Genomic DNA, 72,089 nt, shown 5'->3' on the forward strand with positions numbered 1-72,089 from the left:
CCAGGACCAGTACACGTGCTTTGGTGGACCAGGTGGTGCTTTTTCAGGTAGCCCCCCCTCCAAGTCCTACAAGCATCATTTGTGAAGCACCCTCTCCTCCACTTTATGGGTCTGGGACAGAGAATCTAGCTGCAAACCAACAGAGAAAACAAGCAAGAATATGCTTGATTTTAAGCATGTGACAAGCATCAGGGAAGCTGACAATAGGACTGCTCCCCCGTTCTTCCTCTTATGGAGCTAGGCTGGTCTTCATATCCTTACATCTGCTTGGGTCCTCAACATAGAGCTTCAGAAAGGCTTGAGAAACAGCCCATTCGGCTGGGCAGGAGCACTGTGCCTAAGGCTATCCAAAGGGTACTGAAAGGGCCATTGCTCCCTCACTCCCAGTGGCACATTCCCATTCACCTCAGTTAGGGAGAGGAGCTGCAAACACCACAGGCCCCAGAATGCGCATGATAAACATCTCTGTATTCCTCCACCATTCCTCTTCACTCTCTCCTACTCCCCTTTTAAGTTACATAGCTTTGCTGGAGCCCCACATCTGGGCTGGGCTCTCAGTCCTCAGCCAAACTTGAACAAACATCACCAAAACCAGTGCCACTGCCCTGGCTTTACATCAGTGAAAAAGCAAAAGTCCCCTTTCTTGGGGCTTGCATGTCCCTGCTGCATGGGCCCCCTGCTGTAGGACAGCCCTGAAGCTCTCTGGCTTCATGGCATGGTTGAGGGTTCTGGCCTGTAGGGTTCAGGTGGTGGCAACAATCCTACAGATTTTGCCTTCCCGTTATTGCATGCAGCCAGCTCATGGTGCTTTGCAATCTAGTATTCAGTCATTTTAATAGCTAAAACCAGGTTGTTCAACACACCAAGCAGCTTCAAGGCAAAAAAACTGGCATGTTCCAATGCACCCTTCAGAGCTAACACACTGTGGCTTTCCTCCTTGTGTTTCACAGGCCATGCTAGCAGCCAGCAGCGTGGACCTGCACCCCATTGCTTCTTACCTATATCCAGTTAGACTGTTTGCAGTCTTTCCTCAGGCCAGATCTACACGAATGGCAAACAACTAAATCCTGAGGGCTGTTTCTGGAGATTTTAATTTTTATTCCTGCATTCCTTTTTGGACAAAGATCCATTACATTGAAAGATATTCTGCGAACTTCAGCTATAGTCAACATGAGTTCACCTAACTAAGGATCTTTGCTTTTAAGCCAAGCCAAAGATAATTAAAAATACTTTGTATTGGGTATAAACTCTTCATCATATTGAGAACTTTCCAGCTCTGCTAGTAATAGGATCTACAAAAAAACCAAAGATAGGCAGATAGACAATTTTGAAAAAGATGGTATAATTCACTAGATACCCCCAAATTATTTGAAGATACCATCTTAGGCCTGATCAAAGTGTCAGCTAAACAGAGAGATACACCACGGCTTACATGTTTGATTTGGGTTTAACTCCGTGGTACTATAAATCAAAGTGCAGCTATCAAAATTCATGTGCGCATTTTATGTGCTTGCAGTTATTGTGACATATATGCTTATAGGGTATGGGGCAAATCCACAATGCCCCCACTTGGCAACAAGCATCTTCATGTATTTGCAGGGCCCCTTGTGCAATTGTTGTTCATAACACTTTTGCTTCACAGGCTCAGAAATTGAGTTCTGTGCAGTTTGGCTTATTTTAAGGAGAGATTACAATTTCAACTTTATCATGGGACAAAGCCATGTAGAGATTTTCCTTCCATGCCGTGTTTGCAGGCTACCAGCGCAGTACTTACAGTGTAGACTAACAGCATAATATTTTGCTGCCTTCGTTTCTTTGTCTTCCTGGGGTAATTCTGACCCTCACACCTATTATTCCTCAACAGTTAATAGTTGGTCTGAATTAACTACAGCCCAGTAACAAAGTGATCATGAATAAGTTTTGTGCATCTTCAAAGTTTCATGCATTTCAGCATGATTGATTAGCTATCTGAGATTTCTTACCAGAAGCATCTTGTTTGGATTTTCTATCCATCCCTTCTCTTCCTCTCTTGAGTATCTTCATTAGATGAGATAACCAAAAAGTAACTGATCATGAGAACAAAAATCATCTGTAGGAGATGAACAGTTCTTGAATAATCAGCTAAAGAAAATATCAGCTAAAGAAGATGTTTCACAGTAGCCAATTGAGACAACCCACAAATCACTGAGTTTTAGCCTGGAAAACCTGTAAGAAGTATATACAGCTTTGACACTTACGACCCCTGTAGCTTAAGCCAGTGCTGGCTTCTTATGGCTGTGGTGTAAACAAACTCTTTTGCAGCACATTGTTGTACAGATATTTTGCAACAGGTAATGTTTACTTGGACACCTGCACTCTTTGAGAGAATTATTTTCTTTAAAAGAATGTTTAAATAATGTTAGTATCTGTCATAAGATGTGAAAGCATGTAAAGAGATCAGGAGCACTTCAGACAGAAACAGAAGAACCATACATTGTAAAAAGGCAGTTCTGCACATGCTTAAATCCCTACCTTTTAAAGACCCCATAAGCTTAAAGCTAAGACCTTGTTTGAATTACCTGTGAATCTCAGTAAAACAGGGGAAAAAAATTATTTTGGATTTTAGCCTCCCACTTCTCATTACCTCATCTCCAGAGTCTAATGAAAAACTGCAAATATTGTCTGGCTGGGTAATATGCCCTTATGGATTAGAAATTAGCCAAGGCTATGGCCAGATGATTATAAGTGATCAAGTCGCTGCTTTTCTAGTTTTAGCCCACCCTAGCTGCAAAGCTAAGCTTGTTATTTTAACCATGTGAAAGTAGATGAAGCTCCAGGACTATATCCCCTACGAGAAGTGGAAAAGCAGTTTTTGGAAAGGGCCTCCATCTCCCAAGGAGGAGGTCGGCCGTGTGGCTAGGGACACAGAGGACGATGCAACAGGGCAAACCAGAAAGCTTTGACCATCGGGAGAGATGTTATCCATTGACTTCACTGGCAATACTGGGAAAGGGAAGAGAAAGGGAAGAGAAGGAAGGCAGCACTATACCATGGAAAGAACAATGGGGCTTTGCAGAGGATTTTGTTGTTAGATGTGAATTTGCTCTGGATTAGAAACACCCCTTCAGTCTCCCACACATCAAGAACATTGCAGGAAGTGTAATATTTCAGATAGAGACCAAACGGCTATTGTCAGATGGATTTTCCCTAAGGGACAAAACCCTCTGGCCTGACATTTCTCATCTCAAAGCTGTGGCATGGAGAAAACCAGGCACTCCACTGCCTGCAATGCTGTGAAGGCCTTCAGACAGACCTTTCCAGTTACCCCACATGGGGTTCAATGCAGGAAAAGCACCAGAGAAGAACAAGTGACCATGCTGCATCTCACCCCTGATGGCCATTGTGCAACTAAACTTCACCAGCAGTCAATGGAGAGTGACACTCAACTTGCTTGACTCTGATTCTTTGAGTGTTTTGCTGAACTAGTTTAAATTACCTCCCTTGTGGTGTGGACTGAAAGATGAATGCTTTGCTGGCTTTAAAATTAACTAAGTTCTCAGACATATCTCTCTGACTTTTATTTAACTCTAATCACTTAAGTAGAAAACCTAGGAGTGTAGTCAATTCCTAATGCTTTTAGATAGCATCTGGTACTGATCATTATCAGGTACGAAATGCTAAACCATTTAGACCACTGTCTGATCTGGTTTGATAATTTTTTCTTTGCTTAAAGGAATAAACATTTTCTAAGTGTTTCCATATTATGGTAGTTGAAGTGGTCAAGGAAAATTTTTTGGGTGGCAGTCTTCCTTTTTAGTATTCATACTATTGTCCAGCAGTGAATGATGGCTGATTGCCCCATTGCCACGTTTGTTACAGCTTCCACTTTTACCACTCATTACTTCTGATTCACTGCTTAAATTCATGTGCCAAGCCAGTGCAGAACCTATCAGCTCACACATGGCAAAGACACCAGCTGATAGCATCTGGCAGTAGGCATGAGAAAGCACAGTTTTCTGAAGTGTCTTATAGCTTTCAAGTTTGCTAAATGAACATGCAAGCTTTTATTTTGCAATAAACTCTGTGTGGGTGTATCCATGTGCTGCCTGCCTTACTTCAGCAAGAATCTTTGCTTAGATCTATTTTGGAGGAATTCTTTTCAGAAATGTTTGGCTTATAATTTGCTCACGGTTCAAATCTTCCTGAAAAACTTCCCCTATTCCATCCCTTTTACAGCAGCCATCTGCCCAGCTCCTGCAATCCCTTTGTCATGGTCATTCTTACTCACTAAAATGCACTAAACTCCTCATAAGGATTAAGCAAGCAAGAGGGAAGCATTTATAACATGCTTCATTTTGAACATATCCAACAAAATCTGTGGATTAAATCTAAATTATTCCATTTATTCTCTATGTGACTTCATATATAAACTGTTCTTCCAGACACGCAATGGCAAATATTTGACAAAATTCTGTGCCTGAAAAAAATTTGATGTGATTTTGCAAATGCATTCAATGGCAGCCTATTTTCAACCTTCTTTAGCAGCAAATGAAAACAGAGTAAAAGTTTCCAGGTTTTAGCCAGTATTCCCTTATGGAATCTGCCTTCAGGCCATTAAATGCTCAGTTTTGACAGTTAAGTACAGCTTGAAAATATTCTTCATCTTGAAGCCATTCTGTGTTACCTTTTCTGCACGTTGCTCTTGCCTACAAAGCCTAATGAGCCATAATTTTCTTCAACTGCAGCTTGCTGCCTAAGGTCTGGTATTTCTGTCTTTCCCTCTTTCCCTCATTTTGGCTTCTTCTTTGATGGTTTCACTTTAGTCAGATTAGCAAAAAAGATAAAGCTGCATTTCTGCTAATAACCCTCCTCGAGTCCCCGCCAATTGGCTGAAGGGCTGAGGATGTTGAAAATATATATCCAGTTATGATCTGGCTGCGGTCCCCATTTGGCTAATGTATCAAATGTCAGTTCCAACTGAAAAAAGCACACCCTGTCACTAATGTTGTTTTATACATAGCACAAAGTGTACTCTTGAGAAACCACCTCATCTTCTGATACACTGCAAAACTGTTAAAAAGCAAGGAAGGGTAATCTACCCAAAATACAAACCTAGACATATAGGAAAAAAATTGTGCAAGGTTCTCCACCAAACTAGGTAATATGCAAACAAGCATAGTAAAAACCATGATTACTTTCATGTCAGTGATTTTTCAAGATATGCAGCTTCATGTGCCCAAATATCACAGATTATCATTAAAATCAACATCGAGAACTGTTTTTCTAATTGCAGAAAAAAAAGACTAATGGCATACATGTATTTTATGCACCAGGGGTCAGGCAAGAGTTCAAGAGCATAAAACTATGGAGGGGGAAACTATGGTTAAGGTAAGGAAGCTGTTCAGGGATTATGTGTCTTTTTTTATTCCTCTGCTCCCAAAGCCTTCCTATTCCAACTGGGCTCTGCTGCACTGAATGCTGCAGAATCAAAGTTTCGTTCTCTCCCTTAAGATGCCGTGACTTGTTGCTTTTCTGTTGCCTTTCCGCCTTTCTACTGAAAGATTTCTATAGTGCACTGGAGTTTTGCCTAAGAGAGGGTCAATATTATTGTTTAGTTTTCCAGGATGAAAGACTGCTGGATAGAAAAGATCCACCCCTCTTGTTTGTGGGCAGTGCTTAGAAAAAGTTTATTTATTTTTTTATGTCTTGGAAAGGAGGCAAGTACTGTGGTTAAAAAAAAGTTTCCTTTCCTTTGGTAGCTGGCAAAAAATGATAAAACAACTATAAACTGAGGCAGGAGAAACAAGAATATGTGAATGTGTTCCAGTATTTTAGTCTCAAATCAGTCAGCTATAAATAAATGCATTAAATCTTCAGAGAACTGGGCTCTGTAGTCATTTGTATATCTAATAAGCATAGTTTGCTTTTACAAGCACCAGTTCTCATGCACTTTTCTGTTTGATATCCGCTAATACTTGAGAGTATAAAGTATTTGTGCTTCTGTTTTATTCCACAATACATTTACAGGGAATATAGCACATTAACAACAGAAGACTGCTACCACCTGAAAAAAAAAAAAACAACAACACTTTCTGGCCCTGGTAATTTCTATGTATAAGTTCATTCAAAAGAAAAAGAGAACATAGATTAACATCAAGCGATGGCAGTGTCTTCCTCACTCATGAAAGGACACGCCATTCATTTATGTCCAGATATTTTGTCACCTCCAAATGGTATTTAGTATGCTTGCCTAAAAGTTGGTGTAAGCTTATGTCCTACATGGATTTCCATGCATAGAAAATCAGCTGGGGATAATATAGAGTCCTTTAAAAGTCTTAGCTTTTGAAAATCAGTCTTTAGGCAAGCTGGACACCCAGACAGCCCATGAGGTGTAAGAGGCAGCTGTGGTGGTTGGTGCTGCTAAGAGGAGGCTGTTCAAGGGGGGAGAAGGAGCAGGCTGCAGGATCAGGTTCAGAGGGACACAGGAGGAGAGGAGGTTCTGGGTTAGTTTTTCTCTCATGCTGCCTCCCAAGCATGCATTTGCATTGCTGCTGGATCCCAAGGACTTGTTTTCTTCCTTTTTAGTACCCAGCAGACAGCCTTCAAGGCACATGGAGGGAAATGCCAGAACCTGCCACTGAGCCGTCCTTCTGGGCAACCTCACATAGGGGGGGAAGTGACTGGAAGGCCACTCTCACATTTGCTTCTATCGACATTTCGTTGACTTTATTTGCTGCGTGTTTTTAGAGTCATTGGCAATTACTTCCATAGCAGGGGTTAGGCCTGGCAAGGGCAGAGTTTTGTCACTCCAAAACGGTTTGAGGAAAGCTTAGCTAGCTAGTTATGGTTTCAATTTGTCTTTCTAAAACTAGGCCTTTAGGGCCTGGCAAATGGCCTGGAAAAGTCTATATAGGCCTCGTGCTGTCAGCTCAGTTTTACAGATCTCATTTCTGTCTGGCAGGTTTTGGGCTGCCCAGAGAGAAATTTGGCCAGTGGCTTGTTAGCACAGAGGACTTTTTCCAAGTTGGAGCAAAGCCAGGTCTCCGTGAACTTTACTAATGGTGGATGGAGTACACTGGCTGGAGTTTGGAGATGTTTTTCCAGAGGTGAAACCAAAATCTCAAGCACGCAAAAGGGAAAATGTGCCAGAGAGTGTGAGACCTAAACATGAACATTTGGTCAGGCCACTGGCTTGTTGGTGGCACTTTCAGCCAGTACAAGGGAGGCCTATGCATCTTTTATTGCTTCTGTTGGCCAGGTAGGGTCTCTGCAAGCCCCAAGTGATGGGAGTAGCCCTGGGTAGCTTCTTGTTGTTTGGTGTCTAACCTTGATGTGATGGAATGGGGACCAGCATCAAGGAGCCAGGGCTGGCAGTGCCTGGCTAAGGGTCTGCCTCGGAGAATTCCAAACCCAGGTCTCCAGTGAGGAGCAGCCTGCCCCAGAGGTGAGGAACAGCTGCAATGGAAACTATGCTCAGCTCTCTGTGCCTGAAAGAACAGGTGATGCAGCTTTTCCTCCTTTCTGCATTTTTGTAGGCAGGTAGTTTCACTTCCTCGTGATGATAGCACACTACGTCCTTAGTTTTCCAACGCATTGCTATAAATTTGCAATGAACGTATTTGCAGTGTTTTGACCCTTGCTGGATACCAGGTGCCCACCAAAGTTGCTCTGTCCCTTCCCCTCCTCAGCTGGACAGGGGAGAGAAAATACCATGAAAGACTTGCGGGTTGAGATAAGGAGAGGGAGAGATCACTCACCAGTTACCGTCACAGGCAAAACAGCCTGACTTGGGGAAATTAGTTAAATTTATTGCCAGTCAAAATCAGAATGAGATAAGAAGAAATACAGCCAAATCTTTAAACATCCTCCCTGCACCGGTCTCTTCTTCCCAGGCTCAACTTCACTCCCTATTTTATTACCTCCTCCCCTGCAGCAGCTCAGGTCAGAAGGGGAATGGCAGTTGTGATCAATTAATCATGTTTTCCTGCCAGTTCTTTCTCCTTCAGAGAAGGGCTCCTCACACTCTTCTCCTGCTTCAGCTTGGGGTCCCTTCTCCGGGAGACAATCCTCCATGAAATTCTTCAATGTGGGTTCCTTCCATGGGTGCAGTCCTTCAGGAACGTACGGCTTCAGAGTGGGTTCCCCCATTGGGTCACCAGTCCTTCAGCAAACCTGCTTCGGAGTGGGCTCCTCTCTCCATGGGGCTTTCCCAGGGGGTCACAGCCTCCTTGGACATTCTGCTGCTCCAGTGTGGGGTCCTTTATGGGCTGCAGGTGGAGATCTGCTCTTCCATGGACCTCCATGGGCTGCAGGGGCACAGCTGCCTCACCATGGTCTTTGCCATGAGCTGCAGGGGAATCTCTGCTCCCATGCCTGAAGCATCTCCTCCCCAACTTCTCAATTGGCCAGGGTGGCTTCAGAGTTGTTGCTCTCACATATTCTCACTCTTTTCTCCTGGCTACTGCTCTGCAACAGGTTTTTCACTCCTTCTTAAGTATATTACCTCAGAGCCACTACCACAGTGTCACTGATGGGCTCAGCCTTGGACAGCAGTGGGTCCATCCTGGATTTGGCTGGCATCAGCTCTGTTGGATACAGGGAAAGCTTCTAGCAGTTTCTCACAGAAGCCACCCCTTTGGGCCTCCTGCTTCCAAAACCTTGCCATGCAAACCCAATACAGTTTTATATCTTTCTTTGACAGTTAGATGAAAAATACATTGTGCACATTATTCACTGCAGGAAAAACTGCTTCTATTCTCTTCTCAGCAGCAACACATGTTGTTATCTCCACAGCTAGAGCTGTACACATCCGTACATGAACTGTGTAACAAATCTGAGATCTTAGCACTAAGTCAAGCAGAAACTGTGTGTGCATACTGTCACTAGAGGTGGTGTGTGTTATACACAAGCCTGTGCACAAAATAATGGAAATACCTGTGGCAATAAAAAAGAATTCAACACAGTAGTACAAAACCACCAAATTTTCTTAGTCAGAGATCACATAGATTTGGAGTTTGAACTAACTCACAATCCATAATTAAATTCTTGACAAATGTGCTCTAGGGTAACACAGAACAAGAATTCAAACTTCCATTACTAAGAAGGAAAAAAAAAAAAAAGAAAGAAAAATTGAAGGAGAAAGAATTATACATTTTTCAACTTTCTGGCTGCCAGTTTAATGTTGGGTACATGTCAGAGCCCTGCAGGTCTAATTTAACAAGCAAACAAACGAAGTAAAATGCAGGTCTGTGGAAAGATGTGAACTTTCCCATTGAGCTCCATAACTCCTCATTATTACTGGTGTGCTGTTGTGAGAGTAATTAATGACCTGTTGAATTAAGTTACCTAATGCTTAAAAGATAATCCATTTAAAGAATTTCTGAAATCTTTACTGCTCTCAAAAGACCTTGGAAGCTTGTGAGTGAAAAAAATACCTTTTGTTGCATTAAATTCCTTTCAAGAGTTGTAAAGAAAAAATATGCTGCAAATCACTATTACCCCTACTCTCACTTGTACTTTCTGAGAAATAAGACAGACTTCTTTGAAAGCACTGAACAAAGAAGGAGAAATAGCCACTGCATTTGGATCATGTCTGGCCCTTATTTCTATGGAAAACATCATTGAGAATGTAATGGGAATGAGCCAAGAGGACTCAACAGGAGCAAAAGGGGGTATTATAGAAAGGCCTCTGAGACACTTGCACTGTATTTTAATACTGGGATACAGAGAGTTCTGAAATTCTTCAATAGAATTTGCTAGCAAATTATATATGTGATATAAGAATGATTATGGTTAGTTGAGTAGTACTTCTAGAAAATTATTGGTTCCAGTTACATTCTCAAGGGCACTTCATAACTGAGAAGGAGCTCCAGCATTCCTTCTGAAGGTCAAATCTGCTCACTGAACCTCAGATAGAGCCGACTTTATATATGTTTGTAAGATGTATAAAAGACATCTGTCCATCTGCTTAGTCAAGCTGAAGACACAAAGGAAGGTATCATGATGTTATGCTGATCAAGACAACAGCATGCCTGAAAATTAGCAGCGTCTGTGATTCTGTCTGCTGTTCTAGGGTATATTTAAGCTGTGTTCTATTTTCACATGCAATTTTATACATTTGAAGACTATAATTAAATTTAAAAATAATGAAAAACTTATTTGAATTCAAATTAGATAGAAACCATGCCTTAGCCTCGAGCCTTTTCTTCCTAAATTTTCTTGCTCGTGGGTTTTTGTTGTCTTTGTTGCTTTTTTAAAGAAGGAACAAAAAGACAGTGGAAAAATTCTACATCTGTGTTTTGATGGTAGCTTTTGGACTTCAAAAGGATTTGGAAGGGACAACGATTATGTCAGAGCTGTGATGTCAGAGGCACAGGGAGGAAGTTTTTATCATCTTTCAGCTTCAAAGAATGTCTTCATGGAGGAGAAGGACCCTCTACTGGGCAGGTGCCTGGGAGGAGGAAGGAAGAGTCTGACTCCTGACTGCCCCAGACTCACCAGTAGAGCTTGGATACATCACTCTGAGCAGCAGCCGAGTGCTTAGCTGAAGCCACCTTTCAGATAGGTATCTCAGCTAAGCTAGTTATTTAGTTCTCCTCTATCATTCAGATAGACAGGCATCTCCAGAGTACGATTTAGCCTATTTTAGGATAGTTGTCCAAGAAAGGAGGAACAAATCATGCTCTGGAGGTACCTGTCCTTCTTCATTGACTGTAGAGAGAGACTAGATGACCAGTTCTGATTAGATGACTGATTCTGGGGTAGGTGAAGTGAGATGAGCAGGATCCTACCATTAGCCTTTCTACACCTCCATAAGCATATCTGTAAAACAAGCCTGGATTCTTCCCTTACGGGAAGTGCTGGAAATGCCAGATGTAGCAGTCCTGAGGACCACATGAGCCTCCAAGAAGGCTCTAGTGGGAGACATTTCTAATACTTAAAATAAGGAGCACCTTTCTAATGAGTGAAAACACCCCAGGTGGGAGGAACTTTCAAAGCATCACAACTGCCTCTGGAGGAGGAATCTGTTGGAAATACATTTCTCACACAGGAAGAGAGAAGTCCCACTCTTTGCACGCAGCATCCATACTTCTGTCTGGCAGGCAATGGCTGCATTAGAAATTGAAAATACCTGAATTAGCTTAACAAATGGCCTTCTGAGAAGAAAAGAGACTGTATTCTGGAAATGGGAGACAAGAAATTAACTGCTCAAAACTGTTCAGCCTGTAGTGGCCTGCAGGGAAAATTTTAAAAAGGGATCCCACAGCCAGGAAGAAAGGTAAAAGAAACTCCAGGGACAAATGCCCATCATTAGTAAATAAGGAGGAAATGAGGTGCTGCTCCATTTGAGTGATTTAGAATCACAATGAATTGCTGTCCTTTGAAGAACTATCAAGCCTTCTGCACAGCATGCCGGGCTTGCAAGCTTCCACACCTAAGAGTGCTCAGGGCTTGCATACTTCGAAGACTGTATTCACAGCAGCAGATAATGGGGATAAAAGATGCTGAGATGTGGTCATGTACCTGGGAGAAGACATATCTCTGTGTTAAAAGGGGCTGTGCCACAAAGAATGCTTCTATTGCAATCACCCATGACCCTGTCAAGTGACCCCATCCTGCTGCACACTGCCACTGTTTTAGAGGTGTGATCACATGGACTTTCACACTTCCCATGCATATCATAGAAGGTCTGAACTCGCTGGACATTCCTGGTACTGCTGTGGACCTTGGGCTCCCTTGAAACGAGCACAACAAAAGCGTAGTAGAAGCCAACCCTTCTTGCCTATAACTGGGAGGTGGAAATTGCCCAGGTGGCAGAGCTGGGCAGGGAATAGTTTGGAAGGAGGTTTCCAAGTCTTTTGATTCCCCATCTATGTACTGATGCTGGAGAACAGAATATTGCCTCTCCTTAATGCAGACTCATGTTTCATTCCAAACTACGGATCCCAGTTCCATTGTAAAGTGTTCTGAAATTAGAGAGATCTATGTAAGTTTCAGCATGAGCTAGTGCTTCTCTTGCTCAGCCTAAGACATGGATATTGAAGGATGTTTTAACGGCTCACCAATTCTGTGCATCCTTTTTGCCAGGTTAGCAGGAATCAGATTTTAAAACCTACAGTGGAAGTGCTTATTCCACTTTTGTTTCCAGTGTGTGGTGCAAGACAAGACCCACGCTAGGTACAGCAGCTGTACAGCAACAACTACAGTATGTCTGTCTGCATTGCTTCTAAAAGACAGTGGATCTGTACAGTTGGACTCCATTTGTAAAGTTTTACAAGGCATTGAGCACTTTTGTTGCAACAGACTCCATGCCAGCATGCAACTTGTTCATTTTATGTTCTGAGCATAATATTGTCCACATGAGCTTCACAGTTGGCTGCCACCAGCAGCTGTTTTTCTTTATTCACCAGCTGGCATACTGAATGTACTCAGCTGTAATTCACTTTTCCATTCCCAACCATGAATACTGATACTGCTCTAGAAGCTGAGTTTCCATTCAAAGTGCTAATTTTTACTAGACTTTATAGGAAGAGAAAGAAATATCATTTATTTCAGGACTGGTCCTATATAGAGCTGCCTTTTGCAAAAGAATGATGTAAACACTTTATATCTACTTCTATATTATGTATGTATGGCTGGGCTTTGAAATAACCTACAAACTTGTCACTCCTGGGTGTGATTCAATCCTAAACCTATAGAATGTGTTTATACAGAAAAGTCCTGCCAGAATAATCAATAATTAATCATTAATAATTAATAATTTTTACTGAGGAATTAATAATTGATCTGACAAATGATGCCAACATAGATCATCTTTTTGCACCCCCTTTCCTATGTTACTCAGTTTTAAATTTTGCCTTTTTCTGTTACACCACTGGTCCTCCTTTTTTATTGACACTTTGATCTTCCTGATATCAGGGCTGACATATGATGCTTCTCAGTGCCACCATTGCTCATACTTTTGCCTTTCTGCTACAGCTATTTTATATGCTCCCAACATGTGTTAAATTCATGCTCTTGGCATATCAGTGCCAGCTGGAGTCTGAAAGAACAATGTTTAAAATAAAAAAAGACATTTCAAGTCATGAAGTGACCTAGAAATTTGGAGTTTAAGGCAAAACCTTAATGTCAAAGGTGAGCATTGCATGTTGCAAAGATGAACATTGCCTTTAGAGTCTCTACAATGCAAAAGGCTTCTATTTGCTTGATTGCAGGTTTCTGGCTTTGATTTGCAAGCCTATAGAATTGACATATGAGCACACTTTGCCTAAAGCTGCCATGTATTCGTGCCACTGTTGGAGCTTAGATCCTGTGACTTGGCAGACAGAAGTGGCATGTGGTTTTCCAGAGAAGGGGGAAAGGATCGTACCGCTCACCCAAGTCCAGGCTGCAGGCAAAGAGCAGCCCAAATTCCAATATAAGCCCAAATACAGCAATAGGAAGGAGAACAATGAAAGTGGCAAAGGTAAAGCCATGTGCCTTCTTAGCATGTTCAGCCTGTGCTAGACTGCATGTTTATCTCTTTTTAGAGTGTTACTGTTCTGCATGGGTTTTGTTTACTGAACAGTCATTAAACACAGTTCTCACGATGCAACTTCTGGTTCCAAGATGAACCAATGAGCTCCAAATAAAAGTCATACTCAAACACTTCAAATAATCTCTATGCAAAATTTTGTTTCAAATATGAAAAGGCTAAATAAGAAACCAGTTGAACTGTAGTGTAGTCATTGCTCAGGACTATGATGCTATTTATTGGGAAGGCATTAGGATTCCATTAAAATCACTGATTTGTCCTTGTGAATCTGAAAAGAATGCATCAGGCAAATTATAGCATTAAGCAATTTCATGCCAATGGGTATTTCTGAAAAAGTGTCTATTATGTATATACCTCTGCCCAAACATAATTTTGGCCTGTCTGAAGGCATGAAAGAATTTAGATATCAGGAAATAAATGCATTTCCTCATGTAGTACCAGGAGGCATTACAAGAATTACAGCAAGCACTGTATGTTTCAGGACATTGTCTGTCTGTGTTAGAAAGACGCTGAGACAAAGAAGGACAACACTATTTTCATTTTTTTTTAAATCATGACTCTCCAGATGGATCAGGTTATTTCACATACAGCTTCTTTCTCAGAGGAACTAGTTTCTAATGAATTGAGATGAACTGATGCTGCTTACAGCTGAAGCATGATTAGCAAATCCAGATCATAGGGAAGTGCCACATTATGAGTGTGTCATTGTGTATCTTGTCTTCTATTTTGCATCTTGGCGAACCGTGATCAAACCTGAAAGATAAAGTGAGTTGTAGTCTGCAGCTGCTAATGAATAGCCAGAGCAAGGAAAGCACGTCTATGAGATTTCCAGCCATGGAGGATTTGCAGGAACAAATGGAGGCTTCTTTTCACCAGTGATTTGCCCAGGAGAGGATTTGGGCTCAAACCAGGATGTAGGTGGTGTTTTCCTGTAGTGCAGGTCATGAAACAAGTAGCAGTGAACTTCTACAGTCTGATAAACTGCAGATAAATAGACAAACTACAGCTACGATCTGCAAAGAAACTGATGTGTACCAGTGTTTCACTTCTGACTGTCCTTCCCCATCATCACCTACCACTCCTTCTCCATGGTCTTTGAAAATTTCTGACATCGTAACTGAAAACAAAAAGAGCAGATATTGTCTAAATGTCATTAGCTGTTACCATGCCAACCAGTATACTACACTTAACAGAAGTTAAGATGCAGATTTGATTATAACAAATGTACTGAATCTTCATCCCTCCTCAAACTAACCTGGACCTCCCCCCTTACATAGACATACAGCTTCCATCTTACTAAACTAAGCTAAAGGTTTAAAGCAGGGCAACCAGACAGGGCCTTGTGAGAGTAAGAAAGGCTTTCCCAGGGGTGGGCTTCCCTCCCAGGAAAACTACAGAGCAGCACAAACTGGCAGAGAGACCAGGAAGTGTGTGTGTCAGGAAATGAAGCGACATGGCTTCATGGAAGTACTGAGCATATTGATTACTGAGGGATTGTTACACATTGCCAATGGCTGTTTTTTCTCCTTAAAGGTGCTTCGAGGAAGACATAGAGATAAGCAAACACACAAGCTGACTGAACACATTATGATGATGATGATGATTATTATTATTATTATGGTTTTGTATTTCTGCATATAAATGCAATTCAGATTTCCTTTGCTTCAGCAGCACTTGAAATGATCTAGTAAGATCAGAAACGATTTCTGTGCCAAAACTAGTACAGTTCTGTTCACGCATTGAGATGCTTCTAATAAGTGAATCCCATTTCATACCAGGGTGAAGGAGGTTTTTAAATGGCAGAACTGCACATACAGAAGGACTGAAATGGGTCCCAAAAGGTCATTTAGTTCTTCTCTGTAACCCAGTAGACAGAAACAATTATACTTGCATCATTTCTGACAGATGCTTCTCTAACCTGTTGTTGGAAGTTCTTACAGATTGGGCATCCTATGCAATGCAGTGCCTTGCTTCTACCTACTAAAACGCAAAGAAAAGAAGGTACCATGCTTAACCTAAACATCCTTTGCTGCAGTTTAAGCCTCTTACTTGATGCACAATTTCCAGTGGATCTAGAGAATGGTTTATTAGTAACTGCTAACCACTGAAGCTTCCAAACAAACTGGCAAAGTAATCTTTTAGAGTAGTTGGAAACTGTAATCTTGTGTTATATGCAGCATAAAGCTTCTCTTTGTGAATATTTAACATCATATTTCTACCTAGTGATGACCTCCTTTCTTATTTTGGTCTCTAACTTCACAGGTAATTTACAGAATGGTACTCATGGAGAATATAGAAAACATGGAGTGTGAAATTTACGAAGCACCTATACCAAATGCCCTTGACATAGGTCTGTCCCTTGCTGCACCTACCCATGCAGAGGTTGGCCTGGAAAATTCCTAAAGAAACACTTGGCTATGAAAAGGGTGAGGCTGGGCTGCTGCTTTAGCAGTAGAGGATTCCTGAAAGACCAGTTCTTTGACTCAACAAATCTGACGATAATTATGTTGCTGCTCAGGCTAATAGCGTGTGTGTATGTGAAGAATTCTGTTCATTATCAAAAGACACAATCATGATACTGATTATTGCTTTGTTATTGTGCAATATACGGTAAGGCCTTTTATGGGAAATCTTGGGTGAATAGGGTGCTTAACATCTCTCGAAGAAACAATAGAAATGTACAGCACAAAGAGATTTCTTTGGAGTTGTTAATAGAGAAGTCTGTTCCTTAAGTGCAGCCAGATGAGTGGGGCCAAGCTCTCTCCACACCCTAAAAGTAAAGGGTTGAGGATCACTATAAGTATCCATTTTATCTTTCATTTTGGAATGTGAGCCACACTCCACAAAAGACACCCTTAGAAAGTAACCTGCTTATTAAATACAACTGGGAAATAGAGATGGCATGTAAACAGCAATAACGCAGAGCTGGGAAATTAGCTAAAAAAATCAGCTCTAACTGGAAACATAAATCAAATGCAATGTAACAAAGGTTCTCTGCAAGTTTTTGTTTATGACTGCAGGCTCCAGAGAGCCAAAGCCAGTGTGTGGTTGGCTTGGGGATAGTCCACAGAAGTTCATCAGCTTGTTTCAGTGCCTTGCTGGGAGACTGGCCCCAAGACTCACATACTTGAGTCTTTCCATTTAGCGTAACAACAAAAAAGTAGTTCAGCATGTCTGAGGAAAGCACAGAGCACAGGGAAAAAAAAAAAGATAAATATATTCTGCTGGTGTTTCCTTCATTTCTTCTGGGTTTAAGGAAATAAAATGCTGACAGCAATGCCTACAGCAGAGCTAAAATGCAGCACGCCTGCTCACCCACCAAAAAGTCCAGTCTCAACATTTGAGTCACCATTCCCATTCTTGCACCACCAATCTCTATTCCTATTTCTCTGGTGTCTTGAAAGTCAGCATTTTTTGGTGGTCTGAATTTCGGGCTATTCAGACTATTTGTAATCTGTGATTTTGATCTGGGTTCATAAAACTTAACCAAAACAGTAAGGACCTGAAAACACAACTACCCAGCCCCAGGCCTTCTGCTGATCTCAACTGCATCTCAGCTATCCCCTTTCGGGTACAGTGGTACTTTGTATATGTTGTGGGACTCGCCAAGACTGCTCAAACTCCATGTTTGGAGAAAGAGTAAGAAACTTATTTTTTTATTGACCCCCCCCCCCCCCAAATAACCATTGATTATGCAGCTTCTGAGAAGTACAAGACTCTTATGTTTGTATGAACAACACAGAATTTGGAACAAGTGTCCCATAGCAACATTTTTGTCTGGTAATAACAACATAGCCATTGTTATATACTTCTGCTATTTTCATATAGGAAAGAAGATGACCAGTGCAGGGGACAGTGGAAGAAAGAGTTAAAATCCCATCCACAAGGGCAAAGGAACTTGTAAAAGGAAAGCAGTGGGAGATGTGGGACCTTTAAAGAAGCAACATTGGTGGAGGAAAAAAGCACACAGAAAATAAACATTTAATACATTTTGAAAGTGAAACTATCTGAGTTTGCTTCTGTGGCAACCATGCCTCTTTTAACCACAGACAAATAACACAGAGCAAGTGACAAGTGGCCTTTTGTAAGTGGCTTCCAATTGTGAGCATGGTGTAAGAGAGCACAGATTTCTGATGAAAATTGAAAAAAAACCCAACTGATTAACTAATATTTTTCTCCTGGCTGAACTAGACCATCTGATCAGGGACTGCTTAATGACATGAATCTGTATCTGCATGCAGGGGCATGCACAGATGTACCCACAACAGTGATTTGCCAATCCTAATTCAGTTACAGTTGCTGCTGTTTTCTGCCTCTCTTAGCTGCAGTCAGTACTGAGGTTGGGAATAAAAGGCAAAGCTTTTTATGCCTCTGGATTGTCTTGTATGAAATAACAGACGGAAAAAGAACCTCAGGCCTGTGGAAGAGGGACTAAACAAAGCAATATGAAATCCCCATAGCAAAGTCTATGTGCCTGACAGCATCTTGTGAAGTTCACAGCTTTTGATTCATTAGCTTATTTAAAATTAATTAGTCTCATATCTGCAGAGAAGAGAGCTTTCTCCATGTTGCTCTGCTGTCAAGGGAGGAGGAGCCGTAACAGCCCTCACAACTTGTGGGTTTATCATCTCATTTGAAGAATACTTGAGTGTCTCCTTTGGCCCTGCGGCACCTAAACACATCATTTAAAAAACAGATATGCTATTTTTCCAGATGCTATATTGTCTCAAAGGCATTTTGCAAACCTTAGATGAAAATGCTTTTGTACATCTTAACACAGCAGCAACAAATAAAAAAAAATAAAAATTGTAAAAACTTAAAATTATTTCCTTGATTAAGACTAAATAGATTGACACAGGGAATCAAAGAGCTTTAAGACCAAGTGGTCGTTTGAGCACCATGAGTGGGTGTGCTGTGGAAGATCTCTGGTATTTTGGTTGATGCAGATGATCCCCTATCCTTTCCCTGCGCAGCAGAAAGTGGTAACTTAAGGGATACAGGAAAATGCTTCCCTGTATGGAATGCACAACCTCCAGCCCAGGGCAGCAGGTGCATCTCCACTACGACAACCCCACCTTCCCAGGTGCCCTTGCATAATAGGTATATAGCTCTGCAAGTGGAACTGAACAGTGATGAGGACAATGGTTCATCTAGGTTCAATGTGTCACACAAAGCTTCAGTCAGCCTATGCCTTGCCTCAAAACCACTTCCATAAATTAAAAAAGATGGACCATTGCCATAGGAGACTCTCTTTTGAGGGAACAGAAAGTCCAATATGCAGAGTGGATTCACTTTTTAGGGAAGTCTGCTGTCTCTCCATGGCCCAGGTTAAAGACGTGAAAAGAAACCTTCCTATCCTGGTATGGCATTCAAGTTATTATCCATTATCGATTTTTCAGGTAGGCAGCAATGAAATTGCAATAAGAAGTCTGAGGGCAACCAAGAGGGACTTTAGGGCCTTGGGTCCGGGGATCAGAAGCACAAGTAGTGTTCTCCTCTACCCTTCCAGCTTCAGGGAATGATGAGGGAAGAAACAGGAAGACACAGCAGATCAATACCTGGCTCCAAGACTGATGTTACTGGCAGAAGTTTGGGGGGTTTGACTGTGAGCTGGGCTACACAGCACCAGGCAGATCACCAGCAGATGGGCAAAAGGAACTTTGCACTAGGGTTTAGCAGGGCTCATTGAAAGAGCTTTAAACTAGATTTGAAGGGAGAAAGGGATAAAACCAGGCTTACTGGACATAAGCCTGGAGGAGGGAGGCCTGTGTTTGAGTGATGGTGTGCTAGCAGAGTTGTTCAATCTGCTCCACGGTGTGCTGAGTACAGTGGAGCACATTTGAAATGTTTTTATACTAATGCATGCAGCATGAAGAGGTAGGATTAAAACTGCTAACAAAACTGGCCCTGAACAAGTGAGAACAGACTTCAGGCTGCTGAAAGAGCTTGTTAGGCAGGACCACAAGGAATCTGATTCTTATTGGGGTGTATGAATTCTGGCTGCTTTTTAAGAGCCATCTTTTCAGAGCACAGAAGCAGGCAATTCCAAAGTGTCAAGCAAGCAGGGTGGGAAGCTAGCTTGATTGAGCAGGGATCTTCTTCTAGAACTTAAGCAGAAAAAGAAAGTGTATGGATATTGGAATAAAAGGCAACACAGAAGGACTACAGAGATGTTCTTCACCCCTGTAGGGAGAAAACTTGTGCAGCCAAAGCTTGATTACAGTTCAAGCTGGCCAGCATGTGAAGGACAACAAAAAGGGCTTTTTGAATTATGCTAACAGGAAAAGGACAATTGAAGATAAAACTGGTCCATTGCTTGATGAGGTCAGTCACCTCACAAATAATGATGTAGAGAAAATGAAGATGTTTAACACCTTCTTTGTCTCTGTCTTCAACACCAATGATGGGCTCTGGGACTCCCAGAGCCTTGTGTTGGAAGACTGTGAGTGTGGGATTGACAGATCAACTCCCAGATGACTCTAAAGTTGTTCGAGACCTGCTGCTGTAGCCGAACATGCATGAATTTATGGGGACCAATGGGATTCACCCCAGACTACAGAAAAAGATGAGTTATATTATCTTGGGACCTCTCTCCATTATTTTAAGTGGTCTTAGGACTCTAGAGAGGTCTCAGTCAACTGGAAGCTGGTAAATGTCAGAATATTCAGGGAGTGTAAGAGAGAAAACCCTGGTAAATACAGGCCTGTCAGCCTCACTTCAGTGTCTAGTAAAATGATGAAAGATACTATTCTGGGAGTTACTGAAAAACTCTTGAGAGGCAATGTAGCCATTGGTCACAGCCATCACAGGTTCACAAGGGGAAAGCCCTGTTTCTCCAGCTTAATTTCCTTTTATGACAAAGTCACCACTCTAATTGACCAAGGGAAGACACAGATGAAGTGTTTTGGCTTTTAGCAAAGCTTTTGATACTGCCTCTCACAGCGTCTTTCTGGACAAGCACAGCTTGACAAGTCCAGGATAACCACGTTGGGTGAGCAATGGGCTGATGGGTTGGGCTCAAAGAGTTTTAGGGAATGGGGTTACACCAGGCTGGTGTCCAGTCACCACTGGGGTTCCAGAGGGCACAATTTTAGGGCCAATGTTTTTTAATGATTTTATAAATTATCTGGACGCAGGAGTTATATGTACACTAAGTAAGTTTGTGATCCTAAGGGCCAGTGATCCTAAACTAGGAGGAGTGGTGGACACCCTTGAGGGTAGGGAGGCCTTACAGAGATATGTGGATAAACTACAGAGCTGGGCAATCACCAACCAAAGGAAGTTCAGCAAAAGCAAATGCGAGATTCTCCACCTGGCTGGAGGGTGTGAGAGACTGGAGAGCAGTCCTACAGCAAGAGACCTGGAGGTCTGGGTTGATAGCAAGTTGAATGCGAGTCAACAGCTAAAAGGGTCAATCATGGCCTGGGGTGCATCAAGCACAGCACGGCGAGCAGGTCAAGGGTGGTGATTGTCCCCCTTTACACTGCACTGGTGTGGCCCTACACTGAGTACTGCATGTGGTTCTCGGTGCCTAAATATAAGGACATCAAACTGTGTCCTAAAGGAAGACAACGAAGATCATGAAAGGTTTTGAGAGACAGATTTAGGATGAGAAACTGAGGTCACTTGGTTTGCTCTGCTTGGAGAAGACAAGGCTTGAGGGGAGCCCTCATCACAGCCTACAACTGCCTCAAAGGGGAGCAGAGGGGGAGGTGCTGATCCTCTCTGGTGACTAGGCACAAGGAGATGGAATGAAGCTGCACCACCAGAAGTTCAGTTTGAGCACTGGGAGAAGGTTCTTCATTGAGAGAGTGGTCAGTCACTGGAACAGGCTCTCCAGAGAAGCTCTGATGGCACCAAGCCTGTCAAAGCTCAAGGAGCATCTGGATGATGCTCAACCATACGGTTTAGCTTTAGGTAGTCCTGACATGAGGCTAGAGTTGGACTCAATGATCCTTATGGGTCCATTCTAACTTGTGATATTACGGGGTTCTGAGGGGGTTACTTCTGGAGCAAAAGGAGCTTAAAAGTACTCAGTAGGGCATCTAAGCCCCACTGGGGAAGAGAAGGTGGGGAGATGAACTCAAAAAGCCTAACATTTTCCCACTCTCAGAAAGCCAAGCTGAAAAATCTCTATGGAGATAATAAAATGTGCTCAAACTGTGATACTTTGCAAGTCTAAAAAGACTATTTTGGAGAGTTGTCTGTACAGATGGATTTATTTTGTAACACAGAGAAGAGTGCTTCAATTCCTCCCTCCAGCTTCCTTTGCAAATGTGGTATGTTAGAGTGCTGAATTACAGGGAGTATTATTCCAACCAAAGAGGTCATTTTATTTGTCATAGACAGAGGTCATGTTGCTTGCAGATAGTTTCCTCTGTCCTGAAGTACTGACTTTTCCTTAATTAATGAACTACACGAGCTAGGGATTTACCACTTTTTGCACAAAGAAAGGGGCCCCTCTTTGCTTTTGTAAAGAATGATTTACAGCTAAGAAACAGATACTATCAATATGGGTGAAGTATGAAAGTGCTTCAAAGCAAGGTCAAGCGCAGGCACAAGTCACTAAAGTATGTTTTGCTCCTTAAAATGCGGATTAATGGGAGCTCTTCACTGGTGGCAAGGAAATGGGCAGTTACATTCACAGCATTTTCCATGCAGTTGCTTTAATGTTGTGCACAGAGGACGAATGCGGTTCGGAAAATCTCCCCTGCCCCTCCCTGGGAAACTGCTCTGTGGCTTCTCCAGGACACAAGGGGCCTGTCTTCTAACGTACCACATCTGTTCATGGAGGCTACCCTGACAGGTCTAGTTCAAAGAATGCTTCTGATAGCAATTAGCCCTCACAGGCTGAGTAGTGTGGACAAGAGAGGACCTGGTACTAGCAGCAGACTGGGGCACCATGCCCATCTCCTTTCTTCAAAATCTTGCCTCTTCCCTGCAGCTCTTCCAGGAATGTTGCCCCAGCAGCTGCACCAAGAACTGCCCTGGGACTGCCTAGCAAACATGGGGTAGAAGTTGAAGCCAGTACTGAATTTGCCTGAGCACAAGGTTTGGTTACTTGGCGCTTGTCCAGAGCCGGGCTGAAGAGGCCACAGCCGTGACCTCAGAGGCAGTCCAGCCAGGATGCTATGACCAGGAGTACAGAGGAAAAATACCAAGATCATGGACTTCAGATTATCATCTCACAAGTGGCCATGCTTCACTTCATGTCATCTCTGAGCACCCATATTTTTTTAGAAGCGAAAGGTTTCGTACAGCACCATGTTTGTGAGTAGAGTGCATTGTTCAGAGAAACATCTTTTCTGCCAAGTTCCTGCCTAATTAGAGGTGTGTAAGCATGGGATTTGTGATGCTTACAATCTTTAGATGAGGGATGTTCCATGCTGGGTTAATTTATTCAATGTCTTCACTTAACATGACCGTTACCCAGCAGTTGTAACTATCTAACATGATATGCAGTTGATCACTGGTGCCCACTTCCTGTGTGGCTTCAGATTCCTTTGTCACTAGCGAATAATCCACAGTTGTGCATCACATTATTAAAAAGCACAAAAGAATAAAACAAAAGCAGAAACTAAGCCTAATGCTATCTATAAAGTAAGACCCTGTAACTGTTTCAGCTTCAACTCACAGTCTGCTCTGAGTGTGTGGGGCTTTCAGCACTCTGTTTAACATGATTGCAGAACTCTTTACCCTGTTCAAAATTCTGTGTTGCACAAAACTCTCCAGGATGGTTTCCATTCCTTCAGTGTGATAAACCCTTGGAAACTGCATCACTTGTCACCAAATGACCAGCGCATCCTCATGCTTTTTTTCTGTCTTCCAGAGTTTTGAAGCTTCAAAGCTACAGTTTAGCAACAAGAAATAATCTGGAATAAAACTGATCATTTCCTATTCCATGATATTTTGGGGGTTGTTATCATAACTGCATTTAAATAACATTACTTGTTCATCAGGAATAAAAAAAGGCACCGTGATTTGCTGCCTCCTTGGAAATCAGACCCTTTTGCATTTCTGTTTATTTTCTTCTCATCCTGATGTACTTATAATGAGGAATCCAATTTTTCCTCATTAACTTCACAATGATATCAAACACATGATCATGGCTGATTTTTTAATTAGTTCCATTATATGCATTTGCAAAAACCATTCTTTGGAAATATAAAGTAATTCATAACAAACATAAAATAATCTCGCAACTGTTCTGTGAGCATGCCAGTAAAACAGCTGTACTGAATCACTCCACAGATCTGTTTAGTCCGCTGTTCCAATGGTACAGAATGCTTATAAAAGTATAAACAATGGGGTACCTGTCCCCCATATCTGAAAGGTTAAAGACCTCCCAATATTAAGATTGGCAAGGCATGGTCTCTGCTCATGTCTCCTTTGTGTAACACTTTTTCACTCTGTTTATACCTTTTGGCAGATTATCCTCCAGCAGTGAGTTTCAGTTTGATTCTGTGTTGCTGAAAGGGGATTTGCTCTGGGGTTTTTGTTCTTTCTTTGTGCCACTTAGTACTAGTGCTATGAGCCCAGCAAATCAAGTGATCCCTGTTCTCTTCCACTGTTTTGAGGCCTCTGCGCTGCTCCTATTCCATGCTGAAAAGCCTTCATTTAACCTCACTTGACATGAAAACCACTCCTCACCTTTGACCATGTCAGCTCCCATCCTCTGTGCTGACTCCACTGTGCAAATGAACTCCTGCTCCCCGCTATGTGTGCTGCTGCAAGGCACTGGCAGTGAGGCTGAGCCAAGAGGTGTGCAGGACAGCAAGCTGCACTTTTGTGCCCAGCCTGCCCCAGTTCAAATACAACTCCTTTCCAGAAGGGTCCAGGGGGGCTGGGTGCACATATGGCTCTGAGCAGGCAGGACAGCTGGCTGCTGGAAAGTGCCGTTGCTGAGGCATATGCTCTTTTGATGTCCTTCCACGCTTTGTGGGTCCAAGGCAGTGCGGCACCACATCTGTGCTGCAGAAGCTCAGTACCTCCATGATGTGCCGTGGCACTGCAGCCTTGGGGAGACACAGGCATGGTGCAGGATGGGGTCAGAAGGGCCCCTCTGGAGCAGCACCCGTTTCACTTCCACCAAGGTGCCTGGTCCCATTTGGTCCCTGGTGGTAGGAGACCCTGACTCCTTTCGTGCACTCGCTGTCCACACCACGGCCCCTCTGATTCTCTGGAAACCCTCCAGACCAGGCAGACAGCAACAGGAGTCCTGTTTGTTCTCCACAGCAAACTGGCCAGTCCCTCAGAGGTGACAGACAGGGGCAAGGTGCTGGCATCATCTCAGAGGAAGAAAAGCAAGTGTCTGAACTGAACTGTGTGATGCATCCCCATAGGTGAGAAATGGGGGCTCCTCAAAAACTGGGGAAATTGTCACTGGGCACATCTCTGCCTCCTTGGCTCCAGCCCAAGCTGGAAGCGCTCAGGGGTTTCTCTGTGTGGCTTCCCAGTCCACAGCTCTCCCTGCTGCCTCACTGTAGGGCAGGTTATTTTCTGTTCTGGGTCTATTTTTGTGGCAGACAAGTGCTGAAAGTCCTTGGCACATGTCACTGCTACCATACAGGCAGGTTCCATGGTTGGCTGGATCCTCCTGACCAAGTGACATCAGCACCCAGTCCTGTGTTGTGCTGCAGTATTGCCTGAGTCCCAGCAAGCTATGGCCAAAGCTGGACTGGGGAGACAGCAGAAACACCCTTTTCAGCCTTTTTGCACTATTACAAGGTAAGATTTTAAGAATTTGCTTTGTCCTGTGTACAGTATGGCCAGCTCAGCCTGCACTGAGTTTTCCCTTCTTCATTTTCATCACCTCTGACGTGTACAGCAGAATAGATAAAATAAGTTGAGCCCTTCAGAGCTGAAGCATAGAAAGTCCGGATACGTTTTTGAAAAAGAAACAATGCAAGTCAGCCTTATGTGTGTGCAATTTTCACATTATTCATTGAAGTCCAAGCTACAAAGTCACGGAGATATGCAGCACTGCACATGTGGTCTCCTGCCCCACTCTGAAGACACCAACATGCAAGCAGCTAGTTAACTAATGAAAAACATCATTTTAATGTTGCTGGAAAATGCAAAAAAAGGTGGAGTCTAAGGAAAAACAAACAAACAAAAAACTTGTACAAAAATGTTAAGAATGAGACACATTACTTGCCAGATGCTTTTTTCTGCCTCACATTGTGACGCAGTAGCACATATTTTACAGATTTTTAATTTTCTCTTAAAATTAACAGGAAAATTTATTCAGCAAAGCACTATATAGAGAAAAAGAGATTAAAACCAATTTCTAACAGGATCAGGATCCATATTTTATTTAAAGCAGCACTTTCATTATTATTCATAGGAAATCACATGAGAATCAATTTGGTATGAACGCAGTCATGCCAAGGAGCTTGACATTTTATTTCATAAATACATATATTTAAAAAAAAAAAAAAAAAAAGCCCTACTGAACAGCCAGGAAGTGTCCTTTGTAGTTCTAAACACAAACACATTTATGAGCTGAAAGTGTGTTTCAGATAGTATTACAAAGCAGGATTCCATATGGCAGCTGAGGTCCAGAGCTGGAATGACTCAGGAAATCAAAAAGATGAAAAGATCAGCACAGCTTATTGAACAGTCCTGATGGCTCCTGAAGCACCCTCAGCTTCATGGGTTGAACAGGCAGACTTGCTAACTGGCAGAGCTGCAGACACATTTTGCAGTAGCAGGAAGTCATGATTACATTCTCAAAGATTGTCTTTCTAGTAACAAAGAACACACTACAATCCAGCTTCTATTAAGGGGGTTTTGTATGTGAGATTTCATGTAGGGAAATAGGCAATGGGACATCTGATTGATTACAGCTGTAAAATGTTTCCATAGAAAGCAGGTTAAAGAAAGACCAGAAAATGGGCATGAAACAAGTACTTTTATGAGACTTAGGAGGTTGGAAGCAACTTTTTGAACAGTGTTTTTAGGTGATAAAGCAAATAGTAAACTCACCTGCTCCACATCTATGGAAAATAGGTAAACACAGCACTGCCTAACTGGAAATCACTTGTATTTACCCTTGATTGTATTTCTACTTTGAGAGTTGTTTTCCTGCCTTTGCTTGCCAGCTGACTTCTATGCAAACTGTCTGCAGTAATGGCACATGGAGAAGGTTGTGCCTCCCTCCAAAAGCCCTCTGTGATGGACTATGGGGCATGGGACTCAGCCCTCGAAAAGGCAGCCATGCAGTCTGAGTGGAGAACTCCTGCCTGCTGCAGGGGGAGAGAAGCTCTTCCTGGAGGTGGCCACCTCTGCCCACAGTGGCATCACATCCCATTCTGCCAGACAGACATCAATGACTGCCTTGCAGCTAGCTACTAGTGAATGAGTAGGCACATGCTTTGCTTTAGAATATGGACCATATACAGTACATGACATATACTGGGGTATGGGCTTGCAAAAAAAAAAGCATGTGGCTTCTAGTTCTGCTCATTCTTGTGAATTTATTTGGGGTTTGTTTTTTTTTATTATTTGAAAAATGTTGATTTCTTTCAAAACATGAAGAATATAATACTAGGAACCTTCGTTCTCTCAAGAAAACTCTGATCTCTGCCTCTTCTTCTGCAGTGTTCCCTGTGCACAGAAGATCTTTCCCAGGTTGCTCTGTGAAGTTAAGAGGCAATCTTATTCCATATCAAGACCTGATGACAGGATCTTAAAGCAACCAGCCTATACAAATGTGTCTAAGTGTAGCCCAGGAAGAGACATCAGACTACCAAGAAAAACAGCAAACAAAGGTAGGTCTGAGAAAGGTGTGTTTGACTGCAAGCCTATTCATCGCTGTCCTCAGATCACTAGTGAGCCATGACAAAGATTAGTCTGAACTTGAGTGAGATCTTCAGGTATTTCTGCAGCATAACTATGGGTTGCTTTACCTTCCCCATGCTGTATCTAGAGAGAGACTGCTCTCTGGATGAGGCAGAAGTTTCCTCTGGCTACCTCTGCAAGTCCTCATTTCCTACACACTGTCTTATGTGGCTTCTCTGACTCCCTTGCTTCCCAACACCCTGCTATCCTAAGCCACGCTGGCTTTCTCCTCTGCTCAGCACAGGTACAGCGCGCCCTCCATTTCACTTGAGGGACAGTTGAACAGGCCTGCTTGTTAACTAGGGCATAGTAAGCTATGCTGTATGGGAAGCGTGCTCTTGGAGCCTTGCAGCAGCAGACAGCAAACAGTCAATCACCACCCTGCTCTGGCATTGCCATTTTGTGCACCACATGGGAATGGAAGGGTTGAGGTGGCCGAACTCCACAGCTGGTGGCATCAGCTCAGCAGGCAGATTTTGAGGGGAGAACAGAAAATGCTTCAGAAAACAAAGGGAAATCATGTACAGATCAGCAGGGCAAATGAAGAAACAAAAGAGCACAGATGTAAGGACTTACACCCTCTCAGGGAGCCAAGAGATGAATGCAGAGGGGGAGGCAGATGGAAAGCCCAAGAGCCTGTAGGATGCCTGAGCCTAAGCAAAGCAGCTCTGAGGAAGTCACCAGCCAGGCTTGAGCAGGGTCAAGCCCCTGATTCAAACCTCAGGGAGTAAAGAAGTAGCTTTCTGGGAGCTTGTTTAAGCTTTGGCTTTAGCATGCCAGAAAAACAGAACGTGTGGCCCTTGGTAAAGAGAGGGGGTGGCTGTGTGACAGTCCCAAAACCAAAAGAGCCACCGTGTCTGCCCCGTTGTGTGTGAATCCATAGTGCTACCCAGAAGCTCCCTCTGGCAAGATGATTTGACCAGCATGCATATGTGACGATGAGTGCCTGCATTTCTGTTTCACTGTGGGGAATCCAGATGGGGATGGTAATAGCTTGACTTTAAGGGCATTTTAAAATATCTGTGTTTTTGCAGTGTGTACAAAGAGCTGTGGATGTGCAAGCCCTTGACTTCTTGACATTAAAACTAAACTCTAAAATTCAGCAGAATGTATGTCCCTGTGTGTTCGTAAGGTTTCTGATGCCAAAACACACAGAAAATTAATAGACTGTCACTGAAGAGTCCAAAACTGAGTCTATCAGGAAGAAAGGAAAATGTACTTTTCTTCCTCTCATTTCCACAGTTGTTGCTTTATTTCATATTGCTTTTGACATTTTATCTGGTAACTGAGATATCTAAAACCCTTTCTTGATTATTTATTCGGTTCCACAATATTTATGTGCGCTACATCACCCTCTGCTTTAAGTTCTCTTCCAACGAGCTCTGATCGGGAGATTTCCTTGTGAGCTTTCTTTTATATGGCTTAGCTTGAAAGCAAAGATAGCCCTAGGCATGCAGACCCTCATGGAAACATGCAGCTGTGGAAGAGAGACAGAAGGAACCCCTAAGTCCTTAGAGCAAGGAGCTGCAGTTGCTACTTTCTGTGAGCCTTTTTTCTCCTCCCTTGGTAGGGTATTTACATGAACAAGGACAGAACAAAAACCCAAGGGGAGGGAACAATGACATGGAAGTAGGCTTGAAAACAGCAAAGCTTTTGATGGAGTTAGGAAGCTCAGACAGACATCTGCAGCCTTCAGCATGCCAAAAGCTACCTTCCTACCTACAGCTGCATTTGTGCCCCTGTGAGTGTATAATGCCTAGGAATCACAGAGGGTGTTTGTATCTTGTCCAGTTTTCCATTCAGATCAGCCCACGGCATGTTTTCATATCCTATCCAGCTCTGCATTCCTGCTGAGGGCTGGGGCACACGCTGTCGCATAGGCTTCTGGAAAGGGAGAAAGAGGTGAGAAACTGGTCCCAAACTTGGCATTGTCCCTCTGCATGTCATAGGTGGAAAATGGTGTAATTTCAATGTGCTGCTCTTTTCACATGCTTTTTGTTTTTTCTGCCTTGTTTTCTGGCTCAACCAGGCCCAGATCTTCATCTAAAGCAAATCCACAGAATTCTCTGACTGTGGGAAAGCCACCAAAATGCCTATTTGTATTAACAGGCTCTTAATTGCCACTTTCCCCTGCTGAGTTTCTCCAAGATACTCAGATGCTCTCTGCATGGGAGTCACAGTGCATGGGAAAGCACCACTGGGTAGACTGGCAATCACTGCAGTGGTTTTTGTTTAACTTCAGCCATACCTGGAGCCTATAATTATGGTGTTTTAATGTAACAATACATGGAGGATACAATATAACAATAGTGCGACAATGTGTAGGCAAAGGCAACAATAGAAAAAAGACTGTATATGGAGGGGCTGTGGTGTTTGAGCAGAAAAAAGGCATGGACAGTGATTGGTCCCCTCCAAGGGCTGCAAGTGCCTGCTCCATGCAGCTGGAACCTGCCAGGTCCCACTCAGGATCTCGATGCAGAATAAGCTGATAGCAAACGAGTCCAAAGAAAGGCCACAGTGGTGGTGCAAGGAATACACCTGTCTACCTGGGAGTGCTGATGCCATGCTGACACCCCTGCCCTATGGCTGGAGGGCGGTGGGGCAGCCAGGGTGGACACCAAGTGCATGGGTGCTGGCAGCTAAAGGGCTCTGGTTTGCTCCAGGACATGCTTTTTAGCTTCTAATGTCTAAGAAATTTGTAGTCAGTGAACAATTTTTTTAGGTTTTGCCCCAGCGGTTTCTCATCAAATTAAGATCAGAGGCTGCTAATTAATATTCACTCCTCTTACATTCAACAAGATGAATTTATTACTCATAGTCTGCGATGCAGATACAATCTGAAAGATTACATTACTACCATTCTTGTTTTTTTCAAGAACAGAATTAGATTCCATAAATTTAGTATTGTATTTTATTGTATTTTATTTTATCTTATCTTACTTTCTATACTTTGATTTTATTTATTTTATTTTTAGCAAGTGAATAATGTTAATCTATATTGAATATTACAAGGACCTTGGCTGGTTTTCCATTTTTATTTTTATTTTATCAGATAGACAGTGCTCAGCAGGAAGCTGTGACCAGCGTAATCACTGCGGCAGATGGAAGGGTGTCTCCAAAATGGGATCAAAGAGAGAATGAGAGAATTCCTGTCATGGCAACCATTACCACAGGAAGCCTGGACGGCTGAGATGGCAGAGTATTTTGAAACCACAATAGGAAAGAGATGCAGCTTTTGACATTGATGCCCATCTCCGGGTGCTCATTGTGGGCTTGCTGGCTACCTAAGGGACTCAAAGAGATTTCTCCTGGTTTCATCTGGCATGTGAAGACATCTCTTTGCAAGGCTGGGTTCAGTTCATAACTGTTAAAACATCCCAGGAAGGTCTTTTTTGAAACAGTGTTTTCCAGCACCTTTCTTTACATCCAGAACCTCTCTTCTCAGCTTTACCTTCTGCCCTCAAGAAGGAAATGGAAAGCCCAAAAACCATCACAATGCACACCTAACCTTCCTTAAGAATCTGCGTCTGTGCTGCTGGCTGAATAGCTGATTATGGTTTACGTGAACTATATACTAATCCACTTACTCAGACTTTATGTATCATATAGCAATGTTTGATGGCATTCTCTCATTTTACTGTTTGCACCAAGATTATTCAATTGAAATTATTCTTATTGAAGACACCTTAAAGCCTGATCTCATAGAAAAGAGGGGATGTAGCCATAAGCAGACACCCTAGCCTAAATTGGTGACTAGTGGGTAAAGTATTCCTCATAAAAATTATACTCTTTCAGTACTGAATGCTAGAACAAAAAGTACACTGCCCACATATTTGCACAAGACAGGCATCTAAATCGCCATTCAAAGCCAGGTCAAAGGTGAATCTCATAAATCTAAATCCAAAGCCGGATTTGCACAGCTCTAAATTTAATTCACTACACCAGCAAATGCTCTCAAGAGCTCAGACATCTTGAACACACTGTTGTAGATTTGAAGTCCAGGCCACCAGACATTTTTCCAAACAGCTCTGCAGCAGCAGCAACAGTAAATTGTGAGTGTGTGATGGAGTTGTGCATCTTTATCATTTTTTTAACTATCAAGTTATTCTTTCCACTGGAGAGTCTTTGTGATGCTGGTGATCAGAGTATAAAGGGATTCACATATCTGCCTATGTAACAATCTACAAAGGCAATAGAGAGGGCTCAATAAAAGCCATCACAAGCAAACTAGAAGGAGAATATGTCTAACATGTGGGAAGTTTGGATAAGCAAGGTACAGCACCACAACCAAATGTTTGTGGAGCTTTTGCCAGACAGACAAACTCTAGAATAAAAGTATGGTATTAGATCCGGTTCTCGTGTTCCTCCACTACTTGGTTAAGGGCTTTTAACTCCAACAGCTTCTGCTGCTGCTAGAAAGCTGCAGGAATGTTTTGCATGATGAGAGGGCAAGATGAGTGAGAAAATTAGTAACGGGTTACAGAGCCTTTCACCTTAGAGGTTACTGGCTTAAATACAGCTTATTGCTATCCAGCTATTAAACTTTGCCCTGAATTTGCACAAGTGAAACCCAAGTATCTGGCAGCACCATGGAGTACCAATTATAATTTGCAGAGCCCCCCGTTCCTCTGCCCATGTACAAAGGCAACAGGAGCCCAGCTAGAATAAGCCCAGCTGCAGAATGTAGTGTGATGCAAAGAGGAGGATTCTAGCGTGCATTTTTGGTGTGGGAAAGATGGGAAAAAGATCATGTATGAAAATTCCGTACTATTGCAGAAAGTCCCAAAAGCAGAAAGTTCAAAATTCAAACACTGGGGGATACTGTTATGGAAATCTGTTGCAAAGGAATTGCAGTCTTTTAGGGTAGCAACAGAAATGTCACCTTATTTTTTCCATTGAGTGCTGTACCCTGTAGGGACATTCAAAATCAGGTCTTACACATGACAGTTTCGACACTGCATCTGGACTGATTTCTTTTTCATGCATCTGGACAAGAAATTAATTTATCAAACTTCTTAATGGAATTGAAAGTGCCAAAATAGCTGGTGCCAAAATAGCAAAATATTTTGTTCAAACTTTTCAAGCTAAATGAAATTATTCAGAATATCTGAGCCAAAACATCTCTGCTTTCTTTTTAATTTTCTTCTAATCATAGAATCATAGAATAGTTAGGGTTGGAAAGGACCTTAAGATGTGACCTCAAGCCAGTGAGCCCCTGCTCCTCCGCATTTTCATGCATGGCCCTAGCTGAAGGCTGTAAACTGTCTTAGCACAGGCCAGGCCACAGGAAAAAAAAGGCAGTGAGAAGTGCACCTTGGTCCTTGCCACCACTTCACTCCGCAGTCATCCCCCCAAAATGGGGATGGCAAAAGCCATTCCAAGCCTACCTTCCCCTTGCATCATCTCTACCACTGCAGGACAGAAGAGATACAGCTGTGACTTGGCCTTTGCTATCATTTCTGTAATGAGGGTTGCTCACGGAATTAGACCTACCTTGCAAGAGCCTTAGAAGTCAAGTACTCTTTCTAATGGACTATTAAAGTTACCAGGACATTGATGTTGAGATGGGAGCAGTTGCATTATCCTTTTACAAGGCATAAAATGATTTTATTGATCCACTCTCAAACACAGAAGTCCCATTTTGACATATTTACTTCCAGTCAGGGAGTATGCAATAAAAATCTTATGAGAAACTTGCTGCCTTTCTGCTCTAGGTGGGCAGGATGGGTGGCTTCCCCCAGGGGTGCTCTGAGAGCAGAAAAAAACGTATTTATCGTGAAACTCAGATACCCATGGTCTATGAACTACTGAACATGTGGCATGCTGCTGAAGTCTTTATAAAACTGGATTAGAAAGGGACAGGAATTTAGTAAGAAAAAGTCTAGAAAGAAAAGGGAAAACAAATTTCTATCTGGCCTATATCTGACCATCTAACCACTGTTCTCATGAATGTTGTCTCACCCTTGTACTATACATATAATTGATCCTGAGAAATCTGACGTGTTCATTGTGTGTTGCTGGAGGATAATGAGCTGTATGAGTTGTAGGACAGTGGATAATAAACACAGTGGGTTTTCCTAGTATTTCTGGTCGACAGCTTACTGATACTGCAGCTTATAATTAAGAACATTACCATTTTATCGTGCAAGAAGCTTGCTTGTACTCTTGTCCCTCTCTCTAAGTGTGTTCTCTTGATAATTTCAAATTATATCTTCTTGATAGCTAATTCCATTATTATTATTCAGTGAAGTGTTTGCAATTTTATTTTCTTCTTATTTTGAAAGGACCAAAAAAATTTGCAACTGTTGTTTTTTTATAAGGTGATGCATTACTGTCTACAGAAAAAATATTTGTAATTGTGTCTTTGCTGTAAGAAGTGAGTTTTTGTTCTTTCATTCACTTCAGATTCTCCCTCATTTACTGTTTCGGTTGCTACCAGACTTCAGGAGAACTACAGTTCTTTAAATATTTGTGTTAGAGTAAATAGTCGAATCCAAACTCTATGAGGAAGGAAGCAGAGGGAAATTAAAAGATGCAATAAATGCCTCCAAAGGGCAAGTGAACAGCCTTGAGAGACTCAAAGTACTGTGGTTTCTGTGTTTAGAAAAAACACTGCCTGTCCATCAGTTTGTAAACAGCACAGATTTTTCATCCACATCCAAAGACCAAATAGATAACAAACAGGCTCTGCAATTTGGACTGATGAAAACTAACTGGTTGCTAAGAGCTGCAAGATGATGACTTTCAGAGGACTTCTTGGTCACACTTTATTGATTAAAAAAATAAATATCATGGACTTTTTGACCTAAGACAAAATGATATAAAAATCCTCATTTGGAGCACAAAACTGATTTCACCTCAGTGGCTGTTGTGCACAGCCTGAACAGCTTGCAGCCATTCTTTCAATCAGACTCATTCTGCAGAAAATCTTCCTGTCTTGTGTAGGGGCAGGATGAGGTGCCGTTTCAGTACATAGACAATGAGCATGGCCTTACAGCTATTTTGGACTGTGGAGCAAACTGAAGCCATGGGAATGAGCACTGCTGTAAAAGAAATCAAACAACTCAGCACTGCAGATGCTGACTCTTCAACTCCAATGACTTTTTGCCTCCATGGATGTCACTGAGGAGAAGCAGGGATGTCCGTGAGATCCTGGGACCCTGTCCAGCTCTTGCAGAGGAGCCATTGGCTTAGTTCCTAGAAGCCATGGGGAGCAGGAAGAGTTGCTGAAGTGAAGCACTGTCAGGAGGTGGCTCAGGGTGGACAACACTGGTGAGGGGTGGGTGAGCTCTAGGACAAGAGGACATCTGACACAGGGGTTGTCCTGCTGGATGGTTGAAAGGGAAGTTTCCCCTTTCCAACCTCTCTTTCTATTTTGAGAGCTTTCTCGTACTTCCCATCACCTCATGCTGGATTTATTTCTATCAAGCTCACACAGCTCCTGGGGAGGACTGAGCACAGGGTGGTGGAGAGTTCTGGACAGGAACTGACAGCTCTCAAGCTGTCTGCATGGACACATACATGAACTTTCTGCTCACTGGGCTGAGGAACACCGCTGGCAGATGATCTTCCTCTATTCCACTTCTGATTTTGGTCGACATGTATCGATCTCAAATCTCCACAGATGCCTCTGTAAGTACCATCTGGCCAGCCTGATATTTTTAACCAAAGCCCAAGGATTCCTATCACAAGACATTTTTGGATCATACTAAAAAAGTTTTTTTGGGGTTTTTCTTTTCCTTAATTTTTAGTGTTCCTCAAAACATAATTCAGGCACAACACCCATGTCCTAAATAAAAATCAGACTACTGACCCATTGCCCCCAAAACTTCCAGAAGCACCTAGATCATGTCTTCAAGTGCTGGTACCTTCAGGTGCAATGGGGAAGGCTGCGTGGGAGATGCCATCAGCTTTGAACAGGAAAGACAGCACTGATTGTGACCACCAGCATCCACAATAGTCTACAGACTATATTGCAGATCAGATCCCGCTTCAGGCTGTTACACCTCAGATTTACACCAAATCATTCCAGAAACTATCCACTCTTTTGCTGGTTTGGATTATTTCACTATTCCTAAACATCTTGTATGGTTATGCAAAAAAACTCAAGATACTGAGTACCATAAGTGATATTCAGTTCACAAAAGGATAATTTTAATCTAAACAATCCTTCTTATTGCTGTAAAACCTTTATAACCAAATGCAATCGGAGTTTTTCGACAGCAGGTACTTACAGTATCTTGTCATACCTGAGGGATTTTCTTACCAGATTTCATACAGAAACTGAGAGTGACAGTTATTATGTTGCTTTTAATAGAAATAATCTCAAAACTCAAGAGCTACTGTCTTCATAAGTATTTCTTATGAAGTTCCTATCTGACTGATTAGATGTTAAGTAGCAGTGTTCTGAAATACCATACTTGGCTAAGGAAAATTTGAGTTTTATGATAACAGCAAGTTTAAAAAGTTGTATTTGTCTTTAAAAAAAAAAGGCAAGTATAATATTGTTCAGAATCAATACCTTTCTACCTGTTTCTGCTTTTCTGATACACAGAAATCAGTCTTTGGGGTGAGATTTTGGGTTGTGAAGTACTGACCCAGTCTGCTTTGGGAGACAGGCATAATTTCATTAAAGCTTATTCTGCTTAAGTTACTATAGCTGATTAATCTTCTAATAGTTGTTGCTAATAAATTGTGTAAAAGAATCTAACTCTCATTTTCCAGTAGCTTTTAACTGTGTTAATGGCTTATATGTTTATTGCTTTTTTATTGCTACAGATCCAAAGACCCTGTTCAGGTGACATTTTGGTTCTGAAGGATTGAGCCAACAGGCACTAAATAATTATTCCCTCAGATACAGAACATAAAGTTCCTGATCAAGGTCTGAAAAGACAATAGGAATCATGTGAATCACGAAGAAAAATATTCCAAAGCAGAGACATATGTTGTATTCAAACTTAAATTTTACAATATGTGACTGAATTTCAGTTTACTCAAACTTCACTATAACTGACTAGCCATACTTTTGCAGACATACATGGGAGAATTTGCACATATTAGGTATTCATATTTCCTGTGTAAAGAGCCTGGAGAAACAAGAGCAAAGAGCTGCACAGGACAAGTTTTCAGTCTTCTTGAACAGTATAAGAGAAGAGACAAGAAAAGGAATACATAAATACAGGCATTCTGAGGCAAATGTCCGTCTCAGTGCTGTTTATACAAATAATGATAATGCAGGGTCTTAACTACAGTGGTGCTGTAGATCCTAGCTAGAGGGAAAGTGTATTCTGGGCAGAATATGAGAGAAGAACAGCTCCAAGGGGAAAAAAAAAGTATGTATGGTTTGAGTTTAAAACCAGAGCTCATTTACATTGAGAGATCAATCAGTGGGAAAATCCATTCTGCAGTCCTAGCCCATCAGTGAGCAACCTAATTGAATGCAGAGGAAGCAAGAGCATGGGTGGCCTCTTTTATCTGCACAACTAAGCTCTCACAGCAGCCCCAAGATCCCCCTCTGCAGACGAAGAGCCTTCAGACAGGGCAACCATCCGACTGGGCCCACAGAGTTTTATCTGCAAGTGCATGGCATCTTTGAAACCAATTTGCCTGTTCCTGAGCTTGGCTCAGCAGCATGCCTTAGGAGTGGCTATGGCTCACAACCACTCAGCCACCCACTACCGTGTGGGTTCAGTCCCCTGGCTGTGCTGGGTGGGAGTCGGACAGCCACCCTGGAGCTGCAGCAGAGGTGATTGCATCCAATGCATGGAGCTGCAAGCTCCCGAAATAAACACGGGCTTACATAACATGCAAAAATTGTCCCGTCTTTCCCCTAGGTTTTTTTTTGGCAGGAACACTCACAGGAAATATCCTGTTAGTGGGGATAAAAGGCTTGATTTACTCTGTTCTGATAATGCATAATTGCTTAATCGCAAGCACATAATTAAACTCCATCAGGAAGGTTACAGTGACAATGATCACTAGGCAAAGACGAGTTCCCCTAGAGAGATAATCTTTGCATCAGATGGATTTTTATTTTTATTTCTTTTTTGTGATGGGAATGAGGTGAAATGCACTGAAAAGATGGAATGTTTGGCAAGACCTGTGGAGGCACGGGGCAAAGGAGGCTGGACACAGCCAGATCGGCACCAAGAGGGGGAGGGGAGATAAGGTTTTAAATTAATCCCTCCCCTAACTGCTTTCACTGCTCTGCAGAAGTGATTTTTGTGTCCTAAGGAGGTCAGCAAGTGCAGCAAGCCTGAGAAGACTATCCGAGGCACTGAGCACTCTCTCAGCAAGCTTGAGAAGTCTGTCTGAGGCACTGAGCACTTTCCCAGCCCAGGCCAGCACAGCAGCCTATCTGCCCTCTCCACCCCACAGTTGCTTTGATCCTGCTGAAGGTTGGTTGTGCAGATGGCACAGGGCCATGAAGCCCAGCAGACCCAGGAACGACCAGTGGGGCAGGACAATTGTAATGAACCCACATTTGGAACAACAGATTCAGTGGAGAGACACAGCTTCCCAATGCAAAGGACCACTAGATCCTATAGTGCACAGTCTGTCCACTGGTTTCCCCAGGAAAGCACCTGAAATGAGCAAACAGAAAGCTGTTTCTCCCAGTGATGGGAGGGAATTTTACAAACTGTGCATGAGTCATGACTCCTTTTATTGAAACCTCATCTTCCATCATCTGGAAATCAGCGCTAAAGATATCTTTAATTCCTTTGTCATGTAAATTCTGTGTCACTATTGCATTAGGCACTCACCACAAAGGAACAGTAGTTCACTGAGACCACCAGAGCCTTGTGTACATGTCCACAACTGTGAGGCTTCCTAAATAACTGCATAAATGAATGAAGTCCTGTTTGTACATAGAAGAGCACTGCATTCATTTTCATCATCATTGATGAAGGAAGTCTGAAAAGTAAAAAAAAAAGACACCAAAAAACAAACCAACAATACCCTTCAGTACACAAGAGCTGCTGTGTTCCTAACAGAAAGAAAACAGTCAGTTCAGTCTGGGGAAGCCAGTCTGTAAATGCAAGTAGAGAGCATCACTTTGCACTCAGCAGAGCAAAAGAAGAAAAATCTCTGCTTCAGAAAATGGTGCTTGCTTTGAGCTGGCAAGAAATATTTCAAAAACAGGTTGCGGAGAATGCAACTTCAAAGTTTCAAAGTCAGCGGAGTTTTGGAGGCTGCTGCTGAAGTCTGTATCCAAAAGTGATATAACTTCCCCAGTAAGTGATGTGTACAAATGGCACATACCACTAAACCACATATGCATGCAATGTATGAATTCCCACATTTTTTACTTCCCATTCCAGCTTTAACATTTTTTCCAGTGCAAAAAGAAATGAATCAAGCTTCCAATAGGATGTGTGTAAAAATGCCAAAGCAAAAATTAAAATCAGCTGTTATTTGAATATTACTGGTCCTGCAGTACTCTGTTTAGATACTTACTGCCCTCATAAATCCTATACACTGTTGTGGGTAACAGCTAAATGTAGAGCTCTTTAAGCCAAAGCTATTACAGGTTTCCTCAGCTTTTTTGCTAGTATGACCTTTTACAGTGACCCAGATGGTTATAAAATCATCAGAATCTGTGGAGCAAACTTCTGTGAACTGAATTTCTTGTGCTGTGATAATTCATCTATTTTAAAAGCATTTTTGTTGCTCCTGCCAGAAAAGGAACGCTGTGGCCAAAAAAAGAGAAAATAAGGGGACATGCTGGAAAATACATTGCCCAATATTTTTCTTTGCCCCAACTTTGTCTGCTAAGAAAGCAGGAGTTGCTGGGACCATATGGAAGCAGAAGGGCAACAGCCTACAGTATATGAAAGTTTTCTGCAGCAAAGCAGAATTCCTCTCACTCTGCCTAAAAGTACAATCAAAGCGTCTCACTCAAAGTTTTCAGAAGAGATCTTTCTTTTGAGGGCTTGTCAGCATAATTATGGCAGGAACAAATTTACCAAAATAAATCTTCCCTTAATGAATGTTGGTAGCTGTCATCTCTAAAATTGTTTAGATACAATACAGGAAGAGAATAAGACAGAGAGGCATTACATCTTGTTTAGTACCCTATAAATAACACCATCACCCTGCTAAATAAGAAGGGACATAATGCAAGGGACATAATGGAAGAAAAACAGGCAGTGATTTTTCCCTTGATGTTATTTAGAGTGAGCTCCTTTGTACCTATGCAAGGAGATTCAACTGCTTTGCAGGATGTAGGGGCTTGAATCTCATCTTCTCTGCTGATGGGGGTTTCTCTTTTTTAGCTTTTTTAAATTCCCTTTCCCTTCCCCCACTGCCCACCCCCCATTTTTCTGAATAGCATCCTGTCTTTCTTGGGCACATGAGAAGATGCATGTGTCCAGTGTCCATGAAACATGTAGAGGCCAGGACGGTACAACCCAGCCTGAAAGCAGAGCTAGAGGAAGCTGCGTTCCACCTTCAGCATTTCAAGAGTAGCACAACCATCTGCTGTGTTTCATTTCCATGACCACGTCCTGAATCCTTCCTTTGAAGGGGAAAAGCAGTGCTAGAGGAAGATACAGCCTGACAGTTCTATCTGGATTTAACCATCTTAGTCTGCTTCAGGATGCATCCCAGCAGCAAGATCAGGAAAGCAACATGTGGTAGAGCCAATGTCTATCTGGCCTCTGCCTGATATGGGGCAGGAAAATAGATACGAGTGTCACAGTGGGAATGGTGAGGAGAAGGACACATTTTTCAAGCAGAGCTGCATACATTTTACTCCCTCCCTAGTTCCCTCACACTTGCATTTCTTCAGGCTACTAACATCTCTTGCAACATAGATAGCAGCCAGTAATAACAAACACTTTAGGGGTTTTAGACCCAGTAAGCATAACTCTGATAAAGTGGGATGCTATTATTCAGAAACCTAAACCTTATGATGTTGGGCATGGACCCTGAGCTGACCCGCAGCCTGCTGTACATCTTTTTGCCATACCTTCATGGAGTAATAACAAACCATTTCAAGGTAACAAAACCCTCCTGGGAGAAAATGCAACAGCACTGCAGTCAGTTACAATCACTGCTGCTGGAGTTTTGCTCCTAGTGGGATGGGAACAGGACCTGAAACACCAGGTTCCACTGAAATACCTCATGGTGGATGTTGGTGATGCAAATGCAATTAATATTTTTGCTGGTCTATAATGATGCTGCTCCCCTAATGTAGTAGAGTGGCTAGAAGAGTAACCTCTCTAATGGCACATAAACGCTTTCCAAATGGCTGTCCTATTAAGGTTATGCAAGACCCAGGGCAGTCCTCTGCAAGGTGATGTCAGCTCTGGCTCCTGGCCTGACATGCAGTTACACAACAGGACAAGGCAAGGGGGGAAAATGGAGATGCTGTGGAGCTGTCAACTTTCTGAAATGCCATTCAAGCACATCTGTTCTATTGCTGTCACTGACAAAATGTCAGACAGGTAAACAGAAGTAGGGGACTTAAGGCTGATATAAGACATGCTGGGTTTTTAACTTTTTTTTAGATTGTTCTTTATTCTTCTTTTCATGTATTTGTCCTGATTTTCCCTCTTCCAGAGTGTTGGCAGGGGAGCAAAAGAAGCTCAGGAGTACATAGCTTATGACTGAGTAATGCTCTACTGGAGGCATGGAATCTCTTTTTATTTTTATTTTTTTCAGTTTTTCATGTTTCTTCTTACTTTGTGCATGAGTGGTTAGCCTAAAAGCCCTCATGATATTTAGCATTCCTTCTACACTGGTTAATTCATGCTGGTTGCAAGAAGCACATGGTGGGGACTTGGGTCCGGCACTGGTGGAGACATGTTTGTTACCACAATCAGGGAACAGAAACATCACTGTCATGTTGAACAGCTCAAGAAAAGGGAACAAAGGAATCAACATAAACCTTTTTCCTAGCTGCCCATGTAAGCCCACTGCAGCGTAACAGTGAGTGCTGAAAAGATGTGGAATTGTGTCTGAAGCTGAGGAGACTCTCTGGTGCCACCCTTGCAGGCTCTCTCAGGTTGTGTGGCTCTCTCTTCCTAGTACTGTTTGGAAACATCACAGCTCTCAGCCAAGAGAAATGGTCTTCTTTCCCACATTAGCCAGCCTTTCTGAAGCCTTTTTTTTTATTCTCCCTCAATGTAAATCTATGTTAGATGACCTTGGCTGAGGAGGAAATTGCCGGGGATGAGTAGGGCCTATATGCTTCTCAGGGCACACATGAAGCCTTGTAGAAGGATGTCCTGCAGCTCCTGAGAGGGTTTGTAGAGGAACTACGGATTCTTATTGCTGGTGTTGGTGAGTGAGGAGCCATTCTCCAAGCAGGGAGTACAAGAGCTGTACCCAGCATGTGGGCCCTGGCCTTGCCAGCATGTCTCCACACAGCAAGTTGGGCAGAAGAGAGGGCTGGCAGCATGACCACAAGCAGAACAAGAGACCACAACCAATGCTGTCTGAGCATGGGATAAGACAGAGAGAAAAGAGGGGCAGCATGCGCCAGCCTCTGTGGTCCAGCTCATGGAGTTGTTGCCTAAAGGAGGTCTCTGCCCAACCACTCTCTTTGGGAAACTCATATAGCCAATAGCCATATGAAGCCCAGGGCTACCACATTCCTCCCAAAACCACTCTCAGCCTACTACTTAATTCCCTTATTTTTCCAGCAGCCTGTATAAAAATCTTGACTGTTCACTCAGTCGCTCAACTAAGAGACTTCATTTGGCTAACCTGCACCTGTAGCTGTCCTCTCCTTTCATGCTGTGAAACTTCTCAGACGAAACCAATGTACGTAATGAAGGTACGAATTGTAAGCATATATAGAGTTCAGTATGAGCTTAATCTTTGGTCTACAAATAAAGTTTTGTGTCTTCTTTCATCTCTGATACGTGCCAGCTTGCACTAGTTTCATTTGGTGATATGCTTGGAGAAGACACCACCCATCCAAAGATTTCGTGTAGATGAAGAAAGGCAGACGTGGAACCCAAATCTGTTTATTCTCTATGAAAAGGCAGAAAGCAAAGCCTTGGATTAGAAAAACCCTGGATACTTATGGAATGTTTGATCCTGATCTGGCCCATGTGGTTCAAGCCTTTGTGACTGATTGCGTATCTTTTTTATGATGAAGAAAATACAAAGTAAAATCAGGCCTGTATGGTCAGAACCCCTGGAAGTTAATGCATTAAAACACGATAAATAAATTCAGAAAACTGTTTGTCTTGTTTTTTGCTCCAAGTTACTTCCCTAACATCTGCCTTTACTGTCCTGGGTAACAGAATTTTTCCTCAGGGTGTGTGTTTTATTCTTTGACAACTTAGTACAAATATTTTATTGTCAGAACTGGGACACAATTACACTTGCAGCCCAACCACCTATTCTGACTGCATGTGTCTGAACTTGTGCATATCTACAAAAAAAAAAAAGAAAAGAAAGAATTAAGCTTCCCTATTCCCCTTCTGGTCCTCACAATTCACTTGGAACCAACAGTATCATTCAAACAAAACAGGCCTTCTCAGAGTAAAGCAGCTTGCTCTCTCCTGCTGTATAAAAAGAACTGGATTTCTCTGAGGCAATGCAAATCCTTTGCATTAAAAAAAAAGAAAAGTAATCCATTCCACATGAATGTTAATGCTACCTCCGAGTGATGTGATTGCCTTTGAAAGACGCCCTTCACAAAATCTGCTTGCATCAGGGGATGCAACTGGTGGACTTCCATCTGAATGTTGCTATTGTTCAAGCCTCCGTCACATTTGCTTTTCCAGTCAGTCTCCGATGTAACTTCCTAACCACAATAAATTGTTTTGAGTTGCTGGCAGTCTAGTTCATCTAGATTTTCTCTGTTTACAGGAAGATTTTAGTGTCCAATGAGAGAAAGGGATTTTATTACCAGCTCTTAGTCACTGTGGCGCAAAACTGACCACTGTATGGTCAAAGTCCATACCAGAGGAAAAACTTTTGTTCAGGTTACTGGCTTTAGCCTAACAATAACTTTGGCATAGACTATCCATGCTGAGCTTGTAAAGAGCAGGACTCAAGTCACCTGATGCTAAACTGAGCTGCTGTATCCTCAGCCCCATTTGTATCCCATTTCTTCAAACTACCTGAGCAAAAACCTCTGCCCACCCTCCTGCCCCCTGGCAGGTTGAGCCACACCTATGGTTGTTAGTCCTGGCACTAGTATGTATAGCCTGCTCTTTAAGACCTCTGATGTTGGAGAGGTTGCATCTCACCTCAGCAAGCTGTTCCAGCTTCTGTCTGTCCTTAGAGTCTCTACATTCTAACCTACACCTCTATTAGACCGTCAAAGATCCTCAGCTTGTGGGGAATCAGATGAGCTCTGCTGACATCAGTGAAGTTTCACCATTAAACACACTTTGAAGATATGACCTAGTACTGTCAAAACTGAGTCCTTGCACTTCCCTCTTAATTTTTCTCTGTTCCTACTCTTTATCTCTTGATAGATTCACAATGTTCCTTCCACTGACTTTAACGTCTGAGCAGTGTGAAAGTGCTGATGCTCACTCCTACATACCATAATCAGCATTCAGCTCTCTTCTGTTCATATTTCTAAAACTTTCAGATCTTCGTCTTCACACATGCCCACTACAGCATTCTGCTGGGGATCTTAAAAAACACATCAGACATATCAGGAAGTTTCTGAGATCATTTTCCAGCCTTTTCTTTCTAAGCGAACAAACCTTTTCTCTGTGACCCTCACCTGAATTCAAAATTTCAGACATTTAGTGCCACTCATAGTGCAAGAACTCATCCATCTCCCCTGTGTATCCTCCCCCCTCTGTAGCGACATGTCTCCACTGTCCATTTGATCTGTTGCCCAAAAGATACTTTCAGATTTTCTTCACTTTATCCTTTTGAAATAGACAGCTTTCCAGAAATGTCCTTTAAGATTGTTCTTCTGTGTGATCTCAGACCTTTCCTTAAAGCCCACTCTGACTGCAAATGTTTAATCAGAAGATACAAGGTACTGTTACCTTTTTTAGTTAACTTATTTGACAATTTTTAATACAATTAAGCCACAAATCTTTGCCAAATGCCTATGTACATCTGTGCTAACTTTTGTAAGAATGACTTCCCTATTGTTGCTGGTTTAATCTTACCCCTGCTTCTTCTAGTTCCTTTGCTTGTTCATGTATTAGGTCTCGTCTTGAATTAGGTGCATGTGCCATGTAAAACAGGGAGATCAGGCGCTGTCAGCATGGGTTCGTGAAAGGCAAGTCCTTCTTGACCAACCTGCTTTCCTTCTATGACAAGATGATCTTCTTGGTTGATGAAGGAAAGGCTGTGGACATTTTCGTACCATTTCCCACAGCATTCTCCTGGAGATACTGGCTGTTCATGCCCTGGATAGGTGTATTCTTTGCTAAGTAAAAAACTGCATGGCACAGCCCAAAGAGTGGTGGTAAATGCTGTCACATCTAGTTGGTGACTGGTCACTAGGGTGTCCTTCAGGGCTTGGTATTAAGCCCAGTGTTGTTTAATGCATTGATGATCTGGATGAGGAGATCAAGTGCATGCTCAGTAAACTTGCAGGTACTATGAAGCTGGCTGGGAGTGTTGATCTGTTGGAGGGTAGGAAGACTCTACAGAGGGATCTGGACAGGATGGATCAATGGGCTGTGGCCAGTGGTAAGAGGTTCAACAAGGCAAAGTGCCGGGTCCTGCACTTGGGCCACAACAATCCCATGCAACACTCCAGGCTTGGGGAAGAGTGTCTGGAAAGATGCTCATGGAAAAGGACCTGGGGGTGCTGATTGATGGAGTTGAACATGATCCAGTTTGTGCCCAGGCAACCAAGAAGGCCAACAGCATCCTGGCCTGTATCAGCAGTAGTGTGGCCAGCAGGGCCAGGGCAGTGATCATCCCCCTGTACTGGGCAGTAGTGAAGTCGCACCTCGAATCCTGTGTTCAGTTCTAGGCCTCTCACTACAAGAGAGACATTGAGGAGCTGGAGCTGGTCCAGAGAAGGGTAATGGGGCTGGTGAAGGGTCTGGAGCACAAGTGTGATGGAGAACAGCTGAGGGAACTGGGCAGGGCTTAGCCTGCAGAAGAGAAGGCCCAGGGGGTATCATATTGCTCTCTACAACTGCCTGAAAGGAGGATGGAGTGAGGTGAGGATTGGTCTCTTCTCTCAAGTAACAAGTAATAGGATAAGCTGTGCCAGGGAAGGTTTAGACTGGATATTAGGAAAACTTTTTTCCCTGAGAATGTGATCAGCCATTGGAACAGGCTGCCCAGGGCAGTGGTGGAATCACTATCCCTGGAAGTGTTCAAAACCAATGTAGATGAAGCCCTCAGTGGTACAGTTTGGTGGTAGACTTGGAAATCCTGGGATAAAGGTTGGATTTGATGGTCTTAAAGATTTGTTCCAATCTAGTTGATTCTATTATTCTATGATTCACTTGTGTATCTGATCAGATGCTGACATCTCTGCATTACTTCCCACCTCTGCCTGGGTTGTTAGTTGTATCAGAAGTCCAGCATGGCCTAAGAGTTAACTAAAAACACCACACCTCAGCCTGCATCTTCTCAGGACATGTCATTGATATTCTTGCTATGTACTCCTAGATTCAACAGTGCAGTGTATGGCAAAAGTCACGGTTCAAATTTGGTCTACCAGCAGTGAACAGAGAGACACTGCTGGCACCAGCAAGGCACTCTCCTTGGAGAAAAGGCTGCCTTTATATTTTGATTAGTGAGTAGTCAAAACAACAGATACAGACATGATGAGCAAGTCTTCCCTAGATTTGCCCGAAGGGCAGTGGGGTCTTGTTACCTGACAAGGGGAGTTCAGAATCATAGAATGTGTATTTGGTAGTGGCTCTTGCAGCCTCCATTTTCATATATTGGAGTCCTGCTATGCAGGTTGTTTATTTTACTGTTGTTTGGCTGATAGTTCACTTTGGACTTTGATTAAATAAAAAATACAGGAACATTCAGCTGTTCAACTGATAAAGAACTGCTTACAGGTGGAGGTTTGCAAAAGATTTGCAAACAGAGAAATTAGAAGCTTGACAAAAAATCTGGTTGGTCATAATCCATACATTCTCCAGGTATTTTTAGGTTTTGTTGTTGCTGGTTTTACTGTTTATTTTTGTCCTAGCTACAGGTGTACAGTTAGCTATGTCCATTAGGCTCTGCTTTACCTCTTGTGAATCTGCCATAATCTGTACATTTGCATGACTTCACCTGTTCTCCTGCTCCAGTGTTTTCTGTGCCTTCATCTAATCTAATTAATCACTTCACCAAAACAAACCTGATACTGATTCCCTGCAAATACTCAGACAAGCATCCTAACCCAGAGAAAATGCTGGACTTGTTGAGAAGGCTCCCACAGTGACAGGGCTGCTTCAGTGGGAACACTTGCCTTCAGGTACTACTGGAATGAAAAGAGATTACAGAATGGGTCAGTGTTGTCAGCTGCCAGGTAGGAATAGCAGATGTGCTCACTGATCTCCATAGAAGATGGAGTCAGCCTCATACTGCTTCCTCCATTCACCTGAAACAGCATCTCTGCAAGGCAGCCATATTCAGTTAAACAAAGCCAGGTTGACTAGTCCTTTCAATGCCTGCAGGGAAGAAACGTTCAGAAGGTTACTGAAAAACTGATGAAAACACTTCTACTACAGGCCGAGCAGAGAAACCTGGAATTAAAGCAAAAAAGCTTCTGTTTTATTTTCTGCCTGCAGAACCAGTGAGTATCTCAACAAGAGCAATACGTACTGGCAGCACAGCCCAAGTACGGTCATGGCTCAGGGCAGAGCTGACCCTGGCTGCTGTGTCAAGCAGCCTCATGCACCAGTGACCTCTGAGATCTGCTCCTCAAAGGGAGCTGAAGGGCACAAAAATCTCATCCCCCACACCCATCCCACATTCTCTAGAGTAGGCTTTATCTGCCTAATTAAATAGACTGTCTTCCAGGAGCATGAGGCTTTACCCTGAAAAAGAGGAAACTGGGGTTGCCCCAAATACCTTGTTATTTCTACTACTGCTGGCAAAACAATAATGCACATATAACAGCAAAGCAAAATATAAGTGTTTTCATATCCCATCTGAGTGCATCTCAGCATGCTAGTAGTGTTGGCATTTTCTCACCATGGTAGGAGAAAAAAGTTTTCCCCCAAGTCAAATGAAGATTTCCTCCCTATAGGTGGAAGTGTGTCTTTATGAGCACAAATACAGAGAAGAATGTTTTCACCTGCTTCCAGAAACCCTGGCAAAAAAAAAAAAAAAAAAAAACCAAAAAGTAATAAAGATCTCTGTGGCTGGTGCCTGCTATTCAAAGAATAATACTTGACATGTTAAAGCAAGTAGCTGGAGCACTGTGAAGGAGGTTTAGATGAATTTGGCTGAATTCAGGTGGTGTGTAGGGGTTGCCAGCTGCTTGCTGGCAAGAAGACACAAACCAGAGGAGTCTGAGCCTTCATTTAGACAGTCACATGTGAGAGAGCCAGAGTAAACTCAGTTATTTCAAACATGTCTTTGAGTTTAGCCCACTGTGTTCATTTACTTAAGCCCTTTTCTCAAGAGAGTTTGAAGACTCATCATGTTGTTGCAGGGCTTTGTTTGTGATGTATTACACTGAGAAGGTCAGAGAAATTGGAGAAACACCTTGAAGTTACTCCCTGGGCTTTTTTATTAATGCTTTCCATCCCCTGCTCTTCAATTGTACAAGCAATTTGTAGAGGCCTTTAAGAAGCAATTACACTATTGTTTAGCAAAAACACAGTGCCAGCAGTGAGTAATAAGCTAAACAATACCACCTCTTTATTCCAGCGGAATATGCATTTATGCCATTTTAACTTTCTGACTTCTATTTTTCCATTTTTGTAGCATTACAAAGTTTTGGAAACTTCAGTGTAGCTTCTGAGGCCCATGTGCTGCAGAAAGCTTTTGCAATAAAACAACTTTGTTTGGCAGTACATTCATTTTCCTATAAAATCTGTCAGAGCACTCACCAAAATAAGACCAATTCAGGAATGCCCTCACTCACCCTGCTGTCACACAAAGCATAAACCTTATCACTCCTTGCCCTGCCAAGTGTTTGGCATGCCCATCACTCTTTTCTTAGGTGAAAAACACACTTCATAGTTACTACCTGCGAAGTCACGCTCCCAGATCCTCTGTGGTACGAAGAAATGGACTGAATCCTCACTGTGGGCTCTGCCAACTGCTGTGGCACGAAAGAAACTTAAGAGTGCTTGATTTAAACCTTCTTCACAGTGGTTTTGCAAATGCTTCAGGAAAATGTGGTACAGATTTCCTGTGGTTCTTTCATGACTTCTGCACTTGCGATCGCCTAATTTTTAAGAACCAGCTACATAGTGAAAATACTTAGCTGTTGGGTAATGAAAAGTACAAAGTCATCTGCAGGCTGGGGCACAGGCCCTCCAGAAGGATCACATTAGTGAACAGAGTGACAGGCAGGCACCATGGAGGAGGTCAAAACAGGCAAATCAGAGTCACAAGCTTTGCCTTAAAGCTTTTTGTCCCAAAATATGTAAATGTATCTGGTCTGTGTGCCTATGGACATGAGCAAGTACACCTGGACCAAAGACCAACGACAGGTTATAAACAGTTTTTAACTGATGTACAGGTCTTGGACATAAACAAAGGGACATTTTCATTTTCTATTCTATCCATCTTTTTTTAACTCACATTTTCCATGGAAACTAAACCTTGCTGCTGCTGACAGAAATAAGCTTGATTTCAAGAAAGGGAGAAGACACTCTATTATGCCAGCTCTGACTCTGACATCTTGGCCTTTAGGGTGTTTTTTTGAGGACAATGAATGCAAAGATTTGTTCATCTTCATGCAAGGCTCAGCTCTGCTCATGCTCTTGGCCTTTTACTGGGATGAGACAGACAGGCCACTGCTTTTGACCTTGCCAATGTACCATGAGGAAGAGAGGCAATTTAATGTGATAAAGAGCCCAGAAGATAATAGAGGTGACCTCCAGTGATAGCCTTTTGAGTGGTGGGAAAAGGAACAGAGGAAGAAGCAGCTACCTCCTAAGATCTGGGGTGGATTGAGAGCAATAAAAGAAGAAATCTGATCAAACTAGATGCAAAGTTGTGAGGCCTGGAGAAAGAAGAGAGAACTAGGGAGAGGTCTGGGAGAACAAAAGATTTCTTACTGTATGAAACAAGTTTTGATGCAAAGATCTGTGGCTTGCTTGAAGTACAGCCTTTCTGTGTTCTTCTGCCAGACTGCTGATCTTGGGCTTTAATGGGAGAAATCGTTGCAAATCTTGACAACCAACAGTCACACTGCTCAGATATTTTGATATGCTTGGACCGTGGGTTCTGATGCTTGAAGAGCTGCTGCCTTCACTCCTGAAGCCAGACAATGTTATTGCAGAGGTGGAAGACGGACACTCTGGTCTAGCGCATGCAAAGAAAGAGGATATCACTCATTGCCGCTATGAAGCAGAGACATTTTTGGGAAAAGATCGGTAGAGACTGTGAGCTACTCTGTTCCCCTGGTTCTTAGGGCAGAAAGTAATCCAAGGATGACAGAATAGTAGAATAATTTCTGCCCTTCATTACTATCACAGAATGTTTTGAAGAGATGTGGAGACAATTAAAACCTGAATGGATTTCCCTTATTTTGCCCTCAGAACGGCAATGCTAAAACAACGTAGACAATATGCTTATGAAGCATTGATTTCCCTTCCCCCTGCAATCTCCCTCCACAACGTTTCTTATTTGTTTATAAGAACAGATTGTCCTTATAAGTTGTCTCTGAACCTTGCAATGCCTAAGAAACATGCTGCTCAGTTGTACAAGTGACGGTCACGACCAGCAAAGCTGGCTGAGTACATTACACACCCAGTTTATCCAAAATGTAATTTAAGACAGGCCATTTATTCAGTTCAACTACATGTGAAGCAGAGATACTCTGTGCAGGAATGCACGAGATCAGGAAGAAGGCCTTAAGTGGTGTTTATTCATGTTTGCACTTGTCTTTCCCACTTGTAGGGAAGTATAGTATGCTGGGGATTTTCTTGGTCAACTTGTTTAAGTTGCTTCAACTTACTATCTGCTAGATAAACACAACAAATCACAAGCTCATTTAAAGGTAGAGCAAGCCAATTTCTCTGGTAAGCAAACCAGCGGATTTTCTTGGTCAACTTGTTTAAGTTGCTTCAACTTACTATCTGCTAGATAAACACAACAAATCACAAGCTCATTTAAAGGTAGAGCAAGCCAATTTCTCTGGTAAGCAAACCAGCCTCTGCAAAGTTATTTCCTTTAGGTTGTCTTGTTTGCCCATTGCAAAACCAAATCCTGTGGCATTTAATGAAAGAGCAGGATTAGCAGTGAATAATACTGCAGTTTAATATTTCTTCCACCATTCATAGATGTAGTCAAAAAAACCACACGTTGAGCTGTGTGCTTGGCTACCCAAAGACAGCTGCATTGTCTTTGGTTTGTATGTTAGCCCTTTCTCCTTGCTCTCACCTCATTTCCATCCTTACCTACCTTGTTGTAGCATGTACCTGCAGATTGTTCTGTAGGGCAGGAACCATCATTTGTAACCCTTTAGCAGCTACTGTTCTATTAGATGCTACTAACCTCCATTTACTAAAAGCAGCCAAGGCCACTGTGCAGGGAAGGATGTGGCCTCATGGTGACATGGAAGGAAATTTCCATGTTCCCAGGCAACAGAAATGGTCAGGTTAGCTGCAGAAGTGGAGGGGCACTCAGACCAGAGGAAGCAGGAGAGTCCAGGCACAACAGGGAGTCTGTGTGGTCCCTTTGCAAAGAGGCAGAAACAGCTCCTGTCCACACTGCCTGCCTGTATACAGAGACTCATAGAGACAAGGTCACAGGACTGCCAAACTCAGCCCTCAGGACTTCATGGCTGTCAAGACTGTCTCAATACTTTCTGCCAGGTACTAGATCCTCTGCAACTGAAGAGTTTAGGCTGATAATTAATGAGAAATAAGCCATGCAGAAGACATAAAACGCTGCATTAGAAAGCTAGTTTATGACACCGTTCACTAGGCAATCGCTCAACATCAAAAAGAGACAGCCCAATGTGGTATTTCCATTACCTGGTTTTATTGTACTGAAGGATTTTATAGAGCATGTGCTCCCTGCTGGGAAATTTGACTTCTGCATGGCTTCTTCATCCTCCTAGGGTGTTACCACTCTCTCAGGTTTCTCTAAATGAGTCTTGCATTCAGAGCACCTTCAGAAAAACTTTGACTCATGCACTTACACAAGAAAATTGGGGTTTTCACATAAGAAAGCAAAAGTCATCCTGAGCACTCACATGATTTTGGAGAAAAAAATATCCCACCAGTTCCCTTTAGCATGGAGTTCCTTAATATGCTGACATTCATATTCATTTCCACACTCCCACCATGATATCTTGGCTGCTTTCCTAGAGGCAGTGTGAGAGCCAAGGAAGAGCTCATGCTCACCATCATCATCCACTAAAAAGGAGAAGTTGACAAAAAAGTACTGTGATGTTTGAGCCACTTCTGGGATCAACAGAACACTACCGCTCTCCTGGGAGGAAGAGGTATGGCCCAACAACAACAGTGGCCATGCACAAAATACCTTTAAATCTGTATGCATATGTATATGCATGTGCATGTGCATATGCATGTGTATGTATATACATATAATGCAAAACATGAGCTACAGATAGACTTAAAAGCAAAGGAACAAACTGTGAGGAAGAAGAATAGGGAAAGTGAAACTTTGAAAAGGGTCAAAAAGGCCTCACTTAGACTCTTCGAGCACTATGAAAATGTCTTATTTTGCCACTGTGCTGGGGGGAGGAGGATAAGAACGCAGGTATGTTATTCAATTGACAAGAGTTGCAAATGTGAAACAGATTAAAAGAATGAGTCATTCCCGTTCTCATGGTCTATTACCAAAGTTTGCTCAGGCAGCTGATACTAAAAGTTTTGTTGGCACAATTTCATGATCTATAGTCCTCTGAGTGTCACAAGTTACAAGCAGTCAGGTCTCAGCCCATCATGTGCAGGAGTTGGAATGGAATTTCCTTCCCTCACCCAGCTGAGGGGCCAGGGGTGATGGCAGTGCCATTGCCTTGCTGCCCCCCCCCCCCCCCCATGCCAGGGAAGGGGAAATGCCAGCCTCATTGCAGAACCCCAGCAGTACATCGAAATATTAGTGCCACTGTCTATCCTGGCTTTTGGGGAGAGGGGGATTGCGAAGAGATGGAGAACAATCCTAATTTGGCTTTTAGCCCTTCTCTTTTTAGATGTGGATGCTTTTGAGTTTTCATTTTTGATGTTTTCCAGAGCAAGAGAAGGGGATGGGTGGGCAGAAACCAGTGTTTGTCTTCTCATCTTTTTTGACTGTGATCGGTAAATACAGGGGCTTTTGGGCCATTTTCTAAACAGAAACAGGAATCAAGACTTCTCAGAATACTTCCCTGTGGTCGCTTGGGAATTTACTGCAATCTTGGTTTCTTGAAAGAGCAGAGAGGCAATTTCACCTCTCAGAAAAATGTCAACTGTGACTTCACTGTGCCTCTCATGAAGGAGCAGCTTCACTTAGTCATGTCTATTCAAGAGTGGATACTTACAGTACACTTCCACTTCCTTCCCTGCACTCTGAGGTTGCTGCTAGCTTACAGCCCAGCAGTTAAACACAGAGGCTCAGCTCCATTTTCTGCCACTGCCCTGGACTAGAGAAATCAAAGAAAGACTGGAAAGCACAGATAATACAAAAGGAGTGATTGCAAGGACACGGTATCTTTGCCATCTAGAAAGTCTGATTGCCCTTTGGCAGCTTTAATTCCTTGCACAGAGTTTCATCATGGGTGCTTTTGCACTGAAGGCCTTTGAATTGGAAAGCAGTAACACTTTTAACCAAGTCATATTGCAACACCATCTCCCTTAAATAGCCACAAGGCCTTATCATTCCAGTCCCTCTATTTTATTCTAATGAGACATTACCCCTGTGCTCCTTTTGCACATTTTGGAGGGGGGGGGCCCCCCCCCCGCGGACTGTTAATTAGCCAGACATTGCATTTTTAGTGGAAGACTGCTGCAAAAGTCATGTGCTTTTTTTTAAATCTGACCTGTTGCGAGATTCATGAGATCCATATTAATACATGGCACAGTACAGCTCCCTGGTTAGCATCCTAAATATGCCAGATGGCTCAGTAAAAAGATAAGTAGCAGGAAAATATTCACCCTCAAAGATAGCATTGCCACAGCAGCATCCGTTAGCCTGAAGTTCACAACATAAAGCTACCATACTACAGCATTTTTGAGCACACTGCACTCTCAACCAGGATGCAGGGGAAGATCAAATTTAGAAAAGAAGTGCTTTAAATAGAACTTCAGTTCAAAAATAAAGTCTACCCTTGGAAGTTATGTTCCTGTAATTAATTTAGAAATAAGAGTAGAATAAAAGATGTACTAGCATTCTCAGGTGACAGGCAATGTAGTCAGGTGGACATCCCTGAGTATGACATGCTGTTTCAAATACAGACTTCCAGGAAAAACAGGGGCAGGACCATGTCTTCTTTTTTCTGTTTATGACACAGTGCTAAGAACATTGGAGATGTGTGAAAAACTATAAATCTTCATATGTAGGCCATCTGGCTCGAATGGCATGACAGCTCATATCAATAGATTTGTGTACTCACTTGTTGTCTCCTGATTTCCAAGTAATGAGTATCTCTGTGGCCAAATTTTCAAACCTCTGCTTCTAACAAGGCACATGAATAAGTGCCTATTCAGATGTGCTCTGCCCATAACAGCTTCCAGTCTGACATGCCTGGACAGATTTATAAAAGCACTTGGCAATAATATTCCATCAATAGCCTGAAGAGAATCGGGTGAGATACTGTGGGCAAAACTTTCCTGGTAGGAAATTTAAAGTATTTCCAACATTCAAAATTAATTTTAAAGAAGATAACTTCTTTATATCAGAATCCAAGTAAGAAGGAATTGGGCATGGAAAGAGAAACAAAAAAGCGTGTTTATATTTGTTTTGCCTGCAGAAGAGATTTATTTTTCTGTTCACTGATATTGTACTGGCAAGTTCCACCTAGTGTTTTGTTTAATTCTGAGAAATATTCGCAACTGAAATGCAATGTTGTATGAAATATTAGCACATTAGCTCTTGTGATTTTAAAGTACAACAAAATATTTTCTGCAATCTTTCAGCTTGTTGAAGAAGTTTTAAAAGTATATTTGCTGTTGAACAAGGCTGATTTTTTCCCAGCTGTTGGAATAACCACCACAAACCAGAAAATCAGTTATTCAAAACCTTGAATACTGTTTTGTCTATTGTTCTTTTTAAACCTATCTCTACTTTTAGATGAGTTTATGATGAGATAGAGAAAATCTAGTCCTCTGTGTTTCCCTGACACATTTTACTGAGGGAGCTAGGGAGAAGGAACTTCACACCCTTGCAGATGATTATGAGGACATGAGGACAGACTGTCATTCTTACACAGATAATGAAATGTAATGGAAACCCTACTTAAAGATGTCCTGTTCTTCCTACTGTGTTTAAAGAATTTGCTTAAGGAAAAGAGGTAGGGTGGGTTTGTATATTGTGCTTGTCATATTACGCAACAAGATACATGACACTGATTAATTGTATTCCTTTTTGGTGGCTTTTTCACTAGTTCATCTCACTGATTGTTTAGATGACTTTTACAGTTAAGAAAGAAAAGCTTTCCATCTATGTTCTCTTTTCAGGAAGAGATACCACCAAAGTAATGAAGTTTGTTTTGGTAACAGAACTGTGATGTTGAATATAGGAAAGAAATACTTTGTGCTGCATTATAATTATTCAACTGTTAGTTCGAGTAATATTTCTGACAAATATTTTTCCAGCTATTGAATTTAGCCTAAAAGTACATTTAATTTTGTAATGGGTAGTTTACTCTTTGAGTATAATCTGTAAATCTATGTTGGACATTTTATTATTTTTGTTTGCATTGATCTGTAAGAATAATGAATATTTGAAAAACATCAGCAGGTCCTTGGAGCTCAGGTCCAAGTCAAAAATCTGGAGATCTAGAAGGCAATGAAACCCTGGCTCTGTAAGCACAACTCTGAGCCTGGGCTATGGGCTCCTTGGCAGGAGGTATGAGAACCCTGGAAGTAAGGAAGTTTGGATTCCTGGCAAAAAAACAGATGCAATTGTCAAAATTACTATTTTCCAAATATCTCTTACAAAAAATATATATAAATCTGGATTTCTTTTAAAAAGAAATTTTCTTGGCTGTTAGGGTTTTTTATTTTTTTTGCATGGAATTCCATCTTTTGATTACTGTCATCATTCTGCTTTCTGTGTTTTAGTTCCCCATTTACTGGAAACAAAAGAACTTCTTTATCCCACAGGGATAGCTCTTTTATGAGCATAAACACATGCTGGATTGTGAAGTAGTCAGATAAAACAAGACTGGAGTTCCAGGGCTACCACTGATCATCTTTGGTAATTACAGGCCTGTCAGCCTCAATTTAGTGCCTGGTAAAATGATGGAGAGTGTTATTCTATGAGTTTTAAAAAAAACTCTTGAGAGGCAATGCAGCCATTGGTCACAGCCATCACAGGTTCACAAGGGGAAAGTCCTGTTTCACCAGATTAATTTCCTTTTATGACAAAGTCACCACTCTAATTGACCAAGGGAAGTCACAGATGAAGTGTTTTGGATTTTAGCAAAGCTTTTGATACTGTCTCTCACAGTGTCTTTCTGGATGGAATGTCCAGCGTGGCTTGACAGTCCAGAATAACACTGGGAGAGCAATGGGCTGACGGGTTGGGCTCAGAGAGTTTTAGGGAGTGGGGCTGCTGATATCCTTTCCTTGGTGATCAGTGATAGGGCACAAGGCAATAGAATTAAAACTGTTTCAGGGGAAGTTCAGGTTAGATAGTAGAAAAAGGTTCTTCACTGAGTGGGTGGTTGGTCACTGGAACAGACTCTCAGGGAAGTGGTTACAGCACTAAGCCAAATTGATAGAGTTCAGGGAGCATCTGGACAATGCTCTTAGTTGTGTGGATTAGTTTTAGGTAGTCCCACAAAAGCAGAGATCTGGACACGCTGATCCCTATCGGTTACTTTCAATTTGTGATATCTTATGATTCTATCATTTCATCTTAACTCATCTCACCTCATCTATAGTAAAAGCATATACTGCATTACAAGTAAGAAGATTTAAATTTGAAAAAAGGGAGTAAAAATGCAAAATAACAGTAGAGTTGCAGAAAGAGGAAATGGCAATGCAATGTAACAGCTTTCATCTCCAGATTTTTATATTCTTCAGGATTCAGCAGACAATGCACTATGAAAAATATACATAACTAGTTTCAGAAATCTGTTGAATCTATACATATGCCAAAATCTTTGACTAAAATTAGACCTCATCTTTCGGTGAAAGTATGCATTTAAGTGCTAGTTGAAAATCTTCTGAAAAACGATTGTGCTGATTTGTTTTTAAGTTGGCCATCTTCAAGGTTATATGATTTTCATTGGGAGATGTGGCTTCTCTACACATTTGAAAAGTTAAAACAGGCTGAGTATGGAGGTAAAAAATTCATTAGAAATCAAAAGTATCATTTACAAAGGACATTCAATTGAAAGAAGCTGTTGAAAGAAGTAGCAGCAGTCATGCTACACAACAGTGAGAGGTGACATAGACATACCATCAAGGGAATTGCATCTGTGCAAAAGCAGAAGGCAACAGGTAGAGCATCTGAGTTTGGGCGGGTACACAAGCATTAGAGGAGACACTGGCTAGCTACTCTGCAGTTCTTTGACAGTGAATAATCCAAATGAGGTTCCTTGAAGAAATGGTGGAGGGCATCTCCCTGTGAGCCTGCAATTTTGCCTGCAAAAGGGATCACAAAGTTCAGAAGACACACAGAAAGCAACAGCAAACACACAGATGGTGAACCGTCATACATACTGACCATACTTAAAAATCAACTTACGCATGACATAATTTTGCTTTTACAAAGGAAAATTCTCATGCAGGGTGAGCAATGCAAAAAGCACACATTGTAGAAGAAGTGTGGAAATCAGAACTTGGAAGCAAAAGAGAGTATAAGCCAACCTGATGTTATGAACACAGCCCAGTCAGTCAGTGTCTCTAAAAGAAATGGCAACACCTGAGCACTGTTCCAGAAAACTACAAGAGTTTGCTTGTATTTTCGCAATGCTAGCAACTTCCCTTCTGTAAGACATTTGAAAATGAAGGCAGAAAAGGAAAAAAGCCAAGGGGGCATAGAAAAAGAGAGAAAGAAAACCCCGAAGAGAGTAAGCAGAAAAGCTTTGCAAGAAAGCAAAGTCAAGACTACACATGCTGCTTGGCTAAAAAGAGAACTCAAGATGGCACAGAAAGTCCTGATATCTTTCCAAAAGCAAGAGTAAAAAAAGGTGTTAAAACATGCAGAGATGAATAGAGCAAGCAAAGAAGCCGTGGCAAGCACAGACAAAGAGAAACACATTGCCAGTACATCCCACCTTCTCTTCAGGGGCTTTCAAGGACACAAGAAAAGAGAACAAGAGAGTTCTTTGGAAAATTTCCACAAACACCCCACTGATGCAGGAAGAACGCTGGTGGCAAAATGCCTTTGAATCATACCAGCCTCTATGACTTCTCTCCAAAGCAGGGTACCTCAGCCCCACTACAGACACTGCTGGGCAAGAAGACTTTTTTATGTCATCAAAATGCGGAGATGTTAATGGGTTTTGCACCTGCTGTGGAGATGGTGCTTTTCAGGGCATGGTGCTAAGGAGGTGCAAGTGCAGCTCCACTGATAGATCTGTAAATGCAAGGAACAGAGAAGGGCGTTTCTGGAAAGGCGGCAAGAACTGGCTTACTCTAATCTTCACTTCAGAGATTTTTATTAAGCTCCTTCTTCTTTTTTGCCATCTGAGCTATTTATGAGCCTGCTCCAAAACAAGCCCCGACTGACCCCTGCAGCTTCTTTCCTCTGCATTACACAATGTGCTCCCAGCCCAGGAGAAAACTCCTGCCTGATCTTGGGCCTGCTGCTCTGACAGATGAAACGGATCACATGCACTGAATACTGTCCATGTCTTCAGGACTCATCCTCATCAGATGTAGAGAAGACAGGGATTTACCGTTCCTGCTTCAGTGGATGCCTAGAGATAGGTTCCCGACATGTCACCAAGGCAGTGATAGAGTGACGGGGACACCACTTTGCAGACTGGTGTTATTTAGCTAAGCTATTGCTAGCCTCATGAAACCTCCCAGAAATGGAATATTCAAGCCAGCCTTTCGCCTTATGCAATACCAGGGACTGTGAGATGTGAGACAGGGGGTGCTGTGAGCAGCAAGTCTGAAAGGCCAAAGCACCCTGTGTAAGCAAGGGCTTAGCTTTTTGTAGGCTGCGTTCTGGTTATTTTGCCTCAAACCAGAAGAGTACAATGCAATTGAGAATCATCCATATATTCTCTTCAGAGAGACAGCAAATAGAGTGATCATTTTAATTACACTAAAAGCTGTGTGTCAGACAGCTAACCTTGGGCAGCTGCTTTTGCAGGTTGACTGGATTTGAATGGATTCAGCTTGCACTCAGATTCAAATCTGCGATTACTGCTTAATCCTCCACCTCATTTTGTGTAATTTCATTCCATGCAACTTCTTCAGCAAGGGCTCCTGCCATGACATAGAGCAGATTATGTCACTGTGCCATTCGCTTAATCTGGGCTCTCCCCAGAGATCAAGGATGCAGAGTTATTTTGCTTATTTATTCATATATATATTTAGCCGTGCTTAACAATCTGGCTTTTAGGGGGGTACACAAACAGCCTTTGACCTTTAGCAATTAATCAGCAATAAGCTTTTGATTCCTACAACTGCTTACATTCATTTGCCATGGCTCACAAATTCAAGGCTGTCCTCCCACAGAGAAAGACAAAAGCAGTTTCTTCACTCTTGTTGCTCAGTATGCTTGTTTATTACCTTTTTTAGATTAAAGGTTAAGGTTTGGTGTCTTTTCTGGTCCTCATCGCTGGTGAGGAGGAGCTGGGGAAGCAAGGAGCCTGGAGAAGGCAAGCGGGGAAAAGAGAAGAGGTTGCAAAGACTCACTGTGATTGCTGATGTTGAAACCATAAGCAAAAGCCAAGACCAAAGGATTATTCCTTGTTGCAGCTTTACTGATATACTTTGAGATGTCCCTTGACTTACTCCAGTCAGGATGGCAGAGTGGACTTCTTCCCCTCATATCTGATTTTTACTTTAAAATGCTGACTGCGTTGGGTGTTAAGAAGTGTTTAATCTAGAACTTGAATAATTCTTTGGCTAATACTTTATCCTAGAAGAAGACAAGAAACAGTCTGTTCCAAAGCTCTAAGTCATGTCTTTTCTTAGAAGGTAATTTAGAAATGTACAGAGTGCCTAGGACTATGTTCAACTCAAGACATTGAGTAGCAGCAAACCGCAGACTGTGACCCAGTTGCTATCAGTTGTATTATCTTGCTTAAAATAAAACAAGAAACACTCGCATGGTACATGGTACATTTTGGTATCATTTCTTCGCTGTGGGATCTCATGAAAGCACTAGTTTCTTAGAGCACTGTAGTGCATGAAGCGAATGCTAGGAAGCTGCATGATTTCCACAGCTTGCTAAGGTATAGAGAGTGCCCTTCCTTCTTACAGCTGCAAGGAAAGGAGAGTGCTTTGTTCATTCATCAATGGAATAACAGAATGGGAACGGATGGGGATACATCACTGAAGGATTACCCAAAGCAATAGATTTCTCCTCTTCTTAAGAAGAGATAATATAGAGTTAAATAGAAATGCAGTCACAGCATGGATCAGCTCTCTGGCTGCTACAAACAGCACAGCATTGCTGCAGTCAGTATCATTCACAGCAGCTCATTCACAGCAGCTGTCCTGTAACTGTAAAACTGCTCCAAACAGGCTGAGCTCCATTCTCCAGGCTGTCCTGAGGTATCCTGCTGCAGAGGCTGCTGTGCTGCCCTTTTTCCTAGAGTTTTTACTCCAGCCTTAAGGCTTTTATTCAAATTCCACAGTCAGACTCTTTTTCTACTTTACAGCAATGACTACTCTCAAATGGTTATCAGACTTTATTTCCTAATTAGAGAGGTGTAGGCACTACAACATACACAATGCCAATAATGTGGCTTTATCTATGGTTTATGGATGTTTATCTGGTATCTGACAAAACTGTGACTTTTTTCCTGCCTGGCATAATGTTTTGGCAGTCTTTTGACATCAGAAGAGAGATAGCTAAGCCTCGTCTATGCCTCAATGAAAATCAAAAGATAATACTCCTCTGTAAACTTGGAAAGCCATTACTACTCAATGTTGCACAAAAATTACAATGTGAAGAACAAGGCAAAGCAAAGATGGGATTTGATTCGAAAGTTCAGCCTTAAGACCCCAGAATTCCATTCCATCCATGCATGTGTGTGCGATGGAAAAGTTTTAGCAGCAACATGTTTTGCTAAGTAAACAACAGCAAGTTAAGACAGAAGTATTTCCACTCCACTGATGTCTAAAGAGCAGTTAGTTATGCCTAGCAGTAAGTTATGAATAGCTTTCATATTCTGAAACTTCATAATGCTGTTAGATTTTCATTTGCCTGTATTTGAGGAGACTTATTTATTCATTTATTTTAACTAGACTGGAACTATTAAAGCCTCAGAAGTGACCTCGTGCTCTTCACTAAACCTACAAAAATATGACTGTTTTTATAGTCAGGTATCAGTTTACCTCTGTTAACAAACATTAGTTTTATGGATTCATATGAAAAATAAAAAGAAAAATTTCTACCCAGCTGATTAATAACTTCCAGTTGCAAAAGCTCCGTCTCAGTTGTTGTTTGTTTGGATTTTGGTTTTTGTTTGTTTTCTTTTTTGTCATCCAGCAATATTTTTTAACACTAAAGTTTAATTCCTAATGTGAATACTGAAAAGAGAAATAGATGCACTAGAGAAATTACTCACATCTCTCTGTCAAACTGTTTTCAGTCTTGAATATGCATAGAGAAGGCAACATTCAACATTTACAGTTTCATGACCTGCAATACCTTTGGCAAATGTGCCTGCGTCTTTCAGATTAGAGTGGAGAAGAAGGTCATAAAGATAGCAAATTTTGTGGTTTTGTTCTTAATGTAAAGCAGCAGAAATCTTCTGGACTTGTATCTGACTGGAGGATTTAGCATTCAGATTGTCTATGCAAAGTATTATCCATGTACTTAAAAAAATATGCATGGCACATCTTATGTAGCTATATATAAAAGAATTAATGCATGCCATGACAAATCTAACAAGCATAATGGCAAAAATCTGTTCATTTAGGGCAGGATATCAGAATAAGGGAGTTTCAGCCAACTTGTATCCTCATTAAGTACCTAAATCTGTAGCAGCACTGAAGTAGGTGAGTATCTTAGGGACATTTATAGAAATTGTCTCCTATTTAGCACACAGCTTCTGCCTCCCTCCTACAGAGCTAACGCGTGTTGGCTAGTGTGTATAAAGGAGAGTGACTGTGGATTCTGAAACCAGACCTCCTTTGCACACAAATAAGTGTAATTCCAGTTTAAAGGAATGTTGGGAGAGACAACAGCAAGAGCAAAAATACCACTGACAGCATACTAACATGCATAACCTGACGTTGGCTCAGCAAGACTTCTCAAGATGTTAGGTATTTGAAGGCCTTATTTTCATTAAATAATGAAAACATTCACAACCCCAGTTTTCTGGGCAGTTTGACCATTCCAACTGCATGGCTCTGCAATCCCACACTGCAGATGCTCCTTGCCCGATGTGCAGTGGCAGTCTCCTATTTCACCAGTGCAAACATGAGGAGCTCTTGTGGCCATGGTGATTCCCACAGGCTCCCTAATGCCTATTTCAGAACCGTGAAGTATTCTTGCAGTTATTTTTTAAAGAGTTTCTGCTTGTGACCTGCAAACCTATGTTCCAAAGAAGGACATGCTCTAAGTGTATTTTGAGAACAGGCAGGAAGCGTCTCATGATTACGCTGTTTTCAGCTGCTCGCCCTCCTTGGCAACAGCTTTCTAGCGAACTGTTTTCCACTTATTTCTGTGTGAAACTTCTAGTATCCTATATAGGAAATTTCCTTTCTGTCTGAGGGCACAGGAATATTAAAAAGTGCATCTTGTGGATAGTTAGAGACAAAGGATATGTAACTAAACAAGCACACAGAAAAGGGACAACAGGGCACAGTCACAAGCTGCAACAAGGGAAATTCCATTTGGATATAAAGGACAAAAATCTTGTCATGCTAGTGGATTAAGGACAGGACAGGTTGCCCAGAAACATTGTGCAATCTCCACCCTTGGGTACTGCCAAGATGTGATTGAACAAATTCCTAAGCAAAGTGAGCTGGCTTTGAAATCAGACCTCCTTGAAGCAAGAGGCTAAACAAGATGACCTGCACAGCCGCTTCCACCCTCAGCTACCATTCAGCCTCACGTCTTCCCCACATCATTACCCCTCGTCACAGCTATCAGGCTAGGCTACATTCCACAGCAAATTCTAAGAATGAGCTTACTTCATGGCACTGCTCGATTCCTGGTTTGAAAATTTTACCAATACTCAGGCAAAACCCTTTCTACCATAATTTTACCCTGTTATTTCATAGCAAGCTTGTGAAGGTTAGCATTTAACTCAAACTTGAGTTTTACAACTTTTAAATATACAAAGAATTCAGTTTTGTTATCTCTAAAGTAACTAGTAATATCTATAGCTTCATCTTCCCTCTTAAATCACATCTAAGCACCTAAATAATTTTACGTTTTCTTCTATTATTTATGCTGCTGTCCAAAAGTGAACGTTAAGGGTAAAATCTTGGCCTTTTTTGTAGTCAATGGTACTTTCAAAAATTGATTTTGATTAAATAAGATTTTGCCATTTATCTCAGAGCTCTGTAAAAATGATATTTTCTCCCAATTTACAAGACAACACTGTGTGCTCAGTACAGCACCAGCTAATTTTCAAGTAGTAACACTTGTTTCAATTCATAATTTCATGTCTACATCTACATCTGCCATACTATGTGCAGAATTAATATCTGTATCTTGATTTTTCACCCACTTTTCAGTTATCATTTTACTGAAATTTCTCAACTTACTACTTTGTGACTAAGACCACAAACAGATAGTGTTTCTATGTCTCTCTATGCATGTCTGATTTCTCAGTGCAATTCTGCTCACAATTCTCTTGTCTCTCTAGAAACTCTGTGCAAGATGTCTTCAATCTCTGAATGTCTATTAACTAAGACTGGATCTAGCCCTGTTCACAGAACCCAGTTCTAGTTTTATCTATATTCTGTGTCTAGAGTCCCAATTGTATGACCTGTTTTACAACTATTCACAACTCATGTCAGCTAATTATTTGCCAGCACAAGTTCTGTACATCCTTAATCGTGACACTTCTTCATTCTTTCTGTAAGGGAAAATACCAGTGCAGGACATATGCTATAAAGCATGTTCTGACAGTATATGACTTCCCAAAAGGAAGACAGGCTACAAGGCCAGTTTCACTTCCTTGGTGATCTGTTTTTACCATATCTGACTTTCTTTTATTAGATATATGCAAAATTAGATCTGTAATTATGGCTTCTATTATCCCACCCTTTCTAACCTATTGACAGATGTTCGCTCTGGCATTTGGTAGTTCTTAGGTACAAGATAAGAAAGATAAGTTTAAGAAAGCAAGTTATTAACTTGGATTGTCAACTCATCATTGCCCAATCACAAGTAGAAAGGTTAGATGATCAGTAGAAGTGGAAAAGGAAATTGTTAAACCCATAGACAGTGAGATTCTAACAGGAATGAAACAGTACATGTGAGCACATACATGGGAAACCAGCAAAGAGCTGCCTGATGGGTGAAGATAGCAATATTATTTAGAAAAACCATTGGCTGGAAAAAAAAAAAAAAAAAAGGAAAAAAGCTCACAGTGGCAAGCAGGGTGATGAAGTAAAAATGGAATTTGTTCTTCACATCAATCAGCTTGTTTTTTCATGCCTTTCCCCTCCTTCCCAGATTTATTTCAAGCTAATTTGACACTAACTGTTTGGAATATAACGAGTTTGTCTGAGATTGCCAGGAGGCATGACTATGCCTTATTTTAGGAAAAGAGGTTCTGTCTTCAACACAGGCAGTTCAGGTCATTCTGGAGGGTGTACGTTCAGGATCATACAGAAACTCCCAAAGAAGTGATACAAAGCTACAGAGACTCAGAGGATAACACCTCAAAGGAGAGTTCTTAATATGCAGTTATTCTAGAAAATGTGGAAACAGGGAACTACTTTCAAGAATAGTCAGGTTCAGTAAAGAAGCAAGCAGGGAAATCTGGATGCATCCTGTCACCTGTTTGGCCTTAGTAATCAAGGTGAGGCAAACCCTCATACATCAGTTTTGTGTACTGAAGCTGGAGTGCTGGTTCCAGTACAGGAGGAAAATAACAGGGAAGAGAAGAAATATTATGAATATTTTTGTCTGGTATGTTTCAGCCATAGAAACTGAAACAATTAATAAAGGTTCCTACAGCAACTCCTTAATGCATGCAGCTAACGTAAGAAACGCAGAGCTAAATCAAGCCTGTGAATTGAGCCTCCAGGATAAACTGCATCTTCCATATCCAGTACAGATTTCTGTCTGAAATATGCTTCTCCAGCTGGCCTAAATTTTCCTTGCCAGAGTATGATCCTGAGTAGACTAAGGAAGATCTTTATACACTTATCAGGCTGTCATCCAGGCCAAACTTCAAGCTTAGACTCCTTCAAAGCTGGGGCAAACAATATAGCTCTTTCACCAGATTTTTAATAAAACATTCATCATCAGTCACAAGCAGAGGCAAACCACACTAATACACTAGTTTTGAGCGAAATAAGATCTCATGGAAAGGCTTAAAGTAGAGAGTCTGCTATAGACCTGCTGGTCCCATCTATGCTCATTTCTGAGCTTGCTCCCCAGGTCCACCATGGGCTCTAACGCCCTTGCTCCCTCCCTGCTGCAGGCCTTTAGGGCACATCCATAGCATGTGAGGCATGTGTGCACTGCAAGTGGCTTTCTCTCTCCTGCCCCACAGCCACTGTGGTTTGTTTCCAGCCTCTCAGAAGGAAAGGAAACAAACTAAAAAGGGGGAGTGCAAAGGGGGAGAGGGACTGTAACTCAGAGACCTGTTCTCCAAGCTGTCAACTGCTCATTCCACAGCCCCTCTTGGGCAGTGGCAGTACCTGTTTGTGCCCGCACCTGGCATCTCACAAAGGTCTGGCTGACTGGCACCCAGTCCCAAGGATATGTGCATGTGCATGCCTATGTGCACATGCACAGATATCTATATGCATATAAGGAAGGCTAGTTTTAGACAGAAGGTTACTGCCTCGATGCTGCGTCAGGGAACACATCACTCATTGCAACGTAAAGCATGCATTGTCCCCAGCAGGAGGCAAAATAAGTCATTGGTCTCCAGGACAGCCCATGTTTGTTTGCTTGCAGAGGCCATTGGCAGAGAAAAGGTGCCAGAGCCAGGCCCAGCACTTCCAGAGCCATACACAGTGCCTCTAGCTCCCCACTCCATCAAGCTTTGGAGCTAATGTCTAGTGGGAAGCTAAGTCTAAATGTCTTGGGACAGAGATGGTAGGGGAAGAGAGGCCATGTTAAAAAAGCTGCTTATCCAGAGCCAGACACCTCCAAATGAACATGTGTTGGAACTGTTGGTGTTTTGCACAGGGAAACACGAGTCTCTCAGATAGCTGTGTGTCTTTGTATCCTTCATATCAGCCTCCAGATCAAAATGGCAGCTCTCTGCTTGGGAGATCCAGGCACATGACCTAGAAAGAAAAACACAGTGTAGTTGCTACAGGGAAAACCATGGGGAAAAAAGGAACTGTAAGAGCACTGTAAGTTCCCCATGGTCGTGCCTTCCTGCAGCTGCTGTCATCGCCCAGTGCTGCCAGCCCTGCTGGGGCTCCTAGACCACCATACAGTCAAGCTGATGAGAGACCTCCCATAAGAGATTATTCAGGAAAAGCTGCTAAGGGCTTTTCCCAGACACAGCTCTGGGTCTAACACTGATGAATACTCATGTCCTCTGAATCCAGCTGGCTGAAAAAAAGGGATGCATCCCCTAGCTTCTCCAGAAGGGTGAAGAATTAAATGAGAGCAAACATCAAGTGCCTTGTGACAGAGTGGTTTGGGGAGGGTGAATACAGTGCTACTTACAGAGCTGGCATTTATCCATACAGACAAGTCCTCCAAATCATGCTACAAATGCACACTGCAGCACATCACTTCAGGGGGTGCTGACAAGAAAAGGAACTGGTACACAGCACAGAAACAAGGGCAAGGGGAGTTGTGTCTGTGAGAGAGGATACACGTCTGGTTTTGATCTTCAAGTGCAGATGTCTTTTGTCAAGGAAGCCCAGTGCCATGCCATCACCTCTTTGCCTTTACTGGAAACCTGGTAGGCAGACCCCCTTGACAAGCCTTTTGTTTACAATGAAGGTGATAAAATACTGACACAGGTTTCCTAGAGAAGTAGTGGATGCACCATCCCTGGAGACATTCAAAGCCAGGCTGGATGTGGCTCTGAGCAAGCTGATCTGGTTGAAGATGTCCCCGCTCATTGCAGGGAGGTCGGACTAGATGACCTTTGAAGGTCTCTTCCAAACCAAACTATTCTGTGATTATATAAGTCTGAGTGACTGCATGCTCCTGAGCTATCCCACCCCTCCAGCAAAGCAGTTCTGCAAGCAAAGGGGAACAAAAAGTATGTCCAAGGGAAGGCCTTCTGAAGATAACAAGGTCTGCATCTCCTGATGTCCTTCACAAAACCACTGGTGCCTGGATTTGCTGCACCTGCAGATGCACTGGTGCCAGTAGCTGCTGGCAGCCATAGAATCATAGAATAGTTTGGGTTGGAAAAGACCTTAAGATCATCAAGTTCCAACCCCCCTGCCACGCACAGAGACACCTCACACTAAACCACGTCACACAAGGCTCTGTTCAATCTGGCCTTGAACACCGCCAGGGATGGAGCAGTCATAACTTCCTTGGGCAACCTATTCCAGTGCCTCACCACCCTTACAATAAAGAACTTCCTCTTTATATCCAATCTAAACTTCCCCTGTTTAAGTTTTAACCCATTACCCCTTGTCCTATCACTACAGTCCCTAATGAGGAGTCCCTCCCCAGCATCCCTATAGGCCCCCTTCAGACACTGGAAGGCTGCTATGAGGTCTCCATGCAGCCTTCTTTTCTCCAGGCTGAACAACCTCAACTTTCTCAGCCTACCTTCATATGGGAGGTGCTCCAGTCCCCTGATCATCCTTGTGGCCTCCTCTGGACTTGTTCCGACAGATCCATGTCCTTTTTATGTTGAGGACACCAGAACTGCACACAATACTCCAAGTGAGGTCTCACAAGAGCAGAATAAAGGGGCAGGATCACCTCCTCTGACCTGCTGGTCACACTCCTTTTGATGCAGCCCACGATACGGTTGGCTTTCTGGGCTGCAAGCACACAGTGCAGCTGGCTCATGTTCATTTTCTCATCGACCAGCACCCCCAAGTCCTTCTCCACAGGGCTGCTCTGAATCTCTTCTCTGTCCAACCTGTAGCTGTGCCTGGGATTGCTCCGACCCAGGTGTAGGACCTTGCACTTGGCATGGTTAAACTTCATAAGGTGGGCATCAGCCCACCTCACAAGCGTGTCAAGGTCCCTCTGGATGGCATTCCTTCCCTCCAGTGTATCAACCGAACCACACAGCTTGGTGTCATCAGCAAACTTGCTTGTTCCCAGCAGCAGGGTCTGCCCTGTACCACTGCTTGGCAGAACAACGGTTGATGGGCAAGATGCTGGATAGCTTTGTGGTGGCAGAAGCCTGAGTGGTCACAGCAGCTGGAGGGAGAAAATGAGGTGCCATAAGCGTGCATGTAGCCAGCAGTGTCTTCTTATGACTCCTGTGAATGGCCTACGCTCAATAGCTGGCAACTGAGCAGAGCTGAGTATCCTGATAGCAATAACATACATGAATTCTGCTTCTCTGTTTCATGTTTCTGTTTCATGTTCTGCTTTCTCTGTTTCATTTTCCTCACATCAACGAGGGCACAGAGATGCTCTGGTGTGGAGATAAAGGCCGTGCTGGCCTATTTTCTTGGATGCTTTGGTAAATCACAGAAACTCTGACATGAGTGTTCCTAGAGGGGATGCTCAGCGGGACCCCCTAAACCTGGAGGTTTCTATCCAGACTTAGTGTGATTCAAGGCAGGACTTCACAGAGCTGCCAGACTAAGTCATGAAGCTGTGGGAAAGCATTCAGGGCCTCATTGCCTCTTTAGTGACCTTGAGCCACTTTGTTCCTATTGCCTCAGTTTGTCAGCTATACAAGAAAAATAAATATGCCTTATATCTCAAGGATACTCTTAAGACTGTTAATTACTGTAACATGTACAGTTATTATGGTAATGGAGCAGATAAGTTTTTCTGTGCTTAAGCAGAGAAAACATAATCTAATAGCTGTCAGTAGAAACTCTAAATGTCTTGGTTTCTTCACAAAGCAAGCCATTCACAGCTGTGGTCTAAGTAAGTGTATCCCACATGAGCTCTGTCCACATTACATGGAAATAAGCCTTTTTTCGAGATTGTCTATTTATGTACTCCAGTACAGGCAAAATGCAAGCTCTGTCTGCTCCTGGAGTACCAACCTAAAATATAATGAGGCTGATAACACCAATAAAATAAAACCCCATACAATAACACCAATGCAATAAAAAAGCAATAGGACAGACACCACCACAAAAAACATCAAGGGCAAACTGTGCCTGCCTGCACAAACTGATGGCTCAACCGTTCTCCTGGCCCTCCTGCCCACAGTACAACAGCTTTCTGCAGAAAGGCCCTACATCCTCTTCTACACCAGGGCAAAAATAGCTGATCTGGGGGAAGGGGTGAGATGCAGGAAAAAAGAAGCAAGAGAGAGGAGGGAAACATAGCTTTCCTATGCCTATAATGATGGCTGTTGCTAACTTCTATTCATGGGAATATTGCAGTGCTTTCTACTGAAGTCAGAGGAAATCAGCCTTAAAAGAAGAAAATAATGTTTAAAGAAAGGCTGTTTGCCTTCACACCAGACTGATTTTTCACAGTCTATTTCTATGTATCTGAAGCCAGGCATTGATAGAGGAAGGCCTGGCACAGAGCACCACTCTCAAGTGAGCGGCACTGGCAGCTGCTGCTGCTGTGGACTCCACAAACAAGAGAACAAATCCTACAGCCTCTGTGCAGCAGCGGCTCCGTCGCTACAGACCACCAGATTTGTCCTAACTTACTTTTTAATTTTCCTCCAGTGTTCAAAGTCCCAAATGTTCCTCAATAGATTTTCACTGTTGAAAACCTGGTAACTGATTGACAGAAGTCAGTGGCTGATAAAGTGTATTTCTGAATAATCTGCTGGCATGTGTTAAAGAAGAAATATGATCTGATCTAAGTTAATGACTAAGGAGGTTCTTAAAAAATATTCTTTTTCCTCTACCAAAATCTCTACTGCCAGCGCATTTTATGAGAGAAAAAATTCCTTACTCTTATTACCTCCCCTTTCAATCCAGAAGATTTCTGGCATCAGGACATTTTTTTGTTTAATATGTTGCTAAAGTATTCTGTTGATAGAGACTCTGCCAGTAGTGATTTCCCCTGGGAAAGTGAAGTAGTATGGACTTCCTTCCTCATCTGAGAAAAAAAAACCCACTGAAATGTGTTTTTCCAGGCAGCTGGTCAAGGAAGCAGGTGTCAGGCTCATAAGAAAGTCTGCAAGTTCTGCATCATAGCCCCCTTCTTTCCCTGCTCAGCTGATGGCAACACCCGACTCACACTGAGACCATTCCTTGTGTGAGTAACAAAATACTTCCTTGTTGCCCTAAGGCAAATTTAGCCTATGCTATATATAATGTGACAGTCATTTCTCCTGCAAGTTATAATAACAACTTCCAGTTCATGTTGTCTTTATTTCCTGCCACAGCTATCTGTCATTTATTGAAGCATTCACGTCCCTCTGCAAGTTGTCTGTCTGCTTGGTTTGGATACTTGGCAGGCTTGGTTATACTTTCCAGTTTTATAAATCTCCTTTCCAGCCTTCCTCCTCTCCTTTCCCCCCTGCAGCGTCTACATCTCCAGCTTGTCCACCAGTCTCCCCCTTTCATTTCCAGATCAGTACCAAATTCCCCATCCAGCCACGCATTTAAACCCTTCAAGGACTTGCTTTTCTTACACGCTGGGCTCTGCTATGCTCGTCCTTGCCCTACTCCTCCTGTTCAAGCAGTACCAGCCTCCTTTCTGTGCCAAAGCACAATCTCCCCTTGTTGAACCAGCCACTGCTGGCTCGCCTGCCCAAGCCATCTGGAGCCACAGCCCTTCGTTCCGCCAAGTCCCACAGAGCTTGGCTTTAGGAGCTTATCTGCATACCCTTCCCTTGAGAATCAATTTCTTTTCTCCCTCTGCCATTTTCCAGGTTGTAAATCAAGGATGACTATTGAATTTTGCAAAGCATTTGAGAAAACAAGCTGAGTTGGTTGATCTACAGATTGAGATGAGATTACGTTTTATCTTATTGTCATAAGAAGCGTTTGGCAGGCAGGTACTACATTGTGTGCCATGGTAACAGCTAATAGAAGGGAAGACGTTAGAAATACAGACACCACACAGAAGTCACTTGAAAAGTTGGCATTTGCAAGGGTTGCTTCGTGGTTGTATATAAGACATCATTATTTACTTCCTTTAATTATTTCCTCCTTTTATATACTTCGGCTTTGTAAAGAGGAAATAAAAAATGGCAGCTTTTCAAATTTGGGTGAATTATGGCAAAAGTCACATTTATAATGGTGATTATTGTATGCAGGTGGTTTCCTTCAGTAAGGGTTCAGACTGCCTTTTGTGTTTTGGTGGATACTGAGAAGTAAATCCCTAGGAATATAGCCAAAGGAAATAGAGGTGAGGGAGAAGATAAAAACAAGTGCCACACAGACTTAGTGAAGCAGATTTACCACGACAAACAAAACACCAAAATCCTATTAGTGGCCATGGGAGATGCCAGCAACAAAAATAAAAGCTCAGCGTGTAATTTTGCCATTAGTTCTGGGTTTGGTTTGTTGTTTTTTTTTTTTTGTTGTTGTTGTTTTTTACTAAAGTCTTTAGTCTGTTTTCATTCAGGTCTGTGGCTTTTGTTTCCTGAATCTTCATCTACTACCAAAGCAAACCAGGTACCCCCAACTCATGTACCTTCTCACTAAGGGCTGGTCCTGGCCACACATCATTGCGCACCAGCTGGAGTAGCTCACTGCCCTGCTAACAGGCTACTACAAAGTGTTTAAGGGGATGACTTATGTTTTACCTCCTAAATCATAACTGGTTTTTTTCTTCTCTTTCAGACTACTAACTTCCACAAAATTTCAAAGAATTTATTTATCTCTAAGACTTCCGCTCCTTTTCCAAACCTGGCTGCACCTGACCAACAGGTTTAAAACTTACTAGCAGGAAACCGACAGGACAGAAAGGGAGCTAACAAGATGCCCAAGGCCTTGCTGTCAGGAGGCCAGCTCTAGAGGTGCCACTCCAATGGTATCACTGCTTCATATTAATCTCCTCAGTGAGAGGGTCTGACACCCCAGTAGTTGCACCATTCAAGTACAGGCAGAGCTTGTGTGAAGAAAGGAAGGCAGGTGAGGAAAGTTCATGCAGTGAAGAGAGGTACTTGAAACCA

The 72,089-nt window shown here is 42.4% G+C and overlaps 1 long non-coding RNA gene across 2 annotated transcripts; it reads left to right on the plus strand.

The window, feature by feature from the left end:
* The first annotated feature begins 27,024 nt into the window (after positions 1-27,024).
* On the plus strand, positions 27,025-30,621 carry LOC133215134 (uncharacterized). Of its 2 annotated transcripts, XR_009726325.1 has the most exons (4): positions 27,025-27,285; positions 28,926-29,096; positions 29,193-29,268; positions 30,416-30,621. It is a non-coding gene; the product is annotated as an uncharacterized LOC133215134 (long non-coding RNA). The 2 variants fall into 2 exon arrangements; XR_009726324.1 differs by lacking the exon at positions 28,926-29,096.
* Positions 30,622-72,089: the final 41,468 nt, after the last annotated feature.

The sequence above is a fragment of the Neopsephotus bourkii genome, unplaced genomic scaffold (genome assembly GCF_033783945.1).
Source record: "Neopsephotus bourkii isolate Nb327-2 ecotype Australia unplaced genomic scaffold, CSIRO-AGI_Nbou_v1 NB_955, whole genome shotgun sequence".
Classification (NCBI taxonomy): Eukaryota; Metazoa; Chordata; class Aves; order Psittaciformes; family Psittacidae; genus Neopsephotus; species Neopsephotus bourkii.